At 41.1% G+C, this 60,948-nt stretch overlaps 2 protein-coding genes across 6 annotated transcripts; both read left to right on the top strand.

Annotated features, from left to right (window-relative positions):
- Nucleotides 1-1,237: 1,237 nt before the first annotated feature.
- Nucleotides 1,238-32,359, top strand: FSD1L (fibronectin type III and SPRY domain containing 1 like). Of its 3 annotated transcripts, none has more exons than XM_082783164.1 (14): nt 1,238-1,375; nt 5,296-5,391; nt 6,356-6,487; nt 11,319-11,420; nt 14,781-14,803; nt 16,968-17,089; nt 20,183-20,392; nt 20,730-20,828; nt 22,405-22,531; nt 24,262-24,294; nt 27,320-27,408; nt 27,859-28,110; nt 28,441-28,529; nt 29,072-32,359. In XM_082783164.1, exons 1-14 carry the CDS (start codon nt 1,361-1,363, stop codon nt 29,216-29,218), a joined length of 1,536 nt encoding a protein of 511 aa, XP_082639290.1. In that variant the 5' UTR covers nt 1,238-1,360; the 3' UTR covers nt 29,219-32,359. The 3 variants fall into 3 exon arrangements, with proteins under 3 accessions (XP_082639290.1, XP_082639289.1, XP_082639291.1); XM_082783163.1 differs by having other exon boundaries at nt 27,317-27,408; XM_082783165.1 differs by lacking the exon at nt 24,262-24,294.
- Nucleotides 32,360-32,595: 236 nt separating this feature from the next.
- FKTN (fukutin) lies at nt 32,596-50,449 on the top strand. 3 transcript variants are annotated; one of them, XR_014319408.1, is made up of 10 exons: nt 32,596-32,783; nt 33,347-33,406; nt 35,635-35,838; nt 37,921-38,198; nt 39,468-39,600; nt 41,068-41,197; nt 42,212-42,345; nt 43,607-43,734; nt 46,913-48,840; nt 49,774-50,449. XR_014319408.1 is itself a non-coding variant. In XM_082784100.1 (9 exons), the coding sequence occupies exons 1-9, from the start codon at nt 32,679-32,681 to the stop codon at nt 47,124-47,126; spliced, it is 1,386 nt and encodes a 461-aa protein (XP_082640226.1). In that variant the 5' UTR covers nt 32,596-32,678; the 3' UTR covers nt 47,127-49,558. The 3 variants fall into 3 exon arrangements, 2 of the variants coding, with proteins under 2 accessions (XP_082640226.1, XP_082640227.1); XM_082784100.1 differs by lacking the exon at nt 49,774-50,449 and having other exon boundaries at nt 46,913-49,558; XM_082784101.1 differs by lacking the exons at nt 33,347-33,406; nt 49,774-50,449 and having other exon boundaries at nt 46,913-49,559.
- Nucleotides 50,450-60,948: the final 10,499 nt, after the last annotated feature.

The raw sequence follows: 60,948 nt of genomic DNA, 5'->3' as shown, positions 1-60,948 counted from the left end.
GGAACTGCTTGCTGCTGGTTTGATATGGAACAGAAATGATGTATGCAAAGGGAAGATGGCTGGAAGGGTTGCAATGGAGCAGTCCCAGCCATCATTCAGCTTACCTGTTTGCCAGGGGTGTTTACCAGCCACACACCCTGGCAGCTGCAGGCTGCTGACTTCCATAGAGGTGGTCTGAAACAATACAAGAGATTTCTGAGGTGTCCTCAACCCAAAGCCTATTGTGTTTTTCTGTTCAGGGCTAGCAAAATCAGCAGGCGTGCAAGACAGAGCTGGGCTGCTCTGCCATGGGTAGCGAGGGAGAATGTCCTGGTACCAGCAGTAAGTGTTTCCCCTGCAGATGTAAGACTCCTTGTTTCTTGTCAGACTGAGGTGTCAGCCCAAGCAGGCAGTCTTCACTGATAGCCACGATTTTTCTTCCTGTTCTTTTATATGAAATTTCCATTTGTGAGAAGCATAAAATGAGCCTATAAAGTGAAACTGCGCATGACAAAGCGAGGGATGTTTCCTTGAATTTCTCTGTTGAGTTTTTAGGCCTGTGGACTGTTAGCAAAGATGACGGGAAAACGCTGGGGCAAATGCTAACAGAGCAATGCATGTGAAATTATTAGTTAGGAACACAGAAACAATTAACTCAGGACAAAATAACCGGTTTATCTTCACAGGAACAATTCAAGCAGGTGCAGCCACGAAAAATACTAGCACGGGTTGTGGATGTTGCCTGGAGGAAAGGAAATACTGGATAGCTGGAAGGTGCCATAAATGATCCAATGGCCACCAGGGCCTGGCCTGTCCCTTGCCAGGTAAGGTAGCTGTGGGAGACCTGGAGGCAGTGCTGAGAGGCCAGAGCGATACATCCTGACACCTTTCTCCTCCAGTATTTCCCCTCACCCATGGCTGGCGGTGGGTGCAGGTTTGAGTGTGCAAGGAGGGGAGGCCGAGCCCCCATGCCTGCCGCGGGGCCTGCTTGCACCCTGTGGGCTCCTCGGGGCAGACAGAGGATTGCAGATAGGGGTACAGAGGGCTCGCAGAGACCAGAGTGCCTTTAGGGAGGTTTCCTGCACTGTTATGCGGCACACCTGCCGCGGCCGCGATGGACCCATCGATCCGGGCGCGGGTCTCGAACCCAGGTCCCCAGCGCCGCCTCGCCCCTGCGCCGCCGCCTCCCGCCCCCCTCCCCGCCCTCCGGCTCTAGGGCGGCCGCCGCCCGCGAGCATGTGCAGAAGGCCGGGCGGCATCCTGCCGAGCCCTCGGCTTGGCACAGGCGGGGGCGGCGGCCGTGGCCGCGGCCGAGCCATCGGTGGCGGAGCCTGACGCCCCGGAGCAGCCTCCCGCCTCGCCCCCCGCCGCGGTGGTCGCCATGAGCGAGCAGAGGGTGAGTCCCGGCACCACCGCCCTCAGGGCGACGGGGAGGGGAGGGGGCTCTGGGGGTCCTGTCACGGGCGGGGGGTCTAAGAAGTGCAGGAGATCAAATGCGTAGAGGCTGGGGAAGCAAAGTCTTATTTTTTTAATTTTTTTTAATAAAATAAATTTTGCTTTTCTGAAGCGAAACTGGTGTAATTGGTTTGTAATTGGCGTGCTTTTTGGCTTCGATGAGGCCCCCCCCCCGGCTGCCTCAACAGGTGCTGTGCGGCGCCGGGTGCTGGCTGCCGGGGGAGCGGGAGGTGGTCTGGCTGCTGCTCTCCTGGCACGGCTGCGAGGCACCACATGATGCAGGGCTCCATCTCCTTTTTCATACCCTTTCATGTGCCCATCAGCACGCCGTTGCTTTGCAGGTGCCACGTCCACGTCCGCTCTCTGTAAAGAGGGTGTTAGGTTCAGACAACAAGCGACGGGCGTAAAGCTGAAGCACGGTGGGTATTAATGGTTGGAAAGCACATGCTAGCAGTTGAAAGCTGGCCTTCTGTTCTGGTGGGTTGGGTGTTGGTGGTGTATTGAATTAAAGCAGCAAGGTAGTTGGGAGGCTGCAGGGGTGGCCTCTGTGAGGAAAGACCTGAGCTGGCCTCCTGTGAGATAGAGACGGTGCCAGCCGGCTCCAAAATGGGCCTGCTGCTGGCAAAAGCTGAGCCCGCCAGCGATGTTGATGGTGCCTCTGTGATAACGTTACTTAAGAAAAGTCAGAAAATGCTCTGCAGCAGCTGTCATGGGAGAAAGGAGTGAGAAAATGTGAGGGAAGCAGCCCTGCAGCCCCCCAGGTGAGTGCAGCAGGAGGTGCTGCAGGCAGGCAGCAGCAGTTCCCCAGCGGCCTGTGGAGAGGCCCCTGGTGGAGCAGGCTGTGGGGGGGATGGTGTTTCCTTTTTTCCTTAGTTTAATTTTCACTTTTTTTTTTTTTCCCTTTTATTTTTCACTTTCCTAATCTGTCACTAACTGGCAATAAATTCATAGGATCATAGGAGGGTTTGGGTTGGAAGGGACCATAAAAATCTTCCAACTCCAACCCCCTGCAATAGGCAGGGATGCCACCCACTAGGATGCCAGGGTGCCCAAAGCCCCATCCAGCCTGGCCTTGAACATTTCCAGGGATGGGGCAGCCATAGCTTCTCTGGGCAACCTGTTCCAGTGCCTCACCACCCTCACAGCAAAGGATTTCTTCCTAAAGTCTAGTTTAAACCTACCCTTTTTTTAGTTTAAAGCCATTACTCTTTGTCCTATCCCTACAACCCCTGACGAAGAGTCCCTCCCATGCTTTCTTGTAGGCCTCCTTCAGGAAAGAAATATTGTGTGCTGTTGGTGGGTATTTTTAGGCCTCTTTCGTCTGTGTTTGCAGAAAACATCTTAATTTTGTTCAAGTTCGATCAAACCTGGTATAATTTTTGTTTGGAGAAACGTGTGTCTGGCTGAAAAAGATCCATACTCACTGGTCAGTTTTCCTTTAGGAGTGGTGAAAACCTTGTTTGACAGTCATCTTAGAGCTGCTGCTGTGTATGTCAGATCGGCTGTGCAAAGGCTTCACAAGCACTCTTCAGATCTTTTCCTTTAGTCATACACAGCTATAAAAACCCAAAGCATGGTCCAGTACCATGTACAAGAAGACTATTTTTTTTTTCCACATGGTAGAACTGAGTAAGCCCTAAAATCCTGCTTGAAAGAGGATTGGGAGTTTTCTTGTTCATCCAAATTGACAGTTATGTTTATAGGATCTAAGGCTTAACTGTGGGCTGACATGCAAAAACAATTGCTTCTGGTCAGTACTGAAGGCAGAAGCAGCTGGCTGGATGATGGCATCTCATCTGGCAGCCTGTGTACAAAGGTGTCTTTAAATATGTTCTATTTGAACCAAACAGTGAACAGATTCTGTGAGGAAGTGATAAAGGCTTACTGTACTGAGCATTTCTGAAAGAAGCCAGTCTGGCCTTGCTTCTTCTCCTTACAGTCCTAATTCCAGTCATTGCTAGCAGTCGCCTTGTGTCTTTTACAACATGCATTGTGGAAGTGCTGTGTAAAGCAGTAGAATTGCATTTTTCCTCTGCTAGAGGTTCGATACAGAGCATGACACTGCAAAAAGGCAATGGGACAGGGTAATGGTAAGCACATTGTAGAGAGTCCTTTGAGAAATGCTGAGGAAGGGAAGAATAAAACAGGAAAAAAACACACAGCCTTAGGACTGTTGGAGAAGTTCCTTGTAAGGCAGGTCGCACATCTAAGTGGGTGCTATGAAAGAATAAAACATCCTTTCTGCTTTTTAGCAAACTAGCTCAGTAGTAAATGGTTATTAAGAAATTGCTCGTGGGAGGGGGTGGGGACGAACCTCTGCGACATCTTTTGGGTAGTCTAGGTGTTTACGAGGTGTGCTTATTAGCTCCCTGTCTGCCTTGATTTCCTGTATGTTGTCCTGTTACAATGCTAAGCTTGGCAACTTGAAACTCAGTCCAACTGATTAATTTCAATTATGATAGCTTCATTTTCTTAAGAAGCCGCATAAATCCAGCATTTTAGATTCAGATCTGTTTCTAGAACTTACACGTTCAGTATTCCAATCTGTTCAGAACTTGAACTGTAGAATTAGACTTAATTTTAAGTACCAAGCATTGATTTGTTTTTGTCGCGTTCTTTGAATGAGTGACTTCTTAGTAAAATTAAATTTGTTAGACTGTTTAATTAAAAAAACTGTTGTGATATCCCTAACAATTTTGCATGTTGAGTGCGTATTTTGTAAGCTTAATCTACTTCTTTTTAAGTGGCTGGAGGTAGTATACAACAGATATGAAATCTTGTTTCTCTTTCCCAGGTAGCAATACACTTCTGTCTTTGAGGCTGTTCTCAGTTGGACAATACAAAGTGTTTACCAAAGGATTTTACAACTTGCGGAATAAGTTTAAAAATCACTCTTAGTTGTACTCCACAGGTCACAGAATCACAGAATCGAAGGGGTTGGAAGGGACCTTGAAAGACCATTGGGTCCATCCCACCTGCCAAAGCAGGTTCCTTAGAGCAGGCTGCCCAGGTAGGCGTCCAGACAGGCCTTGAATATCTCCAGAGAAGGAGACTCCACAACCTCCCTGGGCAGCCTGCCCCAGTGCTCCGTCACCCTCACTGTGAAGAAGTTCTTTCTCATGTTGGTGCGGAACTTCCTGTGCTCCATCTTGTGGCCATTGCCGCTTGTCCTGTCCCCACAAACCACTGGAAAGAGGTTGGCCAAATCCCTCTGTCTCCCACACCTCAGGTATTTATACACATTGATGAGATCCGCTCTCAGTCTTCTTTTCTTCAGGCTGAACAGACCCAGGTCTCTCAGCCTTTCCTACTTCCAGAGTTGAGCCCACTCAGACGCTCCCGAACCACTCCCTTGTCAACAAGGGGGGAGACCTCCACTTCCCGGACCCTTTCTCCTCCCTCCAGGGTCGAGGAGTCCCAGGGGTGTAGAGTCCTTCAAGCAAAGACTGAAGCAAAGAAAGCATGCAGTATCTCCGCATTCTTGGTGTCTCCCGTTACCACGACACCTGCCTCGTTCAGCAAGGGACCTTCTGCAGCACTAATTCTATCATCAGAGTGTGGTGACAGTAGCTGGTCTGGTTGATTAGATGACTTGGGAATTTCAGTAATATGGGTAGCAAAACGTAAAATAGTATACTGCAGAATAAAGTCTTGAATTTTCTCAAACGAACAACTGAAGATCTTTAATTTGGTAGAACACGTAGATCTTTGATACTCTTTTTAACGACGTATATCTTGTGATCTCTTGTCAGAAGAGTTGAATCTGCCAGAACTAGAACATGTGTTACGAATTTCCATATGTGTTAAAATGATGATGACCGATGTCCTTTTGCAACTTCTTATTTGTTTTTGTAATTCTAGGAGGATCTGCAAAGGATTGTCTCTACTCTAGCGAACAAAAAGGATGAAATTTTCAACTTTATTGACATACTGAAACAAACGATAAGAAACGTACAGGTATTTATGTTAAGATTCATAGGCTGTACCTCAGAAAGGACCAGTTTTCCAGTTTTGTCAACTGTAAAGTGGTTGTGTACTGTATAAGGAATGGGCTATGAGAATCAAACTTAAACTATAACTTTGTGTTGGAACCACATAGGAAAACACGTTACTTTTGAAGTGGAAGGTATAATGGTACCTCCATTTGAAAGGTATAGTGTTTTTGGTTTTCTGGAAAAACAAACAAACAAAAACCACTACTTTGGGGGGTTTGATTTGTTTGGAAGAGAAAATCTGTTTCTGATGCGTGACCTCAAACTCCTGTTATTTACAGGTAGTCTGTTCTTTCAGACATCTGTTTGGCAGATTGGATAATGAGAACATCTAGATACTTCAGGGAAATTATTTGCTCTTTCCCTTTTTAGTAGTTGCAAATTATTGGGCTTAAGTCAACAGTTAGATCTGTTTTAGGGCATTTTGCTCTAGGTTCAGTTTTCTACAGCCTGTCAATAAGCAATAAGTTGTTTCTTGTTAGAGCTGAGCCGATTTAATTGCTGAAATGGAAGTACTCCAGCAGATTTTTAATCTCCTTTAAATGCAGTTTATAGTTTTGCAGGAAGTTATTTTATATGAAACTGGATATCTGCCTCTTTAAAAGCATCAGGTAGCTACGATATAATTGCAAGAGGGAAACGAAGGCCTTTTAGCATGGAACAAAGTTGCCATATAACTTGGTTCTGTGCAGGTTTCTGAGTATCACAGAAGTTTTCATGGATTTCTGCTAGTGCCCTGATGTTATGTCTGCTTAGGAGGTATCTATTGTTCTTAGTGTTTTCTCCTCTTTGCTAAAGTGAGGAGCAGTAACAAGGTATATAGTGGTCTTGGCAAAGTGTATTTGGGTGAGCAATGTGATTTTCTGCCTAAAAGGCTAGTCTGCATGGTTTCCAGTAAAAATTGGAACAGTCTTCAATTCTCTTTTTAGGTAAACTCTTCTAATGTGTTCCATGAGTTGGATAAAGAATTTGATGCTCTGCATTCAGTGCTGGATGAGATGAAGGAGAGTATGGCCAACACTATTCAGCAAGAAAGGACTGAAAAAATTCAAGCTCTGAATGTAACTATAAAATTTCTTTTATCTAGTTGCAAAAATTTTCAGATGTAGTTTTAAATTGCTATTTTAAGTCTTAACTTGAAAATGAGGCTATGGTAGTCTTGCAAGAAATACAGTAACTACAAGGTAAATGTCTTCTTTCGTGTAATTGCATCTCTGGTCTCTTCTAGGATTCTTCACGGTCTCTAGTACGTTTATGTTCTGGACATAGTTGTATTGATAGAAAGTGGTACAACCTATAACTTACAGATGGAGAAGGACTTAGTTATGTTTGCTGCCATCATAGCATGGTTTGGGTTGGAAAGGACCTTAAAGGCCATCTAATTCCAATCCCCTCCCATGGGCAGGGACCTCTCCCACCAGACCAGGTTGCCCAAAGCCCCATCCAGCCTGGTGTTGAGTACCTCCAGGGATGGGGCATCCACAGCTTCTCAGGTAACTCGTTCCAGTGCCTCATCACCCTCTGAGTGAAGAATTTCTTCCTTATATCTAATCCAAATCTACCCTCTTTTAGCCATTACCCTTTGTGCTATCAGTACACCCCCTGACAAAGCGTCCCTCCCCAGCTTTCCCATAGGCCCATTTTAGGTACTGGAAGGCCGCTGTAAGGTCTGCCCGAAGCCTTCTCTTTTCCAGGCTGAACAACCCCAACTCCCTCAGCCTGTCTTCATAGGAGAGCTGCTCCAGACCCTTCATCATCTCTGTGGCCTCCTCTGGACTCATTCTAACAGGTCCATGTCCTTCTTGTGCTGGGGGCCCCAGAGCTGACAGCGCTCCAGGTGGGGTCTCAGGAGAGCAGAGCAGAGGGGGACAATCACCTCCCCAGCCCTGCTGGCCACGCTGCTTTTGGTGCAGCCAGGGTACGGTTGGCTTTCTGGGCTGCAGGCGCACAGTGCTGGCTTGTGTTCAGCTTCTCATCAACCAGCACCCCCAGGTCCCTCTCCTCTGGGCTGCTCCCAATCCATTCTCTGCCCAGCCTCTATTTGTACTTGGGATCGCCTTGACTGCGATGCAGGACCTTGCACTTGCACTTAGTCTTGTTGAACCTCATGATGTTCACATGGGCCCAGCTCTTAAGCCTGTTCAGGTCCATTTTTTATTCAGAAAATTTACCTTCACTTAGCCAGACAGTTTAAAGAAACTTGAGGAACTGTTTCTTAAAACAAATTCCACAGGATTCCTTATAAGGTTTGCTTTATCCTCATACCATAGACTTGGTGGTGTAAATCATTTCAAAATGGGTACACCATATAAGTTTTACTTTCCTGCCTCCATTTTTGTATTTCTGCTTTAAGTCCTTCAGAAGAATCTCAACAGACATAGGTCTGCACACATCGATGAATACCTGAATTTTAAATATTTATTGAGAAGCACTTATTCTTTAAATAAGTTATAGAAGAATTTCATCTGTGGCTTGTATCAATTATTTTATGTTCTAGTGAAGCAAAACTGAAGTTAGTCTTGCAAATAATTGTTCAGGAAGGGAAAATTATTTTAGTAGTTACTCTTATGATTGTCTGACTTGACTGCTGAGAAGTGTTCTGTTAATTTTGTTAATATCTGTTAGTTTTCTGGTGGTTAATCTAATTTGATCAAACAGGGTGTGGTTTAGCCACATTCTGAGGGCTCATCAGTGCTGTACAGTAGTACCATGAATCGCTGCCTGGTATCCGTGTTAAACATGAGAGCTGCTATTTAAATCAGGCACGGATGAAGACGATCGGAACGTTGCAGATCACTGATGTCATGAAGTCCTCTACTCATCTTTCAGCTGAGGCTGTTCTCTGACTGCAGGCATAAGGGATATTTTCTCTGCTTGATGACAGATCAAGCTTCCTCTGTAACCAAGGCACTGCAAGAGTGCTTTTCGTAACAGTCAATCTACCACTCTAACAGAGGAAGACTTGTGCTGAATGTATCAATCCAAACCATTACCTTTTGTTTGGAACTGAAAACTTATGTATGAGGAAGTCAAAGAGCTTCAGTAAGGTCTACAATTCCTGTTTAAAGGAATTGACTTGCTTAATTTGTCCCCTTGAAGTGCTTATACTCTAATTCTGTAGCTGATTAGGTAGATGCCTTTGAGAATAAGCTGTAACTTGAATTACTTTGCGTAATATCACAGAATTTCTAGGTTGGAAGAGACCTCAAGATCATCGAGTCCAACCTCGATGATAATAGTTTAAATGACTTAGGATTTACTTGTTAGGTTGGTCCTTCACAAATAATTTCCTTGGAAGTTAATGCTGGAAAACAGAAATTCTTCTTTGCCCTTGCTTTGAAAGTACTTTTTTTTTTTTTTTTTTTTTAATTTTATGGCTGTGTATTTTAATGACACTGAAGTACTTATTTTTAGTTCTCAAATAGTGATGTATATGTGAACTGGTCATATAAGCACCCAGTTACTGTGTCACTTCTGCAAAGCTGTTTGGAAATGCCTCTGGCATTTGCTACTCTTTGAGGTGTTTGCTTGGGACATTTTGGCAGCGTTGCAGTATATCTATGTTTGTCAGCTTTGAATATCCTCCAAAGAGGAGAGCAACTGTGTTAGATGAATCACAGCTCGCGTTAACTGCGTGCTTCCGGAGTTACCTGGAAACTGTGTGTAAACCTTTAACAGCTGTTAACTATTCCCTGCTGCTATTTTATCCTTGAGCAGTGAATTTGAGGTGCATCTGAGGGCACCTGGGGGCTGACCAAGGTCAATCCACCCCACTTGCTGTCGTGGTTTAACCCGGCCGGCAGCTAAACACCACGCAGCCGTTCACTCACCCTCACCCTCCCTCTCTGGGACGGGGGAGAGAAATGGAAAGTGAAGCCCGTGAGTTGAGATAAAGACAGTTTAATAAGACAGGAAAATAATAATAACAATAATAATCATACAATGATGATAATAGTACTACTACTACTAATGTGTACAAACAAGTGATGCACAATGCAATTGCTCACCACCCGCTGACCGATGCCCAGCCTAACCCCGAGCAGTCCGGCCCCCTCCCCCCAGCTAGCCACCCCTATATATTGCTCAGCATGACCCCATACGGTACGGAATACCCCTTTGGCTAGTTTGGGTCACCTGTCCTGGGTCTGTCCCCTCCCAGCTCTTACTGCACCCCCAGCCTGCCTGTTGGCAGGACAGAGCAAGAAGCTGAGATGTCCTTGGCTTGGTATAAGCACTGCTCTGCAACAATTAAAACATCGGGGTGTTATCAGCACTCTTCTCATCCCAAGCCAAAACACAGCATTCCACCAGCTACTAGGAAGAAAATTAACTCTGTTCTAACTGAAACCAGGACACTTGCCAAGACTAGTTACATTTGTGAAGTGCCTGAGAGACCTGTCTGTTCTCAAAGTTGGTGCAACTTCTAGTTGCTTTTGAGCCAGTGACTACTTTGGAGTCTTGTTTAGTCCTTTCCCAGGTGTTTTAGAGAAAATTAGTTACTTGATGATTTGTTCTGAGATACTAAAGGATATAAATATCACGTGGGTTGAAACGCATCTTGAACAGCTATACAAAAGCTGCTGGCAGGTTTAAAATACGCAGCTTGTTTGACCTTTTTTGTATGTTCAGAATCCTGTGGAATATTCAAAATTATTCTGTTTAGGGGTTATATGCATAGTTTGTAATATCAGAAGTTCAGTGTGGACTACTTTATTTACTGTAAATAGTTTATTAGCAATAGTGTTTTAGTTAACCCTGAAAGGAGTTTCTCTTACTCCCTTCTTTCTCTATTCCCATTCCCTTATCCCCATACATTATACTGTAGCGTTCTTTTTTAGGATTATCTTATGCCAGTTTGGAAGCTTGCAGGAGAGAAACTATCCTTCCTTTTTTCAACGTTATTTCTACATTAGGCAGTATCAATTCATTGGTGAAGAAAACTTCTTTAAGTAGAAAGAGAGGTATACATGGATGTAGGCATTTCATTGCTTATGATATCCTAATTTTGGGAGAAACAGGCCTTAAAAATCAAGTCTGTCATTTAAGTTAGGCTTCTGCATGCACCACCTGCTAAGCTGTTTCCCTTTTGGTTTTATAGGACTGTCCTGGTTTCAGTTAGCACAGAATTAATTTTCTTCCTAGTAGCTGGTGGAATGCTGTGTTTTGGCTTAGAATGAGAAGAGTGCTGATAACACCCCGATGCTTTAATTGTTGCAGAGCAGTGCTTATACTAAGCCAAGGACATCTCAGCCTTTGCTCTGTCCTGCCAACAGGCAGGCTGGGGGGTGCAGTAAGAGCTGGGAGGGGACAGACCCAGGACAGGTGACCCAAACTAGCCAAAGGGGTATTCCATACCATCTGACGTCATGCTAAACAATATATAGGGGTGGCTAGCCGGGGGGAGGGGGCCGGACTGCTCGGGGTTAGGCTGGGCATCGGTCAGCGGGTGGTGAGCAATTGCATTGTGCATCACTTGTTTGTACATACTATTATTACTTTCGTATTATCACCATTGTATCATCATTATTATTATTATTATTATTATTTTCCTGTCTTATTAAACTGTCTTTATCTCAACTCACGGGCTTCACTTTCCATTTCTCTCCCCCGTCCCAGAGAGGGAGGGGGGAGGGTGAGCGAACGGCTGCGTGGTGTTTAGCTGCCAGCCGGGTTAAACCACGACAAGGACATGCCATGAAACACCATGCACTTGTCAAGCACAGTTCTTGCTAACACTGTGTATGTCAGTTGTAATAGCCTCGACTAGCTAAGGTAACTTCTAAGTTGTCAGGAAGTCATAGCAAAGTTGTGTAGCTCTAGTACTGGTAGCTTGCAAATCACTTTTTTAATGTGAATACATCAAATTACTTTGACTTTCTTATTTTGCTTCAGAATCAGCTTGGCCAGTGTAGCAGTGCACTCGAGAGTTCTGAAGAGCTGCTGGAATGTGCAACAACGATACTGAATGTTAAGAACCCCACGGAATTCTCAAAGGTAAAGAACATTAAATGGATATGCATTAAGCAGGTGTTGGTATTTGGCTCAATTTGCAACAGCCCTTGCGTTACGGAACTGGACCCTGCAAACTTAACAGGAATACTGGTTCTAAGGTTTACAAGGCATATAAAAACCACAGTTAATGCTCTGTAGAGGAGTTAAGTCAGTAGTCTTAAGTTTTAATTTTCTTTTGTCAACCTATTCTATGAAGGTCTGGAATTCAAAGAAGTTTAGTTTGTGGCCAGGGTCAAATATGATTGAGAGAATTCACAGAACTGCATGAACAAGCTGAAGTTTTTTATGTGTTCTAGTTCACTTAGTATTAGGGTCTTGCACCATAGCTGTACAACTCTGGGCAATTCCTTGCAGCCTTAGTAACTCAATCAGAAGTATAGGGTTAACTTGAACATCTGTATCAGGCTGTTTTCAGCATTGGCCATTGTGGACCCAACTGAGACATCTGGTGCTGTGTTCCAGATGTGTAGGGTCTGTGGCTGGGAAGAAAAAAAAAAAAGCAGAGCCTACACTGAGGCCCTGTATAAATACGCAACCACATTAACCTGTTTCAGCCTTCTTTCAATTCTAGTATCAATATTACTTAATGATGCTAAACTGTATGTGTAGAAATGTTTGAGACCTTATGTGCTCAGCTGTGGGGCTGGTATTCATTTGTCCATCATGGTAGCTAATATATACAATATCTAACAAAATCGATATTTTCTTATGTAGAGTGTGGGGAGAGGGAAAGAAATTCCTTCTTCCAGATAACAGTCAGTGTTTACCAAATCTGTATTGATGCTAGGTAAGTCAACCCAGAAAGTGAAGGTGAAGTAAATCTCTGTAAAATTCAACTTGGTGTGAGTGATGGCCACATCTCAAAGCCATGGCAAGTGTCCTGTCACTTGCCCTTTGTTACGTGACACTTGAAAAAACATCTGTGTTCTAACTGCAGCTGTTCTTAGATGAGAAGATGTGTTTCTGTTTTGCAGAACTTAATGCAAGCTGTGGATCTTTAATTTGCAACCCTGAACTCTTTAGCTGATCTGAAAGATTTTATGAAACTTAATTCAGGGCAGCTCTTCCTGTACTCCTCCATACCTTCTAATGTATTTGTAAACACCGAAGGCAGGAGCTGGATTTGGGCCACACATCGAGGTTCTAATACAAATAACGCATACATTGTTACAGCCTATTTCTAAATTAGAGGCGATGTGTCTAACTGGAAGAAGAATATACTTACAAACTAATAAAATATTTCTAGATATACACTGACTAGGTACAGCAGTCTCTGTGTAATGTACTTTGCTGAAATAATCCTCACGCTAGTTGCAGGCAGGGTCAGTCACACCAAATCCAAGAACCAATTACTTTTGCCTTTCTGCATTTTAATTGGAGGAACAAAGACACAAATTACTCCACTGTCTTACACTGCCAGTTGTACCTTTTGGCAACATGTTTGTGTGGAAGTTGCTTTCTGAGTGTCAGCTTTGATTCATTTGCCTTGAGGAGCGACAATTCTTAAACTGAATGTTTTTCTTTGCACTTTCTGACTTCCCACAGTGATGTGTAAAGAAGTGTTACCTCTTGAGAGCTATGTAGAATGCAGCTTTGGATTAATTTTAAGTTGTTTTACAAATCATCTCTAATGCTTTTTTCAACTGACCATGCAAAGTTATTTGAATGTTTGCTGGAAGAAAATTTCTTTAAATTTAAAAATTTAAATCTGAGGCTTAAGATACCAAAGTCCATTTCACTGAACTCCTGGTATCTAGGATTTTAAACTTTAATTACACCTAGATTGAACTTGTAAATATGTCTCAGGTATATCATGCATAGTAATACTGCCTTAGCTAGTAGCTCGTTAAAGCTTCTGGACTACTAATAGGAATGCCAAATGTAGCTGAAAGGGCAGCTCCAGCCCTGGCTCCCTTTTATTGGCATACATTTTCTCTGGATCCTGCAGTAAGTTCAAGAGAAACTAGCGTAAGAGTAAACTATTTTTTTTTTCTGGTGTAGATTTTTGATGGCTGTGTCCGCTGAATTAGTTTACCTGGTCAAAAGAGCATGAATGCCAAACAGCACATGGGAGTGCAGTGGCGAGGTAGGATGTGATTTGACACTGCTGTGCTGCCAACCTGAGGTTGGCTGATAAGCCTTCTTTGTCAGTGGCCTGGAAACAAACTAAATTTGAAGGAGCTAGTCAGGGACTGTCTTGCAGAGAATTTCTCATTGAATTCTGAATATCACACATTCTACAAGATGTAGAGGTTACAAAGAAGGCTTTGTAAGTAACAGTCATGTCTACAGCTGTCATGTAGGAAAATACGTAGTAGTTCCTATGATAATTTTTTGTTTTACATGAAACAAAGCTACCTCTATAGCTAAATTCTTTATAAACATTTGTTCTTTCTATTTCCCACTTTGGAAATATAAAATTGATTTTATAGCAGGGAAATCTGTGTGTTTTTTTTTTTAACCCCCCTCACAGAGTGTGTTTTTTTATTTAATGGAAACATTTGGAAGTCGTTCACTTTTGTTTGACTTACAGGTTTAGTGATGTCGTGTTTTTGGAAGGGAAAGTAGGTAAGATGAACTCTGTCTTAGTAGCAGTGTTAACTGTACAGACTCAACACACCTAGCTAAGCCATCACAACTTGTACAATAACATTCTGTTTTAGGTTTGCAAATCCTCCTGATGAGGGACTGGGATTTTGTAATTTCCAAATATCAGTTAAGGTTTATCTTTAAGATACGCCATTATTGTTTTTGCATTTGCTTCAGTAGTATCATTTATATGCCGTGCAATACTGTATTTTGTGTTTTGGAGTAATGGCATATAGAGAGAACCTTTTAGGAGGCACAGTCAGAGTAGTACAGTAACTTTCAGAAGGAATGTATTGATCCTATTTTTTTCCTTACTTGTGAATATACATCTGAGATAAATGGGGTATGGCTAAATACCACTAATAAGCATTTTGCGATTTAACTGAAAGTAGCAGTAGTTAAATTTTAACAACTTGTTCATGGAACTCTTTTAAAATGTGATGGGGAGTAATTTAATTGATTCAGAGAAATCTGAAGAGGCAAAGTTACACAGAGGAAGTTTAGTAATTTGGAATTGGTTTGGTGTGGTTCTTGAGATTGATTTTGTTTCCTGGTGATATACATTGTTGCAGTTCTAACCAATACTATTAACATGCTTTTGGGGAATTTTATGCAAATGATAAACTCATCGTGATCTCAAATCTGAACAACAGAACTCTGAGATTGTTCTCGGTCTTCTCGCATGGCATTGCCTTTGAGATTTGCATGGAAATACTAACTATCTTCTCTCTTTTCTCCCTGATGTGCATCAAGGCTGCCAGACGGATCAAAGATAGGTACAGTACAAAGTCTACCCTTTTTTGTCTCTTTGAATTAGTTTTATCCTTGAAAATACATTTATTTTTAATGGAACATAGTCAGCTTAAATGAAATTCATTGTCTCTGCTTTCCTAAGTGTTCCTTTATGATGTCTCAACTTAGGAAATAAAACCAAAACTTTTATTCTTCTCCTTCAGTGTTGTACCTTGCTGGCTATGGATCTTTCATAACTTAATAAAGAGATGTTTTTAATGCAGGGAAACATTGCCCTGCAGCAGCAAAACTTCTGGTTCTTTTATTAAAAGAAATTGAATTATGTTTCAAGCTGACTCTGTCCCTTTATATTGTGATAACTTTTTTTGCACTTAGACTTTTGCTAGCTAATTTTGTTTTTGAATGTAGCTGTTAAAATACCTATGTTGACATCACTAGACTGATGTCAATGAATTCACAGTTTCTACTGGGTTTTCTTTGAACTATGTCTTCAAACTACTGTTTTGAAAACAACCTCACTGTTTCAAAATAAATGTGAAGGCCATTTTCTGTCACGTAAGTCAATTATGCTGTATGAATCTGGTTCAGAAAGTTTGCTGTGCTGTGCATGGCATTTTGAAAGACAGCTCACAGGGTGCTACCAGCATGTGCTATTCTTATTGACCAATTCAATTGAGAAAATTGGTTTGCTTTCAGTTTACAGACTTTCAAGGAAGAGTCTGTTTGTGTAAATTCCCTGAAGTTTTATGAAAAATTAGTAATTGCTAGAGGAATTAATCTTCACATTTCCAAGAGTAAAGAACTGGAGTCATTAACGAATCAGATGGATAGTGGCAGTGATAGGATTCTTAATACTTTTTATATGTAGAAAGTGCCCTTTTATTCCTTCTGGTTTCTTGAAATGCTGCGTAATCTATTGCTTTTGAACCATCTGTGTCTGGTTGTATAAGATTGGTGCCGAAACAGAAGTTAAAAATCTGTCTGAGGCTTACTACTTAGTGTTCTGTTACTGCTGATCAGCATTTTTCTTCCTTAAGGAGAAATCTACTCTAACAGTCTGACTAAGCAGTGGCATCTGTCTGCTACTAGCCCATACTGAATTTCAAAAGGTCAACTCTGTCTTATCAGCTGACTTGTCTGTTTTACTATGTTTGTTTCAGTGTCATAATTGGCTCATGGTTCCCCATACTATAATTCTTTTCATGCTTATCTTTAATACACAGCTTCATATTTCCTTCTCTTTCTTCACTGCCTTAAACATTTTTCATCCTTTAATACAACTGTAGTTAGCACACCATCTCTATTAGCTACTAGTGAAGTACTTAGTAGCTCACAGAAAGTCGTATGCATTAAGTATTCTAAAGATGTAACAGATCTGTGAGTGTAAATTGGATATAAATTCTTGTAGTTAACTTTCTATTGTGACGAGTATACTACTTTCTAGTTAAGAGTCTTTAAAACAGAAGACAGACCCGTATGCTGTCTCAAATCAGTCAGTTATTCAAATTCTGCTGCATGGCCTGATGACTTCATTGTTAAAGAACCAGAAAAGAGACTGGCTATCCTTTTGTTGAGGTCCAGTCCAAGTAGTACAGGAGTGTCCAAAGAGTATCTGGAGTAAGGACTGAGTTAAGAAATGGAGATGGGAGCAGTGCTTCAGTGTCTCTTGTAAGGCTGATGAAATTCCTGCATGCTCTGAAGTTTTGGGTGTCTGCAACCTAAACATTTCTTCATCCTCAGTTATGAAATATAGTGTGAAATCAGAATATCCAGGTTGTTCACTGATATTTGTAAATGCCTTCAGAGCAACACTTAACAGTAGAAAATGCATTCCACTTTGGAGGTAGTAAGTGATCTGAGTTCTTAATTTCAACTCAGGTTCTGGCACATTAAAACAGATGACTAGCTTTTCTCAAGTCACTTTTAATATGTCTTTGCCTAGTAATGCAATCATTGGGAGATCACACCATATTGTCTTTGAGACAAAACATCAGCAAAAGTGTTTTGGAATCTGTGCTAAGCTTTGAGCAGTTATGAAAGACCAGGATATTTTGTAATAATTCAGAGAACAGTATTTTGACTAACAGTTTGAAATTAAAAATACAGATTACCTGATCCTTGTTTTTGAAAGTAACTACAGGTCTTAATGCAAAATACATCTTGCTAATTCTGCTTTCTTGACTTTAGAATCACAGCGTGTCCAGCATTTCGCATCTGTCTGAAACCAACCATCAGTGATAATATGAGCCATTTGATGGTGGACTTCACACTGGAACGGCATGTACTCCAGGCTCTAAAGTTTTTGCCAGGTAAAACAGTGTGCTGTGACTTTAATTTGTTACTACTTCAACAAATAACTACATTTAAAAAAATAATAATACCCTTGTGCACCCTGATAGACAAATATTTTACTGGATGTTAAGCTGAATATCTTGGGGGTAAAAGAGTTTTCTATTTTTATTGTGTTGATTTCTACATAATGCAGCATTTCAGAAAATCAGTCTCAGAGGTGAGAATGAATATTCCAGGCATTGTTTGTTTTTTTTTTTTTTTTCTCAAGTTGTTAGTTCCCCTGTACTTCCTGAAACTTCCTGAAGTTTCTGAAGACTGTACCTGGTAGCTTGATGCTTAGTGACACACTAAAGTCCTAGTAATATGCAATAGATTGTGTGTGGAACTGTAAGCTAATACATCACTTGATGTGAATGGTGATACAGACCAAAATATGGGATAGTGTTCATCTTACTGGAGCAATGAAACTTTGGGTGTTTTCTGTTGTGGTTTAATCCAGCAAGTAGCTCAGCACCACACAGCTGTTTGCTTACTTCCCCACAGTGGGAAGGTGGAGAGACTCAAAAAAAAAAAAGTGCAGTAGTTTGTGGGTTGAGATAAGGACAGTTTAATAAGGAATGGGGACAAAACAACCCCCTCCCCTTCTACCTCTCTGCATATAAAAACCAACACAAGTGATGCTGTGGTGGTTTTACTGTGCTAGACAGCTGAACTCCAGCACAACCACTCTCACTCTTCCCCAGAAGGGGAGGGGAGGGAGTAAAGGAAAGCACAACTCACGGGTTGAGATAGGGATAATTTAATTAAAGGGAAAAATAATTATCAAGGGAAGATTATTATTAATTGAACAATTTAACTAAAGGGAAAAAAGGGAACAGGAAAAAAAGAGAAAAACAAAACAAGTAAAGGCTGTGTAGAAGTGCAGAGGAAAGAAATTACTCTCTACCACCCACAAATGAGCGATGCTTGATGACGTCCTTGAAGCAGGGCCTCAGTGCATGGAGCCAGTGTTCAGGGGATGACCGACGTTTTCACCACGAGAGCCCACCCCTCCCCTCTTCCTGTTTCCACCTTTTATTGCTGAGTGTGACACCACATGGTATGGAATATCCCTTTAGTTGGTTTAGGTCAGCTGCCCTGGTGATGTTTCTCTTCTCACTTTTTGCCCACCCCCTAGGAGGGTGAGAGAGAGGCCCGATGCTGTGCCAGCACTGCTCAGCAGTAGACACAACACTGGTGTGGTAACACTGCTGTTCCAGCTACAAGTGCAGAGCACAGCACTGTATGGGCTGCTGCCGGGAAAGTTAACATCCCAGCCAGACCCACTACAGATGCACAAAGCAACTGCTCACCACAGCAACGGATGTGTGCGCAACCAGTCCCTGAGCAGCTGCCAACACAACCCATCCCCCTGGCCAACTCTGCTTTTTTTTTTTTGTTTTTTGTTTAGCATGGTGCCACATGGCACAGAATGTTCCTCTGGTCACAGTTTGGGTTGGCTGTCCTGGTTGTGTCCCCTCCTAGCTCTCTGTGCACCCCCAGCTTATGCACAGGCAGGGCAGCATGAGAAGCCAGACGTCCTTGGTTCTGTGTAAGCACTACTCAGTAACAACCAAAACATCGGTGTGTTATCAACATTTTTCTCATCTTCAAAACACAGCACCATACCAGCTAACATGAAGAAAATTAAACTCTATCCCAGCTAAAACCAGGACATTATCACAATTGATGCATCTTCGTTACTGTTTGATACAAGTGAACTTAGATGCTGTACTCAGTGTATGTTTCATGTATGTTACTCATTTTTCTTTCCTATTTAAACCACTTTGCCCTTGACTGATACCAAGAATATGTTGAAAAGAATACTACTGGCAGGGACGTAAATTCCTTCATCTGTAAATCCAAATCTAAATCCTAATCCAAATCTTTTAAGGATTAAGCAGCATCAATTTTCATTTTGCCCATTTTTCTTGTAGATACACTATATACAGCCTAATAAATTACCAGTCATATTTCTAGTTAGCTAGCAGTGTCTAGGCACAAATTGCCATTGCATTTTTAGTTTCCAGATGTCAGTCATTGCTTCGTATTTGATAGATAAGGGAACAAGCTAGGTCAGCTGATCACAGCATGTCTTTTTGACAGGATAGGAGCATTAAGATCCGACACCAATCACGAACAAAGTATTGTATCTGGATGAAGAACTTATTTAGTATGAACCTTCTTATGTATGTGTTTTCCTTATCAAATTTTCAAATTTAAATTGTTTGGGCCTTTCATCTGCAAACTGAAAATTCTAACTGTCTGGATATCGATCTTGCTTTCTTCTATTGTACTGCCAAACTATCCAATTGCTCTGACACTGAATCATTTTTCCAAAAACTGCAAACAAGAAAATATCTTGTTTCCATGTCCTCCAGCAAAGATGTTCCTTGGACTTGGACACCAGGGATTTTGTAAATACCTTCTTCTGAAAAACATACTCCAGTGACTGAAGTGCTCTTTGATTTAATGAAAATTAAATTTCTGTTGTTTATAAACAGAACTACAGTATTTTCTTTAGTGAATCATTGGAATTCTCTCCCCTTCTTTCAAGACAAAGGTTGAAGAGGAAAAAAAGCTTGCTGACTGGCTAGTGGAAACTATTATCCTGTTAATTGTCTGTGGTGGTGGAAGCAAACCAAGAGATACTGTTGCAGGAATGCAGCTGTTCTTGCCTTTGAAAGACTCTAGAGAAACAAAGTTTTGTAGCGTTAATTTAAATGTACATTCATAATTGCGGGCTCATGATTCCTTGTTGCTCTAGCATGTACTTGTTACCGCTTCCAGGAGAGAATCAGCCCAACTTACTAACAAAACATAAATGTGGGAATTAAGATGCAAATGTTAACTGTAGAGTTGGTAATGTTTTTCTTCTTTTGTAAGATGCATATTGAGTAAAAATGATATGCCTAGACTTTTATTGTGCTTTGATAATGGAATCCATTCACTAAAAAGAATGAGTGTTGGTGGGCTAAGGACAGTTTCTGAACTCTTTATAAATACAAGGAGACCACAGTATATTAAGTCTGTTCTCTTCTGAGTTGTTTTGTATACTTGTCTTTCTGCAGTCCCTAAAGTTCCAGAGATAAATATAGCAGCATGTCTGGTTGCTGATAACTGCGTAACAGTAGCATGGAAAATGCCTGAAGAAGACAGCAGAGTTGATCACTTTGTTCTAGAGTATAAGAAAACTGACTATGATGGGCTCGCTCGAGTTAAGGATGAACAGCCTTGGGAAGTGATAGACTATGTTAAGGATTATGTATATACATTATCAGGTAAAGGTTGTTTATATACTTGAAAAAATATTTCAAAAAAGAATCACAAGATATTGATAAAACTTACTATGCTTGGAAGTTTTGCAGAATACCCATTTTTCTGTAACCAATGAAGCTTTGTTCCATACTGGTCTTGGGTGTTTTGTACAATAACTTCTCTGCCTCATATACGGAGTTGGATGTTTTGTAAAAATGCACACATTAACTGAAGTTCATGGTGATACGTTTAAGCTTGCTTTTTTGCAAATTGAAATAAGTGGAAGGCAGCTATATGGAATGTCCTAGTCTGGTAAAGTTGTCAGTACTAATTCAATTTTCTCAACACCCACTTTTTTAGGTCTGAAATTTGATAAAAAATACGTGACGGTTAGAGTACAAGCTTGCAACAAAGCTCTGGCTGGGGACTACTCAGATCCTGTGACTCTGGAAACCAAAGGTAAAATCTGAAAGACTTTTAACCGCGAATGTAGCAAAAACCTCGCACGTACTGTCCTGCTGTCATATAAGAACTTGTAATTTAAGTCACTTCTCAGCAATGCTTGTATAGAAGCAGCATCCTAAGCAAAAAGGAAAACAATACCTATAAAAGATCAAAAAGCATATTGCCAGAAAGCAGGTCTTTGAGCATTCAGATACTAAAAATATGTTAGCTTTCTAATGGAGCTTAACGTTAATTGCTTTGAACTGTGGATTGACACTATTACGTGCCACTACATCATGCCAATATGTTAATGAGAGAGGAAGAACATTGTGGCTGAGCATCAGTAGGACTCTTAGGGCATCTGTGCAGTTCATGTAGTTTTCTGTTGGTACGTAGCATCTGACAGGTAACACATTTCTGTAAACGGAAGGTACTAAAAAGCAGATTTTGACTTGGTAGCTGTAGATTCTAATTATGGTCAATGTTCAAAAAACAAACAGCTCCAAATTGCTAAAGTTACATCACTGTATAAGAAATCAGTTGATCTGAGGCTGGGGGCATCCTGGCGTTGTTTTGAAAATAAATTAGATTAATTTCTTCAAAGTGATGCTTTGTAATAGAACACAAGTCTTAACTGTTACGCTGGAAATAATTATCTTGATGCTTCAACTATACTAAAGTCTGCAGAGTAAAGGGCAAAATGTCTGATACAAACAACCGTGGCATGTGTGCTTTACTCTGGCACTTGACATAAGTGTTGCTTATGCTTCGCAAGGCTTGAAACTTTCCTAAAGTACAGCCAGTGTATGGTGCTCGTATGTATAGAATCTGATATATTTACTAGCTACTTCAATTCTTGATTCCAACACGAGAAAGGTAATTCTGATTTTGATTTTTTTGGGTAGATATTAAGCTGCCAATGTAATTTTTAGTGCGTCTGTCCACCTTAACGGTGCATCTAGTTCTCTTTCTTTTACTAATCAGTCCACAGAAACTCAGAATCCTCATCAATGTGCTTACCTCTTTTTTTTTAAAAAAAAAAACAAGCAAACTTGTGTTTAGCTCCAAACTCATAAAATTTTGAGTACACTTTCTTCCAGCATTAGACTATAATATCTGATGCTACTAGGACACTTACAAAATAGTCTATAAATATGCATCTTTCAGGGACTTAGCACATTGTATTAATTTTGCTTTCTTGGATGGAGAATTTGGCTGTAGCAAATACCAGGTCACTTCTAGTTTCATGCATCTAATAGTGTTTTGATATCTGCAGTGAACTTCACAGTTCAACTCTGCTTATGTTTTACCCTGTCAGTTTATTATTCTGCAAGTTTGCAGTCCTCATAAATGTATTGTTGGAGAATCAGTGCTGTACAGTGTAGAAAATGTGTGGCTTTTTAAATCATTCATGATTATGAGAACCAAGGAAGTAGGCTGTAACTAGAGAAAACAATTACTAACAAGGTGATGTTTAAGTCAAATGCTACTCTGCTATAATTTTACTACTACTTTCATTATGTTCTTTGAATAGCCACCATTGGCAGAGAACATTGTACTACTTCACCATTTCACATTTTGTCTTAACTAGCATTTGTGTTTTGTTTGGACGATACTTCATCTCATCTGAACTTGAAAGTTGAAGAAAACTATGTTGAATGGGATCCTACTGGAGGAAGAGGTCAAGAAAAAGCAAAAGGGAAAGAAAACAAAGGCAGGTAAGAACTCTGGTTTGTAAAAGTTTACACTGTCTGGGATGCCTCATGTGGCAATTAATGGGTGAGGACAGGGAGAAATTAAAGCATTTGATGGTAGGACTGTGGAACACCAAATTTTACTCAGAAGTCTTTGGAAGGAATATTTATTTCCCTGCCCTTGTAACAGACATAGAGGCTATTTATGGAATCAGTTATAAAAGTGTCTTAAACATTAAGTTGGATTTAAGTCTTTATACCTTAGCAAATGAGTTTTATCAGTCAAGGTACTAAAATACCTTGTAGATACGGTAATTGTCAGGACGTAACTGATATTCAGCTGTGAAAGACTGCGTTCAGTAGTTTTGCAGGTCAGTAATGGTGCATGGACAGAATTTTTACCATGAAAAATAAGGAGAGAACTGGCTGTTATGTCCTTTTGCAAAAGCTCAAGTTAAGAATAAAATTGGTACTACAGGTGGTTGTTTAATTTATCTCATAACCTTCATTGGTGAGGAAAAGATACCACTAAAGCCAGGTAGTAAAAGATGATAATAATAGAACTTAGCTCTTGTAAAAGTGGTGGTATTAAAGATATCTACCAACTATTTTCATCTAGGAAAAATACGTAAGTAACTTCAGCAGAATTCTTGGTAGATTATTTGTTGAGCTTTATACACTGAAACGTGTTTACTGCTTAGAAGCTGTTGATAACAGTGGTTGGAAGGACCTCACTAGCTTGATTTGCTGTGGCTATTATCCAGCTAAGATCTGAATATCTCCAAGGATGAAGAATGGTACTTCCCAGGGCCCCTATTCCAGACCACCTTAACGGGAAGGCAGGAATACCATGATATCTGACTGTAAATTCCTGTGTTTCAACTAGTACCAGATGCCTCTCAACCTGTCAGAGTGCACCTCTGAGAAGAGCCCGGCTTGGTCATCTTTGTAGCTTCATGTTATGATGCTAAAGACCACACCAGATTTCGTGATCTTCTTGTCTTAATGCTGAGCAAACCCAGCTGTCTTTGGGTCTTCCTCTGGTCCAGTCCTATAATTGTTTTGTTTAGTTTTGTTTTTATTTTTGGCTCACCACTGTACTTTTGCCAGTATGTCAGTGTCTGTACAGTCCCAAGCAGCCCAGAACTGGACTCAAGACCCCAAACAGCCTGACAGCTGCCGTATCAAGAGGAACGATCTCTTGCCGTGGCCTCCTGGTTGTTATGCTGATACAGCCCAGGATGTGGTTAGCCACACGTGCCACAAGGGCACACTGAAGACTGCTGTTGTTCTCCACCAAGACTTCCACTTGCTTTTCTGCAGATTTGTTCTTTCCTCAGCCGTCCCACAGCCTGTCCTATTGTGTGGGGCTCTTCCATCTGGAGAACCCCATCCACATCTGTGAGCCTCGTGGTCAGCTGGTTATCTCCACAGTTTTTGGCTCGCTTACCGGTCCGTGTCTCACCACTACAGATGTGGAGAGCGTGTGAGAATGTCCAAGGTGTGAACAGTGTCCACTGCTCCTCTCGTGTCCACAGAGCTGGTTACTTCTTCCTCAAAGACAGTTGATTTTCAGCGGGCATTTCTTAAGTATAAGGAGCACTGCTTGAGAATAATATATGAACAAATACCTTCCCTACAGACATATACTGCCAGAAGCATGGTAGAGTGCCTTTTAGTGCTGTCTTAAAAATGGGGATAATTTACTGTAATAATACACAGTTGTTTAATGACTACTTATTTCTGTCTGACAGTGGCCAGTATCCTGTCCTGAAGAGCAAAAAAAGGTGATAATACACCTCTTAGGATCTGTTATCTTGTTTTGCTGGAAATCTTTGCTAAATCCCTTTGCTTGATGTAGTGAGAGAAATAAATCTAACAGCCTTTACCAGTAACAGTACACACATGCTTTTTTAAATTCTTCAGAATTTTAATGTGGATTCCTGAAGATTATGTATGGATTTTTCCAGTGACTGAAAAAAAAAAAAAAAAAGTCTTATTGATAGGATGCATCCTGGTGTGCAGGAAGCCAGATGTTCAGTGGAAGAGCATTCTGCATTCTAGAGTTGGCACAGAGATTCCTGTTATTGATGTTTAACCTTTGGGCACATGATGGCGTACTAGATTTTTTTAAAATGCGATTAATTTTTCCTTGTGTAGAAATTAAAAAAAAAAAAAGTTATTTTAGTTCTTATTTTTGAATCCAACTACCTGTTGCCTCTGAACTTGTGGGATAGCTGATATTAGTCATCAAAGGAAGAGATGTGTTTTTATACTTCCCAAGAGGATGGAGCTTAGCCTGATGGCGTGTATAAAAAGCTTCATGGCAAGTCAAACCTTTGGAAGAAGTCAAACCTTGTGTGGAAGAAATGCATCAGTTATTTCACTAGCTAAGAAAACTGTGGGGAGTTAGAAACTGGGCATCAAACTGACTTAGTGCTAAAAAAAAAAAAAAAAAAACACATTCCTGCCTTCCCATTTTGGAATGGAGAGTTAAGAACTTAAAATTAAGGGGGAAAAACAAACAAACTTTTTTTTGTCTTTCATGCCAAATACTAATGGTCATTGTCTGAACTGGTAAAGGCTGTGAGATTTCAGTTGAGAAAGCTTGTGTAGTGGCTGCTTAAAGAAGATTTGAATTAAATTATACTGAAGACCTTTTAATGTCTTCCTAACTTTGACAAAATTTTAACAGAGCAGCTGCTTTTTTCCTTTTCTCTAAGTGGCCAGATTTGCTTTCTGCGTAACTCAGGTATACCCAACCTAATAGAAGAATTTCAGCAACTTTTTTTGGAAGTTTGCTGGAAGTGTGAATAGTCTCTATTGTACTTAAAGCAGGATGGAATCTGCAATGAGTGATGGTTCCTCCTGAAATTATGCTTTAATTCTTGGCTTTGCTGTGTTTTTGTTTTGTTTTCATGCTACTGCTCATTTCTCTTTCCTTTGGTAAGTAATCTACAGCTTCTTCTATGTTAACAAAACTGAAAAGCATTTGATGTAGTCTGCGCTGTTGCATGATATACACTCACCCTATTCACATGCTTCTTGCAAGCGGTTTAGAAGATTAGTTGGCTTCTGATCAGTACTGGCTAATTTGCATGCTGAATTGTGATGCCAATGTAAACAATCTTTTTTCATCACTTTGAGAGCAGTGAGTTTTTGAAAGCTTCTGTAACTGGATTAGAACAAAGTTAGTCATGAAGATGATCAAGACATTTTAGCACACTCATAAATAACACTTTAATAACTCTCAGCTTTTGATTGTCCCATGACTTTATTTTAATGATGGTATTAAGCAAAATGGGCATTTTCTGACCCTTTATGAAACAATATCGGAGAACAATTCCAGAAAGCCTAAAGTCAGTGTTGAATGAATCAGAATGGCAGCAAGCAAAATTTCACTATGCTAGTTCTCAATACTTAAGTATAATTAGCTTTGCAAAATTGTAACTGAGGTGAAGGTTGGAAGGAAAACATCCTTTTTTGTATGTAGGGTAACCTATGCTAGACTCTGGGGATTGAAGATTTCAAAATTACTTCTGACATGTATTTCAGAGTGATACTCGCCTTTCATACTGTTTAAATTTTGTTAATAAAATTAAACTGTAAACTACATAGCTGTTTCCAGGAAGCTAAAATTTTTTGCTACTAATCGCCTTTAAAATAATAACCAGACATGATTCCCTGGCTACCAAGGTTTAATATCCACTGTAATCTGCAAATAGCCTTAATTTTATTTAACGATTATATTGCTAGAATTATTTTTGAGGGCATAACTAAGGTAAAATAAAATGTTTGAAAACCTCATTAGGAAACCTCATTAGGTTAAAATTATTCTTTTATGCAACTGATTGCTCATTAGCATATTCTCCAGAGTGAAGTGTTTCTTCATTTATTTTGCTATTGCTTCCTGAGAATGGTGTAGAGAAGTATGATTAGAAAATCTAAGCCTTTCTTGATTAGGATTAGTAATGACTCTTGTGGAGTTGTTGCTGTGTGCTCCTCAGCACAATGTGCTGTGACAATTTTATTTTCTGTATTCTTTGACTTCCTGTAACCAGGTAAAGCCCCCAACCTTCAATATACTTTTTTTTTTTTTTTTTTTTTTTGAGAAGAGTTGTGGGGCATTAAACTCTGGAAGTATCATCTCATCTCTTTTTAATAAATTGTTTAGATTTGACACTCCTGGCTTTTGTATCTACTTTAGTGTACATTTTTAAATAACAATCATCATTTTATTCCTTTTGTAGCTCTTCACATGGTTGCACTTTCCTGTGATTTCTTTAGTAGTTTATACAAGCTATGCATGTACTGAAAAATCTACTTAACATAAAACTGATGATGTTATTTTCTCCATTCATTGATATTTAAAGTCCAGTGGAAATTAGGCATATTTGCATTAAGTATCAGTGTATTCTTATCTGTTGTAGCTGATTTACAAGGTTTATTAGAAATATTCTGCAGGAAAACAGAAAACTGAACTAAGGTTCTGCGTGTTACAGGCATAATACTTCTATGTAGAAGGTCATTTAAACATGGGCCAAACATCTGCTTTTTTCTCCCATTTCCTTTCTGAGCTGCCTCTGAACTGATGTCTTGCACTTTTTTCTGCCCATCATCTCTTCCGTCTCAATTCTTATGCATGCATACTAACTCAATGTTAGAGGTTGTAAGCGTTGCTAGTGGCTGAACCATTTGTGCCATTTCAATAGCTTGTGCATGTTTATTGCAACCTTTTGCTTGGAAAACTTGTTTTAGTGTGCATTTCTGTAGTAGTGTGCAAATCTTCAATGGTTCTTTTCTTCTTAGAAGTGGTGCATCTCCTAAGAGGACTTCTAGCACAAGGTCCGCAGTGAAGGGCTGCAGAGATCGTTTTTCTGGTGAATCATACACAGTGTTAGGTAAGGTGAACTTTTCACTTCTGTGAGAAGGTCAGATTATGAAAGAATCAGAGGAAAAAAAAGAGTTCTTCCCAGGCTGTGTACTTGATGCTGTCCCCCACGGAGATAACCTTGACTATTTAACACCAAAATTTTGTGCTACAGCTAGTGAGTTCAACTCTTTTGAAGTTCTCTATTACAAAGTTCAATAGTGACTGACACAGGTATTAAATGTGAATTGATCCTAAATGCATTTTGTCTCACTGGATGTAAGTAAAAGCTATTTTCTTGTTCTACTTTATAATTGTATTCTATCTACTTGTACATTCATATTTTTTCCTTGTAGTTAAGATTTTTCTTTTTATAGTCTTCGCTCTAAACTAAAATGGAGCAGATCCCACTGATGCCTGTAAGGAAGCATACATTGTAACGTACACTTAATTATAGCGACTAAATACACTTTTTTGGTAGGAGACACTGCTATTGAAAGTGGAGAACATTACTGGGAGGCGACAGCACAGAAGGACTGCAAAAGCTACAGTGTGGGAGTGACATACAGAAACCTGGGGAAATTTGATCAACTGGGAAAGACTAACTCAAGCTGGTGTATCCACATCAACAACTGGCTGCAAAGCACCCTTTCCGCAAAACATAATAACAAAAGCAAGACCCTAGACTTACCTATTACAGACAGAATAGGAGTATACTGCAACTTTGATGGAGGTAAGTTACAATTTTAAGGAACTGAGGTAAAACTTACTTGACTATTGTGTCAAGTTGAAGCAGTATAAAGCTAAAAGTACATTAGAGTTACTTCCAGACTGGTACAGTTTCTTATGACAATAAGGGACCGGGTTGTTCATGCAATATTGCTCATAATATCAAATGACCACAGTTCATCTCTGTGACAGAGCAGCTGAGAATTTTCGTAGTCATGTGGAATGGATTTAATGTGTTCCAGGGACCTTTCCCTGGAAAAGTATGAATTTTACAAAAAGTTAGGTAGCAACAGAATGTAAACATGTATTTTAACTTGCTTTCTGCCTCTTTCAGGTCAGCTCATGTTTTATAATGCAAACTCAATGGAACTCCTGTATGCCTTCAAAACAAAGTTCACTCAACCATTATTACCAGGTTTTATGGTCAGTATCAAAAAAAAAAATCTATTTCTAGCACTGAATTCACTTTGTTGAAGACTAATCATTGTGGTTTACATGTCCCTTGCAACTGTGGCCCTGAAGCTTCTCAAACTTTTATTTTTGTACTGTGTTTACACTGATGTCATTCTGTCATATCATACTGAAACAAAACACTGCTTTCAAACACTGGAGAACAGAGTTTTGCTTTTAATTGTCATTTTAAGTACTTGTTGTTACTATATATATTAGTCTTTTAAGAAGTTTTCCTATTAGAAACAAGTCTTGCACTACTGCACTTTAAATTTCATTGTAGACTTAGTCTGAAAGCACAGTATGTGTATATAGCACTTCGTGGTCTTATTCAAAATTGGCTTCTACATGATTGGAATGTTTGAGTGCTGTGACTAGGGGGAAGACATCCAGCTGTGGGATAAGTTTCCTGACAGCTCTATTGTAGGAGGGGAAAAGGGGAATGTTGTAGATGCTTCATCATGTTTGCATTATTGATTTTTTTTTTTTTTTAATCTTTTTCTTCCTTCCCTTAGGTTTGGTGCGGTGGGCTTTCCGTGTCTACCTGTTTGCAGGTGCCAAGTGTAGTGAAAGCATTCCAGAAAAGTGTAAATGGATTGAATTCTTCAACTTGCAGTCTATACAGTGTGCCAGTAATGCCTATTGAACGTTCCCATTGCTGAATATTCTGTGCAGCTGCTATGCACAGAAGCTTGGGAGCGTTGTACTAACATGGGCTTGTTACCAACTGTTGTTTTAAGGCCTGGTAGTGCAAAGGTTTGTGAATCCATACAGCCAGACAGAAAACTAAGCTATTTATTTGAAAAATAAGTCGGGAAACTTTTCTAATACTGTATGTAAGCATTTTGTTATGGACTTGAATATTAATTTTTATTATGAATATTATTTTTCTATGAAGAATGTAACAAATACTATTTTCTTAGCTCTCCTAGCAAGAATTATTTGGCTATAGATTGTATTACTACTTGGCTTCCCATTCAAACATGAGATAAACATGTATTTCAAAAGAATATCAATTCATGTAGACTAGCTATGAAGGAGCACTGAGACCAATCTGTGCTTCTTTCTGATTTGATCCTACTATTTCCCGTGAGTAATGAATTCAAATATCTATTTAGAGTTTGAGTTCAGCTCCTGTTTATCACAAATTACAGAAAATGTAGAAATGCAGAGACACAAGCACTTGTCTGGCCACCATGAAGACTCAGTATGGGTAGTCAGCCATTGTACTAGGCATGCTCTCAGGTAAGAGGTTGAGAACCAAAAATCCAGACTTTTTAAAATGCACAGCATGTTACTGCTCTCAGAAGTAGTGTATTTTGGGTCTGCTCTTGGTTTTCCAGTTCTGTGGCTTTATTCTGATTGGATTCTGATAACTGGCAGTTCACATTGATCGAAGTATTCATTGGATACGAATGATGGGTTGAACAGCCAGTTCTTGTCTGCAGGTAGCAAAGGTGCGGTGCAGCCAAGTCTGGGACCAACGGTGTAAAAGCTTCAGATCAAATACAGAGAAGAGAAGGGGGAGCTATTGCCGTAAAGCGTCTTCCAGCTCTTTCTCTGCCCAGATTTGAGGCTTGACTAAGACTTCTGAAACACAGTGTCAGTATTAAAGCTGACCTTGAGAAGAGGCAGCACTGAATTCCTGGTGACAAAGGGGCATGCTTTGAACCCTGGATGCATTTTTGATACCTGTTCTGACTAGTTTACCAGCAATTCCTGAAACTTCCTGGATAACTAGAGAAGACCAAACATTGCATTATTTCTGCACTGAGCAGAAATGTGGCAAATACATTTAGCATCCCACTGTTAATTCCCTAGGTTATACCATGTGTCATTTGTATGTGGGTCTGAGTCTGGCTTTTGGAAGATCATATCCTAAAGAAATTCTGTATTCTAAAGCATCTCTGTAAGGCCTCAAACTTAGCCCTTCCTTCCTTGTTTAAGGGCAAGGGAAAAGTGAGCAAATGCTTTGCAAACTGAGGTTTAATCTGCTTTTGGATCTGTAGTTACATTTGTTCTTCCACAAAACAAGTGAAATGGTGGGCCTACGTATTTTTTTTGTCTCAGCTCTTACTTTGGGATCTTAATAATAATAATAATAATAGTCAAATGATTTATATTAGTGGGAGAGCTAAAAAAAAAAAAAAAAAAAGCATGTTATATTCTTTGTGGAAAATGTTAGCTTTTAAATGAGAATATTTGTGTATTACTGACTGTTAAAATCTGCTTGCTTCCTTCCGATCAAGTCCAGGAGCCTGTAAGTAATTCTCTGATATATGTGAATCAACTCTTTCCTAACTGGAGATTTTTCTCATAGAAATCATGAAGTTGGCAAGAAATTTGAGCCCTTAATGTTCACTTCGTACCTGAGACTTCTTCACAGTGCAAGTGTTAAGAGATGTTCAGTTAGCTGTAATCTCTCTTGCAGTGGAAAGTGTAAACCAGCTCCCACTTTACCTGTAGACCAGTTGAGTGTTTCAGGTCTTGAAGCATGTGATAATGGAATGTGATATAATCCTAAAATGGACAACATCTGAATCTATCACGTAGTATCCTCAGTTGTTACTGTCCAAATATTTACTATTTCTTCCTCATTCCTTTCTTTTTTACTGCAATAAACACCTGACTAGGGGCTCAACTACAATAAATGCATCATGATGTGACTCGCTCTCCTAGACCCTACTGGTGAGAGAGAGGAGGGTTATGATACATGCTTCTTATTTTGAGACTTGTTCTGTTGAGTGACTTAGGTAAACAGGCATTTAAATAGCCTAGTGCTTGTTCATACCACCTTGGTTTTAGATATCCATCTACAGTTCCTATTTAAATTTCCCTTCAGGAAAGAAAGCAAATGTTTATAATGTGGTTAATTCTCATTACACACTTTTCCTTGAGTTAATCTCCAGCGGTATATAAGAGCATTTAAATGAAGAAATTGTTTCAGCAAGATGTACTGAAACCTACAAGGTGAACTTGATTATACACGAAGTGTAAAAATGCATTTTTTTCTTTCATATTTAGTTTGAAGGAATCTTATACTGTTTCATACTGTGGTAGTGACTTGCAAAGTTTTGTTTGACTGATGTCCTAAAGGAACTTTTTTACCCTAAAAAGCTGAATTTGTTATAAAATAGTTTGCACAGATACCAAATTCTTGCTGCTAACAGGTAGTTCCATTGTTTTCTTAGTAAATGGGGATATAAAGAATTGCCTTAAGCACTTTTAGATTTTTTTTAGACTTCTCTGAGCTGGTGTCTGTCTTGACTGAGTACCAATATATTAGTGATACGGTTGGTGCACTGTTTGTACAAAGCAAATGAGGGAAAAAAAAAAAAAAGTGTTATGAAGTTTCTCTGCAGCTAAAAGGGGTTGCATGCAGCCTGTGAAGTTACTTTTTTTCCAGGAGGCATCTTCAGGGCTTGTTCTTTGGCGATGGATTTGAGCTCCTGAAGGTTTGCAGTTCTGTCTGTGTTGTCTGTCTGAGGGTTACCACTCACCTGCCTGCTGACTTCGATCCTCACCCAGCCTCCCTGCTCTGGAGCTCCAGCCCGTTCCTTCGGCGACACGGACACGTCGGAGCTTTCCGCCGGGTGACCAGCGTCAGATGCTGACACCAGTTGCTCAACCGGTACCTGTAGGGAGCCGAAGGGCTCGCCTTGAGTTCGCGCTGTGGCGAGGCGCGGTGTGTTTCGGTGTGCGGAAAGCTGTGTGCGTGACACAAGTGCTGCTAGCTGCAGAAGGGATGCCTGACAAGCACCCGGTGATGGCTGCTGCTGTGACTACCAAATAAACGAAGCAGAAGCAGACGTCTCCTTCTTATCTTTGCCTCACGCGAGCAAAGCACCTCACACCCCACCCTCCCCTTCCCTCCTGCCGCTCTCCCCTCCCCACAGCGGCACACACCGGCCCTCAGCCCCACGCCCCCCCCACCCTCGGGCACGGCCCGCGGCGGCCATGACAGGGGCGGGCGGCGCCTCGCCTCAGCTCGCCTCAGCCCCGCGCATGCGCCCTGCGCCTCCCGCCCGGCCCGGTTGGGTCCCCCCGGTAGCGGCCCGGGGCCATGCGAGTGGCGGCGCGGCCCCGGTCCCGGTCCCGGCCCCGGCCCCGGCCCCGGTCCCGATGCAGAAGATCAACAAGAACGCGGTGCTGGCGCTGCTGAGCCTCAGCAGCCTGCTGTTCCTCCTCTTCCAGCTCGCCTACTACAGGTCCTACCTGGCGCACAAGGTAACGCCCTCCCCGCGGGGCTGCCCCCTGCCTGTGGGCGAGCGCAGCGTGCCGGCAACCCCGCGCCCTCCCCTTGTTTTTACAGAAAAAACGGACTTCTATATTTTTTGGTTTTTTTTTTTTTTTTTTTTTTTGGGGGGGGGCGGCACGCTTAATAAATTGGGGCAGCCCTGGTGCTGGGTGGCGAGCAGCCTCTGCCTTCTGCCCGAGTTGCGGTTGCAGCAAGGCTCCTGGGCGATCAGATCCCTCCCTGCTTTCTGCAGGCAGAAAGAATTAGGGACCCGAGACTTGGTCAGGCAGTCCCTGCATGTCTGTCAATCCCTAAGGCTTATGTTGTCCTCCTAAATACACCGAGCCCGAGCACTAGGCTGTGACTTCACGCTCAGCGCTGTAGTTAGGTGATTGGGTTCAGTACAGTAGCTAGGTTAGCCACAACCACGACCATAAAGTGCTAACTGGATAAAGGCCCTTGGAAGTCCTGCGAAGAAATCATAAGAAGCTGTTCAGCTGAAATTTACTTTTTTTTTTTTTTTTCTTCCCCTCTTCTTATTTGTTTTTGCTAGAACAGAGCAGCTTTTTCAAAAGTCAGAGGAAGCCAATCAGGCCAGGACAGCACTAGATGGGTACGTACATCGTCGGCTCACCTGGTTCTTCTGCAAGTCTCAGAGAAATCGTACAAAACTGCAAACTCAGTGCCCAGTTCTCTTGGCCCTTCACTGGAGCTATTTAGCGTTAAGGACTAAACCATACTCCCTTCACTGAGTGAAAGTTGTGAAGTGTTTCGAAACTGAAGTTCAAGGTGAACACTGAGACAGTTGAGCTGGTGTTACAGCTCTTGCTGTACAGTCCTTAGAAGTGTTGTTTACATTTTTAAGAACCAAATGTTGTTCTTTCTGATATTGAAGTTTTGATCTAGGCTTTTGTATTCTTTCAGACTGAGTATTGAAAAGATTGGCTTTTGGACTTCCACCTTGCTTGATTGTATCATGGCAAAAGAACAAGCTGCAGGTCTCATGTCACAGAAAACTTCTATGCTTGCTGCACTTGCTTACCCTGCTGCTAAGTGTTTCAGGTTACCTGGTTATCCTGGGCTGTAAAGCTCTTTGCAAGCAGGAAAACCTCACATTTCAGCATTCACTAGTTGCCTTATTCCAGCATTCAGCAACAGCGTTACAAGTGCCATTACATACTCGAAACAGAATATTTTTGTTATCTCTTACATAAGGCTTACAGGATTCAGTGCAACCAAAACTTCATCTTGGCCTCATGAAATCAAAAGTTCTGTTGTGGTTTTATACTGAGTTTGGAACCACTTTTACAGAAGTCTTCTGTTAACAGATCTCCCCCTGCAAGAATAGCCCAGGTGGTTGGGGAGTACAGAGTGCTGGGAGCTGGGTGCCCTTTGCTTTGGATGCAATATGATAATGTTGCTAGTTAGCAAAACAGCCATTTAAATGCCTTGTTTCTGCTGAGCCGGAGGAAAGGAACTCTAGTTAAGAGCTGTACTTGGGAATGCTCCAAACCAGCTGCTCTGTGGACTGCTTGCTGGTGCCAGGAACGTCTCACTGTTCTTGGAGGTGGCTTCCTTTTTGGAACTACCTATGTGGTGTTAGGTGACATAGCCACAGTGAGCTTCCAGTCTGCCACTCTTTGGGCAGAGCTCTCATTAGCTTTAACGTGGTATTACAGGATTATTAGTAAGAAAGCAGAATGGTCCATGTGTTTTCTTTAGAGTCTTCCTTTGGAGTCCAAAGTACTCTATGTGAATGAGTTCTGCTTGATATCATGACCATCCCCTTCTACTGATTATTTAAATTACAGTTAGAAGCACCTGTTCCCCTGGAGAACTGACAAGAAAAAAGTAGATCTGCACCGATTTGCTTCTTGTTTATCTGCTTGTTCTAACTACAGAAATAATGCTAGCACATCACTTACCTTTCAGGTCCATGTAGCTGAAATCACTGAGAGGGTGGCCTTGCATCTGCTTGTAAAGCACATGCAGTGCTGCTGTCTAGATTCTGTTTGTTGATCAGCATTCTGTCTTCACTCATATTTTTGCACCTCTCTGAAGCCAAAGCCCTGTACAAGAACTAGGAGTTGGCATACAGATTCTGGTTGAACAGGAGGAGCTTGACTGGAAGAAGGTTAGAGCTTGAGTTAGAAGACCAGGGTCAGCTTGCTACGCTAGTAGCTTGGACAGACAGACACTGTTTTCCCTTATCATGCCTCATCTAGAAACCTGGTGACATGAAGCCTGACAGTGGTGTTCTAACCATTTTTTTTTTCCTGATCAGAACTCTACTTTCAGTCATTAAATGTAACTGTTGCTGTTAAATAGCTCAGCTACGTTTTCAATAATAGGGCAGCTGTGATTGCTGTAAATCTTCCATATGCTATGGATATTTAAATGTAATTGATCAAAATTCTCCTCTGAGTCAAGTTCATAAATGCTCACCATGCACAAGACCCTGGTGGTACAGCCTTTACCTCCTTTTGCAGCGTTGCCATGGTTGAGTGCCCTGCATAGCCAAAGACTGGATAAATCTTCAGTGCTCACTTCCTAACTTCTCACTGAGTCACACTTTGTACACAAGTTTTAATTGAATCTGAAAGATCTTTCCTATTGTCTTAGAGACATGGAAAGCCTGAAGCAGACTGTTACCTTCCAAAAGAGGAAGTTTCCATTTCCACATTTTTTTTTTTTTATAGAAATAAAGCACACACTCAAAAATGTATTGGGAGATATGGTAGATAAGATTTCTATCTGAAAATTGGTCAAGAGTTTTAATGTATTAACTTCTGTACACTAAAACGTGATATTTCTAACTTCTAATTTTCTCCTCTATTGCAGCATGTGGTTAGGAAGTTTCTATCCTTAATATCCAGTCACAATATTCCAGTGTATTTGATTGATCCTTTAATTCTGGGACTTGTTGATAAAGACATTGAACAGATCAGAAGTTCTTCTGATGGCCCTAGTCCAGAATGCAAGTACTTCTGTGTTCCAAGAGACTTCACTACGTTTGCACTACTGGACAAAACGTGGAAGCATGAGGTAAGTGTGTTTTCTTCTTCAGTTCATATTGCATATTCTAATGCATTTAACTATTGTAGGATTTTGTGACATAGTGTTTACATGTTTGTATTAAGGACTCTGAATTCATTGTGTGGAAATCCTATAAGGCTATTGGTAAAATAAACTGTTTTTTGAAGTAAAAGGTATTCAGGCATTAGCCTGTGTGGCTTTAGAAACACATGAGTTGTTGAGAGTAGCAACCCTGCCTCTTTGTCAGGGAAGTCAGAGAAGTGGTTTGAAGATGGATATATTAAGAGTCCTTTCAAACAACTGAAAGTTTTTTAGAAACTGTCTGCAATATTCATAAGCACTTTTTATAACATGCCACCCCCAAAAAGGAAAAAGAGTTTGTTCTTGTATGTTCTTGTAAAATGGAATATGTAAGGCTGTGATGTGGGTACAGACATAATCAGTCTCGAATTTGAGGATCTGTCAAGAAGAAAATTCAGGTACTGATGTGACAAGGCTGGGAAGATTATTATAATGTGCTGGCTTACGTTTCTTTTAGTACATCCCAGTACTTGCACCATTTTATTTTGTCACTTAGTGTAGTGGCACCTCTGCTCTTTAGTAGTTTAAGATTTTTAAATGGATGTATTAAAAAGAGAGGCATAGTAAGTGATGAAGGACAAAATGGAATCCAAGACTTTTATCAGCCAAGTGTCATCTGGAAATACATATTAGATTAATTTATACAGACTGGAGATGCCAATAATAAACAGCCTTTTTCTTTTCCCTTCCTCATTTGCATCCCTGTTCCCATCCCCATCAAGAAACATTAAAGTGGTCAACAGCTATTTCACTGAAGCAGTCCTACCCAGGTGAAGAGTGGTGGCACCCTGTATTTGATCAGGCCGTTATTTTACCCACAGCAGTTAAGGAATTAAAGGGACTGAGAACAAGGTTGTGTTGCAGAACACTAATACAATTTCACTTCTACATTCCTATGTTGCATGTTGTTTGTGTCTATAGCATTCAGAGAGATGTGTGTTTTATATACATATATAAAACACTTCAAGGCAGGTAATTGAAAGGGTCTTTAAATGCTGATAGGTTCTTATCAGCCAGAATTTCATCCCTTTTTTTCTGTGAAAATAGGAAAGCCTATTACCTGGTGTGGCGTTAGTTGTTTGGTGAGATTTAGACAAATATTTGTATGCATTGTAAAATAAGATCTTCTAGTAATCATTTTTGGATTAGTGGTATCATTATTCAAGGCCTTGGGAACACCAAGTTCAGCACAAGCATACCTTTAGAGAACAATCTGAAAGTGCAGAGAAGTCTGCTCTCGGAAGGAACAAACTTAGACCAAGCATGAAACTTGAGTTTGGATTCAAAGGTGTAAAATGTGAGCTACAAAGAACAGGTATTGTGGCAGAGAGTGTTTTAGTCTGCAAGGGAATTTATTCCTCTTTTTTAGAGGAATTTGCTGTGTAGCCAGGTCAAAGCAGGCAGAAAGCGAAATGAAAGAAGTTCTGACTAAGGTTGAATGTAGCAGATATTTTTTTTAGAACAGAATATCCCAATACATAAAGAATGCAGTCCTCATGGCTTTGAGATCTTCAGCAAAGGCGCAGAGTAGCCTTTACTTACTCTGGTATTAAGTGTGAAGATCTGAGTCATTGGTTTACCATTCATATATTAAGAATTCTGAAATTTGTTAATAGCAGTCTTCATGTGAATGGTTTTCTTAGAATATTGAAAATAGCTTTTAATTATGGTAAAGATTTTGGATTATTCTTCATATTATACAGGTAAGAGTTTCTGCAAAGCATTATTTTGTTGATGCTACAAAAAGCACAACATGCTGAGAAAAGAATTGCAGCAATTAGATTGTTTTATCGATCATTTGATGAACAAAATTTAAGAAAAGGAAATACAGTGTTTGGAATTAGTTATGGTTCTTGATCTTTAAGGTTTTATAAGTAATTGGTGCTTAAATCTGATTAGAAAATAAAAATTGGGAATAATGTCAGCTAATAATAAGCATTTAGCATACAATTTTGGTTTCTTTTCCCTTTAGCTTCTCTCTTTCTGTTTGTCTTTCTCTCTTATTTTTAGGTGGGACTTTTTAGAACTGCTGAGAAAATGGGGTTCCAATGGCTAAAAGTCCTAAACAAGGACCCCCGCTTGGATGGTATGGATGACCTGTCTGGGACTGAAATTCCTTTGCACTACATTTTTAAGCTGGCGTCTCATGCCATTCACCTGGTGGTCTTCTACGAGAGGAGCGGTAATTACCTCTGGCATGGCCCCCTGAGGCTCAAGCAGCATATGGACAGAAAGTTTGTGCCTTTCCGGAAACTCCACTTCGGTCGCTACCCTGGAGCATATGAAAAGTGAGTTCACAACAGAGGAGGAAAAAAGCACTTCCAAAATAATTTGTTTATCCTGTATATGTAAAGTTACTCTCTTCTCTAAAGTTAGGCTATGAAATCTATCATTATGAATAATTCAGCTCTCAAAGTGCAGGTAGATTAAATTTATGAAGGAAAATCTGATTCAGGCTACTCAAACAAGAGATTTCCACCATTTATAAATGAAAAATGAGAGGTAAAGTTCAAGTGGCAAGAGATGTAGTAATGGATCGTACATACTTGGTGTTCTTACTAGAAACATACATGTCCTAAAGTAGAATACAGATACTGAGCATCAGTTGAAAAGCAGAGGCAACACAAATCTGCTTCGTAGTAGTCTAAGGAACATGAGTAAAGAGAAGTGATTTGTACCACAAAGACAAGTACCAACTACTGCACCTAACCCATGCTCATGAAGTTCCGAGTTGACTCCTGCCTTGCATAACTGTTTGAATTGGTGGTATTATTTGTCCCCAGTCTTACGCCTGAACTTTGCCTCTCATCGGTAAAAATTACTGTAAGTGTATGCCTTTTCCTACAGCACTTTCAGTAGTGATATTCCAGGAAATACCGATCATAGCAAATCTTCACTGTTTTCAAAGCCAAGCACATACCATTATGTTTTGAGAACAGTGTTCCTATATGGTATGTGTATATGTCACGATTGAACAGCCAGACATTTCACAGGTCAAAGTAAGTTATTTAAGTTTTCTTCTTTAATGCTGAGAATGCTCTTCCTTCCTTTTAAAATATGGAATCTATACCAACTATGTTCCTAAACATTTAAAAATGACTGTGTAAGCTGTTAACTATGACATTTCATTCATTGTGAAGGCTGAACAGTTCTTAAATTTTCAAGGCAATTAGCCTCCGAGTAGAGGTTGAAATTTAATTCTTAAAGTGTATCTCATATTTAAACAAACAAACAAACAGCCTTAATTTTCAAATGTACTGAACAACAAACTAAACAGATTTAGTACAAGTCACGAGTCAATAATGGAACCACTGATCTGAAAAGCTAAGTGTGGACTTACTGGGATAGAATTTCTTTTTAGACAAAATTTGGACGGGTTTGAGGGAAATATTAAAACTTTTGTTGCTCTGTGATCATAATCAGTTTTGGGTATATTTGGACAAAGGAGTCACCGGCAGTAATATGTAATAAGTTTTTAACCAGAGCTAGAGGACAAAATGACTTATAGTTTGTAAAAGAGTTGGATGGGGTAACTTTTCATCTTTCTTTCCATGCAGGCCTGAACTCTTGCTTGTTTCCATTGACGACTTAAAAATTCAAATTCCAAAAAATCCGTCCAGTTTTCTAGAGGAGATGACACACTCTAGATTTCTTGAATGTAGGTACAGAGAAGCTCGGGCTTTCTTTCAGGTTAGTGGTAATCAGGTGGTGTCCCTGAGATGTAACGTACATTTTCACTGATTTGCCAAAGCCTACATAAACAGTTCCATTTAAGTAAGACACAATTTATCATTCACTTACATAAAGCTAAGTGCAGACTCTGAGACTCAACAGAATTTAGTAAAAGGTAATAAAAATAAAACTTAACTGAAAAATCATAGTCTTTCTTTTTGATTTGTTGAGTACATTTTTTTTACCATTTTCCAGAACTAAGAAAGGATGAGGTAACCAACATGTCTGTAATTCTCTTACATTCTTTTTGTTAAACAGATTTCATGAGATCTTGTGTATCTTTGTAGACAAAAATTTTACTTAAGGCATTTCTCAGAGTTCTGAATAATATTTACTTTCATATTCATTTGAACCATACATTTTTCTCGTTGCTTTTTTGACAATGTAAGCCAATGTTTTCATCATTGTTTAGAGCATTATCTTTAGAACACTGACACCTCATTTAGGAGACAATGAAAAACTTCCTGCTGGAGTAGGGGTAGTGTGTCATCCTGGCTTGACAAGGACTGAGATACAGTTCCAGAAGTACCACAGTTAAGGCAGTGGAGTCAGAGTCAGGTCACTCAATTTGAGTAATCTCCAATTTTGCAGAAAGGGAAAAAAGAGGATGCTGAAAGTTCCGTTCTTGAGACATTTAAGATCTCAGAGAAGGGACTTCTCCTTTGGTCTCTGTGCATGACATCTGTCCTTGTTCAGTTTAGTAGGCTGTAGCTCCCCATACGTATGTATAGCAGGAAGGTTTACAGAAGGGTACCCATGTGTTGTCACTTCCCTTGTAAAAAGGACAGAAACTGAACATGCCCCTCTTCCACTCTGAAGTCCTGAGGCAGTAGTTGCTCCAGGTATAGAAAATGCAGTTCATGACAGTGGTCAGTCCATTGTTCATACGTCTGATTTGTGAACATTCATCCCGACTGCCATGCTGTTCTTGGCTTTGCATTACAGAAGATGCTACCACAGTTGCAGTTGGAAGATAGACATTACTTTCTTTCTCTTTGTGTTTAGTGTTTCATGTCAGAAGTTGTCAATATGCAGCAGGAACACTTGGTGGCGCCAAATAAACTTGTAACATGCCCCAAGTAAATCTAATTCTGTCCTTGCTTTCCCCCAAACTGTGGGTATTGACTTCGGTGTGAGCAGAGCTAAGATTCATGCATATTGTTGCCAACACTGTCTAATATATATAGTCATTTTCTATTTTACCCTGACCTTACATTCTGCTAGGTTGGAAAAAATGAATATTGACATTTCAGAGTTGAAATTTAACTTGTCATTCTAGTGCATGTTCTCAAACTGGACTCTGTGTGTGAGAACAGATAATGCCCAGATATTGCTTAAATAAACTTTTAAAGGTCATTTTTTCTTAGGACACCAGAAAATGAAGGGACAAGTTTGATCTCACAGTAGCTTACCTTTGCCTTCTAGCTGTATCCTGATGATGCCTCTGTTGATGCCGTGGAATTTAGAAAAAGAGCAAAATCCTTGCTCCATCTGGCTGCCCTGACACTGAATAACCTGGGAGTAAAGTTCTGGTTGAGCAGTGGAACTTGCCTAGGTAAAACTGTTCTAATTCGTCTGAAATTCGAAACACTGTATCCTGTGTTGCTTTTGCAACTTTTTCATGGTTGTCAACTGAGGTTAGCAGCTAAATGTGCTGGGCTGGAGGGTGGTATCTGTGAAGTGTGAGGCAGGTGTTCCACATTAGCTTTATTAAAATAAGGTCTTTTTCCTCCTGACCAAATGATTTTTCTTTAAAGGCCTGGGCCTTGGAGATGCTGGGCATATTTCAAGTGAAGTGTTAAGTGTTGTTAGCAGTTAAATGTATGGTGTTGATCACTGCTTGGAAAGTAATCAGCAGTTCCCTAAGTCATGTGGCTTACAATTTATTGTCTTCCTGGATGGAAAATACAATGATGGGCACATTCTTCTGATGTCCTTGTAGACTCATCTGATTTTCTTCCCATGAAGTTTAGCATTTGTCACTGACCTTTTATGTATAGTTGATCCTTTCATTATTGAAATAGGTTGTGAAAACTCACATGTGCACAATTAGCTTATATTTATTTTTTTCCTAGGGAATATTGTTTTCTAGATTTTAAAAAGTGGCACAGACAAAAGAATGTTCCACTTACTGTCTTACTGCAGTAATGTTTTAGAGATGAGTAATATCTCAGACACTAATTAAAATAATAATTTAAAAACACAGCTGCAGCCCTGTAACTGTTCATTTCTGATTAGATTTGGACACAGATAAAGTGTATGTTTTCCCTTTAAGACATCTTAATTAGAAAACCAGAGATATTTTCTCTTTTAAACAGTTAATACTTTCTCTCTCATTCCTGGCTTTCTGGAGGAAGGAGCTGGCCCTAAGTGCTTTAGTGTAAATTTTCTCCAGTGTGATTCCTTTGGTGCAAGAGAAAAGAAAAAGTCTTGTTTATGGTCTCATTCAAGGATTTCAGGCTGATGACCTTTAGACTGGTCATTTTTATATTGATTTTGTTTTTTTTTTGATATATTTCTTACATTTCTGAACTAACTAATTCATTTTTTCCTTTTTTCCTCTCCTCAGGCTGGTATAGACAGTGCAATGTCATTCCTTACAGCAAAGACGTGGATCTGGGGATCTTTATAAGGGACTACAAAGCAGATATCATTCCAGCCTTTCAGAAGGCAGGATTACCACTGAAGCACAAATTTGGCAAGGTACATAGATAATGAATAGTTTGCTTCATCTGTCTTTCTGTAGGTTTGAGTACCACAGTTCATTTAGATAGAAGTGGGTATCTGAAGTCTTCTCATGCAGACTTTTACTCAGAAATATTTTACCTAAGCATATAATCTCATTGATTCCTGTGTATTCTCTTGAACAGTGTATGAGAAAAGCCCTTTTGTATTAGCTTCAGACTTGTTTGGAGAGCCTGAGTTTCACTTCAGAAGCAATTTTTATTAAGTTTTAGAGGAGTCTAATCTGCATCAGTGCTGCTAGAGGAACTTAAGAATCAAGGTTGGACGTGGTGCTTAGGGACATGGTTTAGAGGGTGACATTGGTGGTGGGGTGACAGTTGGACCAGGTGATCCTGAAGGTCTTTTCCAACCTTAATAATTCTATGATTCTAAGGTAGAATTTAATCTTTGATGCTGGGCGGGCCCAATCAACCCCAATCAGGGGCAGATTGGTGATAGCTCTGAGATGTGCATCCTTCTATGCAGAGATAGCAGAAAGCGAAAGATCGCTTGACACTGGGCTTGTCCATTACTAATTTATTTTTTCCAAAGTATAAGCTGCAGAGAGGAATCAGAATGAAGATAGAATGGAGAAACAGAAGTACAGGAATTCATATCAGAGGTTCAGCCACAGTTGAAGTTACCATTACTGGTGCTAGTGAGTGTTTTATCATAGCAGAAGGTATTACGATAGGTGTTAAATAAAGACACTTACTGGTCATGTGTTTATTCACTAATATTATTCCTCTCTTTTATGTGAGAGTCTTTTAACAAATTGCGCTCTCAGATATTAGCAGTTCCTGCTTGAATTGTGGTAGGCTGTTGTACGAGCTGTGTGAGGAAAAGTGGGAATCTAAAGAAAGCCATTTTCTGTTCACAGTGCAAAGCAAATGCATCTGTAAATGTTGATCTGTTGTTGTCTTCAGAATGACTGTTGTTGTTCAGAATGACTTAGAGTTGATCCCAGCATAAATGGCTCTGTGCTGGAGTTGTGGCAGAAGCCAAGGAGATGGTGCTGGAGCTTTGGGGCTAGAGGGAGAAAAGAGAAGGCAATCCCACTGACGTGCAGAAAACTTGTAGTTTTCTCAAGGCACCAAAAATAAAGAAATTGTTGAGTTAGTGTATTGTCTACAGTTAGGATGGTAGTTACTGCATTGTTAATGAAGACAAATTTGTTCTCTTAAACATACGTAGCTTTGTGTTTTTATGAGCATATATATTGTGTGTTTTTGTCTTCTAGGTGGAGGACAGTTTGGAACTCTCTTTCCAGGGAGAAGATGATGTGAAGCTTGATATTTTTTTCTTCTATGAAGAGGATGACCACATATGGAACGGAGGAACTCAGGCAAAATCGGGCAAGAAATTTAAGTATGAACTGGATTTGTACCTCTAATAGGAAAGAAATTGAACAAGTTAGGGCTTAGTGTTAGCATTTTGTATTGTGTGCTGTTGTCTGGCAAAGTCTGTGCTCTTTGTCACAGTTATCAGAGGAGAATCAGTGGAGATTTTGCACTTTGAGACTAGAAAAGTGGAAAGATAACAATACTATGCCTTACTAGAGAGGTGCTCGGCTTGTCAAATGTCAGCTCTCTTGTGAAATCTAAAGCAGCGCTGTCATGTTGTGTATCAGGCAGATGCTACCTGGAGTGTGACAAGCTCTAAGTTAAAGCAAGAGCTAAAATGAGAAAGAAGTCTCTAAAACTGCTTGTTGTACAAACTTATTTTGTAGTGAAAAACAAATCCTTAGGCATCTGCCTTGGTGAGCGTTATGCCAGAAAGTCTGAACTGTCCTAGCAAAGTAAACCCCATCGTTTTGGATGTTGTTGTAATGATCTGGAATACTTCGTTGACTGTAGTGTTGTGACAGCAGTGCAGACAACTACTGCAGACCTTGTTCATATTTTGAAAATGCAATTTTAAATAGGATCCTGCATTTCTTGTTTTGTTCTTTTAGGTATTAAATCAACAAATGTATACAACATCATTTTAGTCTGCTTAGCAAGCTGAATGTAGGGTTTGATAATTAGTTTTTTTTTTTGCATCACCCACCTTAACCCAGAGACACTTGCAGACTAGTTGAAAGCCTTGTTGGCCTATATGGGATATCATTATCTTCCATATTTTGCCTGAACGGCATTTGCTTTCAGTTAGCTAACAAGAACATAGTGAACACTGTCACCCAGACAGTGATAGTGTGTGACTCCTTGCCTTAGTTACCTTTGTTCTGAAATGATAAACAAAGATTGGGGAAGATTTTTGACGACCTGAGTCAAAAGGTGCACTTATAAATAGACTAATGGAAGAGTTACTGGAATATTCCCACATAGGAGATGTGGTACGTTGCAGAGTGGTTTTCCTAGAATACAGCAACAGTTTCATGGTTCTCCAGAGCAGGTTTAATATTTGTTTTTCTGGTCAAGATTATGGAGGATTTTCTGTAATATATTTTTGAGGAGTCAAGCTGACCAGTAAGTTCCTTTTCTTTTCTCTGTGCTTGTGGTGTGTCTAAACTGAAATACTTGTTTCCATGCCAGCAGGGCTGATATTCAAAACTGCGTTTTAGTGTCAGACTTTGGGACCCTCAGTTTTGCTCAGTCTTCAAGCCCTTTCAAAATTCTAAGGGAAGTTAAAGTGAGGATATCAGGCAAAAGAGAAGTGATTGTTTGGTAGTGTTGAATCCTAAATCCACGTCAGTAGCTCTGAAAAAATCTCACCTGCTGATACCATATAAAATGGTGTCAGAAGAGAAATCGGTTGCTACTAGATCATCACAGATAAAGGATGGAGGCTGCTTTCCATGATATTTATGTTGTTAACAAATGAAGAGTAAAATAAATATTTTTCTTTAAAGCTAAATATTTATACAGGCATTTTCTATACATCTTGCTAAAAAAAATACGAAAAATTGAAGTATTTCTCATTTAGTCATGAAAATATTTTTCATGAGTCATTTTGTTCCGTTTCCTTCACAAGCTGCTTTCAAAACCATATGAGTCTCTCTGTGTGGTTTGCATCTTCATGTGTACAAATACTTCCACAACAATGCAGACATTAGCAGACTCATACATACTCTGTAATTTTGTCTAGAAGTAACAACAGTTGAAATTTCTTTTTAGTTTCCAAATTTGTGCTGGACAATTTCGTTCTTCAGCAGAGAATACGTATTTACAAAAACTGATCCTGTGAATCAGATCTATATTGTATGCTTTAATCCTTAAAATAAATTAATTTGTAGTTTCTTAACATCAAGGCCTTTGTGTAATGATAAAATCTTTTCAGTGCTTTTATGTCCAAAGATTGATGAGACCGAAAATGGAAGAAAAAAGTGAGCAGTGTGCGTGCATAAGAGTATGTAGCCCTATCTGAGCCACTTGGAATGGGTGGACAGTGAGCAAGGATTCCAGTGGTGGGAAGCATCTCTGAAAGTTAAATGTTTCATCAATGAATGTAAACATCTGATTTTACTTAAGTAATCATTTCGGTGAAGTTTCGAACTGACTTAACTTTACAGATTAGATAGTTTATTTAAATTATCTGTTCATTCTCCTTAAAATTGGTTATTCAGAGTTCGCTCCTTGGAGGATATATTATTTCAGTGGTTTGCTGATAGCTTTTGCTTATGCACACCCAGTGCAATTCTGTTTAAGTGTATGATTTCCTGGGTTAACAAGAGCTACTTGGTGAGTGTAGACCCACTAATAATGTTAATTTACGTTATTTTCCTTTTGGTAGATGGCTTTTTTTTTTCTTTTTGCTTTACTTTAGAGCTAATCAGCAATCTCTGGATATGAATCCCAAAGTGCTTGATTGCTATTTTTTTTAACCTCCATTTAATACATAAAAGCAAGGTTTTATTTTCTGAAATTGTTTGTTCAGCTCTTAGAAATAAAGTTGTGTTTATACTTAGAGGAACTTGCTGGATTTTTAATTCATGCAAATGCACAAATCTTTCAACTCTCTTCTGTCTTCAGAAGTGCTAAGTGCTTGTGATTCCTTTTAGCCTGTGAGAAGGAGCTTTTAGATCACTTTTTTCTGTTAGAGATTTAACTTCAGAATTGATCCTCCCTCTGCAGGAATAGTGTATAGGCTTTGGTTTAACGTGCAGACAGTGACGCTGGGCTCTGTTAGGATATCATTCTGATCAGACTGAAGTTTACCTGTGAATTTCCACTGGTGTCAGTATACTTCTAGGAAGGGCTCCCGTTTTCTACAGAAACGAACAGGTACAAATAGAATACTATTTGACAGAATGCTAGTGACAGGGACCAAGTAATTTCGTGTTGGCAGAATAGCATGGAAATAAACAGCGACAGAATTGGAAATGCTCTTCTCCTTAAATATATGACACTTACTAACCAGCTATTGTTGGTAACACTGCTGTCCAGTAATTAAATAATGCTTCAGAGATAGGAAGCTCTGAAATAAGAAACAAAAACAAAAATTATAAATGTAGCTTGACTTCTCACTGTAGTTGCTTGCTTTCTCTGTGGACTTACTGATGTGTCTTTCAGTCTTCTACTAGTGACCATCTTCTTCTGTGGTGCAGGTATCTCTTTCCAAAGTTTACTCTGTGCTGGACTGAATTCGTAGAACTCAAGGTACACGTTCCCTGTGAAACCCTTCAGTATGTTGAAGCCAACTACGGGCCAGACTGGAAGGTTCCCGTCAAGATGTGGGACTGGAAGAGCTCACCGTCCAACGTGCAGTACAACGGTGTCTGGCCTGTCGATGAGTGGGACGATGTCATTCAGATCTACTAATCGATCACCTCCCTGGTATCCTTGAAACTGCCACTTTGTAATTTCCTGTCTCCCAAGAGCATCAAGATCCGTTCCTTTTATAACTTCTCATCAGTTCCCCAAGGAGACGTTTTCCATTTTTTGCTTAACAGATTTTTTCACATTCATCATGCATTCTGATAGTTAAAGGTTAAAGGCAGAATGTGGGAACTGAAGAGAAGGGAAACTGAAAGTAAAGATGTACAAAATGATGTAAACATATGGGCAGTTGACCATTTAAGTAAAAACTGTAGGCAAGTTGCTTGGACTTTCCTAGGGATCATCAAAACTGTTCATTTCTCAAGCTCAAGAGAAGGAGAGGATGGAAGAATCCTGGAGAAGTTCTTTTTTTGTTGTTGTTGTTTTTTGTTTGATTGTTTTGTTTTGTTTTTCTGAGATGCTTCTGTGAATTTACAACTTTTAAACACCCTATTTATGAGTACCTTGAATGCATTTTATCTGAGAGTCGTGTATCCCTCTGATGTGTAATAGGTTGCTCTTGGAGTGGAATGTTTCAGTTCAGAACCTGTGTGACCCACCTGCTTCACGTTTGTGGGATAATGGTCTAATATTAAATGAGTGGGTGGAGGAATTGAAAGCCCTGTCTGCATCAGAGCTTATTCAGTAAGAGTTGAACTAACCACTGCATGCAATAACAAGAAATGTAACAACAGGGAATGTTACCTGCTTTTGTTCTCTCTTTTTTGTGAACATGAGGGTGTATGCTGCAGGGAGGTGCTTGCCTTGAAAAAATGTATTACCTGGTTTTGATATCCCAATCAGTGTTCTCTGTTCAGGAACTGAGCGGATTTTAGAGGATCATAGCTATCCCTGCTTTCTTACAATTAGATGGAAATGAGGGTCTTGATGCTTTTCTGTTTAGCATGGGCTCACAGAACTGAGATCCCTGTGAATCACAGCTCTTTTCTCTAAGTGTAAGCAGAAGTGTGTACAAACACCAACTGCTCCGTCAAATTTGCAATAGCATGATTGCAAGGGAAGTGTTAGCATAACATTAGGCTTTGGATGGGAAGGGAGTGGAAGCCTGACAACTCTCTCCTCTTGTTTCTGGTTGTCTTTTGGGTCAATGGAATAAGCTCTCTTGCTCAGTATTTTGGAGCAGAGTAATAGCTTTTATGTGAAATTATGTGTCCAAGTTTGTTCCAGCCCTGCTGTGCAGAGAAGGCGAGACCATTAGAGTTACCAGTGAGTTATGACTGATGTGTGGTACAGACTGAGGAATACTTTGAACTAGTGTCAAGGTACTGAATATTTCTCCTGTTTTCTTGCAACTAATCTGCATCCACTCTTTCCTTGCTAACATAGAAGGGCTGTCCACGAGTTGCAGCTGTGCCACATTCTTACTGGGGAGGTTGAGTGTGTGGTTTGCATTCTGCTGATGTGCAGTTTTCAGCCATGCGGCTGTTTTATGGCTGTATTATTCCAGGTGCACTCGGGGTCTTCCCTGCTGTCCCCATCCTGGAGTGTGCTGCATCCATTTCCCTGCCAGTCCTCTGTGTTCCAGAGTTCTCCTGCTACTGAGACAATGGAGTGAATTATTCAGCTTCTGGCAAAACCTGTCGTGCTGGCTTGAAGTGGTGCTGTAACTTTGCCTAATTAAGAAGGAGATACGAAATCCTGCTGTTGCCACTAACTTGCAAACATAAACATGGCATCATGAGGGATAATTTCTCAGGTAGATTTTTTTTGTATTTCTTTCCTTAAAATGGAAAAGGCCAATGTCCTCATGATTCTAGTGCTCGGAGCTCTGTTGTCATCAACTTCTTTGTTTAATAGTGTACAGTAAACCTGCAAGTTTTACAAATGTGATAGATCTTTAAAAAATGAAAGGAAAGATGCTATCAGAAAATTACAGTCCTGTCAAATTTTTGACTTTGTATTTGTACATGGAAAGAATTTGTAATGGAAAAAATGCATGTTCCTGAGAGAGAGGATGTCTTAAATATTTGATTATAACTGTGTATAAGTTATTCGAGTTAAAATATTTTCTCTTCAGAAGATACAAAGGAATATTTAACACTGATTAAAGGAACGAGGGTCTAGTTTGCTACTCAGGATGTGGTCTCATGCTTTGTTTTGTCATCTTGGGCAGCGTTTAACACATTCATTGTAGTTACTACAAAATAATGCAGAGGCAGAAGTTTTGAACTGTTTCTTACACTGCTTATTGGACATCAATCTTGAGCTTTTATTTTTTAATAAATTTGATGAGATGCCAGCTATGCCGAGTTCTAATATGATTTACCGTGTGCTAGTAATGGTGTTTTATCATGACATTTTTATGCCACTTGCATTGGAGTTTCTTCATTGTTGAAGCTGTTTTACAGAGGAGCACTTTATACTTTCATTATCATTCATCTAGTCTTGCAGCTCCTATTACAAAGCTGTTTTTCAAAACACTGATGTATTTAAAATACATCATATTCTGCTTTGAAGTTCCCTTTCCAGTACCCCCTTCATCCAATAGATTTTTGCTTAAAAAAGAATGCAAAATTGCATAAAATTGAGTCTTCATGTTTAGCAGAACCTTGTGGCTTATTAGCAATATGTGTGGGCATTATTTTGTCTGTTGAAAACATTTTGGTTTATTTGCCTTGCTTGTTAGCAGAAAGAAATATAAACTTCCTCTGATGTCAGAAAGAGAAGCTGGAAAATCAGGAGGAAAACAAGTCAGCAGACCGCAAGTAGAAAATTGAACTGAGAAGGATAGCACGCACCTGTTCCGCAGCATTTGTTGGTTCTCATTAAACCAGAACACATTTTTGGCCTCATACGATTCCAAGATGATATACCAGATTGCATCCATAACTGAGCACATGATGAAGCAGAGAAATACGAAGTTATGTTGCTGTTCTCAGTCCAGTAATATGTGTGGCTCTGCCGATGATTCTCAGCATCAGCAGAGCTACTCTGCTAGTGCATTGGCTGGTGCTGGAGTCAGATTCACCAGTGCTGAGCATAAGTGTGGCATATGACGGTCGAGGTGACACACACTGCTTCCTCAAAGACTGTCAAACTGACCTGCAGAGTCCCCAGGTTTGTGCATACCACTATTTGCATTTTTATTGACTTCAAAATACAGGTAATCAAAATCCATAACAAAGACTTAAGCAGGTGTCCATCTGTAGAAGAAAGGATCCTGCAATTACACAGACACATTGTACTTTTGCCTGTCTCCTGACGTACTTCATATAGTGATTTGTCTGCAGGTTTCCTGCTTCTAGGACTGTGTCTCAGGAGTGGTGTAAATATTATTGAACTGGTTCTGTTGGAAGGTTCTGTTAGGCTGACACCATTCCCCAAAGAAACATGCAGATTTAGGCATTTGTTTCCCGTTAGCTTCTCCTGAATTGCCTAATCCTAAATACATTCTTAATTGTAGACCTGCTCTGCCTTCCAAAATTACCATCTTCAGTTTAAAAATGATGCAGACAGGAGGTCAACTTCTGTATTTTCTTAAATGCATGTATTTAAGGTCTAAATATGCAAAGCACCTCCATCTTCATGTAGCAAACAAAGCATGTTACATATGCTTACTTGTTAAAGATAGCAAAACCTATTCAGGAAAGCTGTGGAGTAACTGCAAGGAAAGTTGGAAGAAATTGGGTTGCTTGAAGAAAAGGAGCCGTAAGGATCTCTAGCACATCTTCAAAATTCACAAAAGGGGGTTACAAAAAAAAGAGGGGATGTATGTGCTCTCTCCATAACTGCCAAAAAATAAAAATAAATTTGAGGAACACAGAATGAGGTTGTTTGTATAGAATACTGGAGTACGTTACACATGGAAATGGGTGAAGCCTTTGGCTTTGGTGGTCTCTAAGAACACGTCAGACATGTCTGACAAGGCTGACAGTACTTAAGGATTAATTGTAGTTAATCCTCTCATCCAGTTGGAGTGAGCTTCTGTTTTCAATTATTCTGTTGCAGTTTTCAGTAATTTTCTGCTTTTACAAAATTACAATTGAAACAATCGTTTGTCTGTAACCTTAAGGAAGTGTTATGTCTAGAATCAGACTCTGGAGCTGAGCACCCACTGGGAATGATAGTGAAGGCAATGTCCATACCACTGTGGAAACAATGGAAACAATAGGAAGGTGCACCACCTTGAGCACTTGAAAACCAGGTCATTTAGTACAGCAGTGCAAGATAGCTCCTCCAGAGGATGTCTGAGCCAGACCGAGGCTGCTGAACAATCCTGTTATTCCTGCACAGAACAGGCAATGCTCTGCCACGCAGGGCAAATAAACATCTGAGGGCGATGCTGACGCTTTTGATCTGTCCGGAAGGAACATTCTGATATGTCTGTGTATGTTTCAGCTTACTCTTCTTTTGAAGTCAGAAGCGGAAGGTAGACAAAACTGTGTGATGATACAGGTATGAGAGAGTCACGAAAATATGCCCCAGGTCTTTGTCTGCTGTCCAAATGAAAAAGAATTCACTGATTTTGTTATGCCCTTTGCCTTGAAACAGTCTGGGATATGCTGGCCCCTGGTATTAAAAACAAACAGTTTGTATCCTCTGCTGCTTTAGAATTCTCTCCCTTTGTCATATGTCTAGAAGTCTGTCAGCTCAAGAGAAAAACAGTCTCTGCTTTTCACTGTCACTTGGAATTGCTTATTTTGCACAGATGAATGAGACGCTGAAAGGGTGACATCAGAACAGTAACACAGATACCTTCCTTCATACCAGCCAGACTTGCACCAACTTGGTTCTGTCCTTTATTGTTCATTTGCAGAATTCTACCAGTTGACATAGCAGATCAAGCAATTCTGGTGCAGCAGCCTCACTGTTCAGGCTTATTTTCTTTATGGTCATGTAACTGTATCGCACTAGGTATCGCACAATAAAATGCAGGAACTGCAGGTCTGCATACAAACACATAGAAATTGCTATGTAGCACTTGCACAAAAGGTTTAGATCCTCAGCATTGGTAAATAGGCACCAGCAGCTGATTTTCATCACTTGATGGTTTTGCCTAACAGCATTAGTTAGGTTAATAGTGAGCTCTCTGTTGAGGCTCAGTTTTATACATAAATGTCCTTATTGATTTAGCCTGCAACAGAGTACACGACTTATGAGCTAAATGAGCGTTATCAAATCCAGGTCACTGCTGTAATTAAGGGCTGTGGGCAAAAGCTCTCTTTAAAAAAATGAAAAAAATGAAGAGTCAATGAAAGTTTTGTTCTGAAAGGAGGGAAATGAACACTTGTGGTAATGCAAGCTTTCCTGAAATAAATCTTTCCTCCAGCTTAAAACAAGAGCCATAGTAATTTCTGGATAAAATATTTGTGCCTGGTGCGCTGTAGATCATGCTGCATGCTCATAATGTCCCCCTTTTGGCCCTAAAATTTCTGAATACCTTCCTTTATCATCAGCTTGAATGTTAGTAGGTACAATGCAAAGGAAACGTTTGGGATTCTAGAGCAACTTGGCCAGCGTACGAGCTACTATTTTCAGAGTTTTTTTTCTTCTTCTGTCTATGGAGCAGAAATCTTTTATTTGACATTTCAAAATGAAATCTTTACAATTCTGAACGGGAAGCTGGCTAGGATAAGCAGCAAGCAGTCTTGCAAAATTACTCTCATTACTGTGGTTGTGTTTTGAATCAGTAGAAAGCAGCCGCTGCATCATTTAAAATACAAACCTGGGTGAATGATTTAGGAACGTGCTGCAGATGGCACTTCCCAAGTTGCAGCAGTTTGTGGAGACACTGCAGATAATCTGTGTGATTGACATGCCTGCCCAAGGCACTGCTACTGAGGCAATGGGTGAAGCCCTGTATTTGAGCACCACATAAAGCAAAAGGCCTGCAAAATTTTGAGCAGGATTATACAGATGTGTATTGGAAATGGGCTGAAATCCTGAGAGCAGAGATTGCTTGCATGGGAGCAGAACTTCTCTTACATGATGGTGTAGCTCTGTCAGTCAAAATACCCTGCAAGCCACAGCTTTTTGGAAGACTTTTACATCCAAAGGCTTTGCTGGTGTTTATTCTGAGGGTGGTGAGGCCATAGCACAGTTTGCCCAGAGGAGCTGTGGATGTCCCATCCCTGGAGGTGCTCAAGGCCAGCCTGGATGGGGCTTTAGGCAACCTGGACTGGTGGGAGGTGTCCCTGCCCATGGAAGGGGGGTGGAACTGGGTGGGCTTCAAGATGCCTTTTGACTCAAACCCGTCTATGATTCTACAAGTCTCCATTTCCTACCTCCGTGCCTTTACCATGATGTGGAGTTGCTGAGGGCCTGAAGGAGAGAGTGGGGCTCCTCACCAAAATGACTGTGATATCCTCACTGGACCCTGGACCCAGCCTCCATCCCCCCTTGCCTCACCATCCTTCCTGGAAGGAAATTTTGTGGCAGGAACTGAGGGGGGCTGTGAACTTGGGCATGAGAATGCTGTTTGTGACATACATTCGGTTTCACATGAGCTCTCCGTGGCTGGAACCTGTCTGAACAGAGCATCTCTGAGAACTCTGGTCGTGACAGGTTGGACATCTCTTGTTCTTCGTGCTGCCAGGGACCTCAGTCCTTGGGTGAGCCCCGTTGCCTGCACGTCCCCGTGGTGTTCTGTGTCCCAGGTGCCGTCACTGCAAGCTCTCCAGAATGATGCCTCGTGCAATGGGGGGATTAACAAAGCATTACTACAAAGCCAACTCTTGGAAAACTTGGTAAAGCATTTTATTTTTTAAATGAGCCTTCTTAATAACAAAACCTTGCTACAAGCACTGTGTCTTTCAGGCACCTGCAGGTTCAGTGCCTGTAGTTAGCACAAAGTCCTGCTGGCTGCTGGCCTGCTGTAATTCTACCTCACCATTATTTCTTAATGGTGAGCCCGGTCTGAAAATTGGATTATACAGAGTCGGTAATCTAGAAACCAGGAAAAATAAGGTGAGAGTGCTTTTATTTTTTCAATAAAATGATTTTATTCAAGCATTTATTATGCATACAGACCAAACATGGGTACTTAGGCTACATTTTGGCTTCCCTGTATTTCCCACTGCTAAGGCAGGTGACGTTGGCACCACTCAGGGCAGTAATGTGCCTGGCACAGTGCCATACTGTGCACAGATATTCAGGCTAGCTCTGAAACAGGAAGAAATTTGAAGTTGTAGTTAATAACAAGCTGAATGCATGGTAACACAGCATGCATAGTGACTAGAGGAAGTAAATTGGGATGTATAAAGAGTGTTAGTGTCTGCAGGAAGAGTTAAATAAAACTTTTGTTATTACGCTCAGTATTTTACCCGGAGTATAGAGACTAGTGCTTGCTGTCACGTGCTAAGGAAGAGGTGGAACAGTTGGAGAGTGCTGAGAGGAAAATGGTTGAACACAGAAAATGATCTCCAGGGAAAAGTCGAAAGAAATGGGGTTGTTTAGGCTGAGAAGTCTGTGGTAGTCTGAAGCTACTGTCCACCTGGCTAATAATGCAAGAAGTATGGAGACTAACTTTAGGAAGTTCAGACTGAACCACAGGGAAAGTTCCCAAAATTTTGTGGCGAGGGCAGTAGTATGGGCGAGGACATAGCAGCATTTCTGTAACTAAAGGCCTTCAAGAGCATGGTTGGTTGGTAAATGTCTTGCAGAAATGATGTGAATGCGAGTCCTCTTGCTTTTACTTGGAGGATGATATCTGATGGAGTTTAGCATATTACTTTCTTATTTATTTGTTTTCTTTTGATTTTTTTTTTTTATTATTTTATTTTATGGTGGAATCTAAACAATATTCGATCACTTCTATTCAGCCTGTTGAGAGACCCAGTGGAACATCTTTGTCTCGGGAGCTATGGATAGTGTTAGCAGGTGCTAGTCTGTAAAGTTCAGTTTGCTGGTCCCAGGAGTGGTTAATAGTGCTCATTTCATGAAGTTCAGGTTTGCCAGGCAACATTGGGGTAAAAGGGTACAGATATAGGGATGTATCCCTAAGCAGAAGCAGAATCACAGAGTGGCTGAGGTTGGAAGGGACCTCTGGAGGCCACCTGGACCAATTCTCCCCCCACCTCACCCCCAGCTGGTCAAACAGGAACACCTAAAGCAGGTTGCCCAGGACTCTTCCAGATGGTTTCTGGAGGTCTCCAAGGGGGGTGACTCTTCAGCCTATCTGGGCAACCTGTGCCTGTGCTCCGTCACCCTAACAGTAAAGAATTGCTTACGGATGTCCAGAGGGAGCCCCCAGTTCTTTTCTGCAGAGCTGCTTTCCAGTTGGGTGGTCCCCAGCATGTCCTGGTGCCTGGGGCTGTTCCGTCCCAGGTGCAGGACTTTGTGCTTCTTGTTGAAGTGATCAGCCACTCCTCTGAGTGTTGTGTCATTTGCAAACTTGACATCCCAGCAAGGGCTCTCACATCATAGAGCATGCCCCATGGGTTTTGATTCAAAATCAGATCAGGGAAGTTTTATGATGGACTTGTTGCAATTTAGGTTTGGTCTGGTGCCCTGGAATGCTACCAAGACACGCTGTGAGCAGTCCTGGTGCTTCACTCTCTTTGCTTTTCACCAGCTCAGCCAGTGCTGTTCCTACCACTTCAAAAATAAACCAAGTGGCCCTCCTTGACATAAATAAACTAATTACGGCTCCTTCTACTTAGTCACCTCCAGTCAGAAAAGCCAAAACTCTTGAGTACAGCAGCTTCCCCATAGAGCTACTGTTGAACCCTGTGGCCTCTCATTGTGAATTGACACCAACCCTCATTTATCACCAGCGCTGTCTGGAGCTGTATCTCAGAAGCCCATCGGGGTTGGCAGGAGCATCTTCTGTTGAAAAGTCTGCATGTTTGCTCTCTGGGCAGTTGTAATCATCTCACATTGTCAGCATTCAGGCTTGGTCACCCATTAGTAACAACCTTTCCAGCTGCACTGAAAGAGGGGGACTTCTGAACAAACAGAAAGGGAGAGAAGATTAAATAGGTGACAGCCAGTAAAGACAGGAGCCAAGCCAGAGCTATTTATTTCAAATTATTTTATTTTGGAAAGCCGAGACATCTTTGTGGCAGGCAGGAGGGGCTCAATGGCTGACCAGACATGTGGTGCCTTATTACTGGGGCAAATTCATTTTCTTTATTTATAAACATATGGGTACCTTGCAAACTTATTTTTACACATTCTTTTCCAGCCATATTAATAAAGAAATGTACAGAAACCACGGGGAGTTTTCTGTGCCTGAAAAGAAACTATTAGAAATAAGCAATAGTGCTGCCAAGCACATCTGTAATGACTGCAGTTATGCTGGCATTGCAGGCATTTATCCCAGAGCAGATACGCCTTAGCAGGAAAGGCATAATCTCTGCACACACCTTTAAACACTAACTCACCTTCTGGTCCACAAAGGAGGAGTTAGAGACGTACAGACTGTGCTCCTGTATCTCCCCTACCTGTGAGGGGATCCTGTGGGTTTAAATCTATTATTTTGAAGGATTGGAGCCCCAGCCCAAGGTGTTCTCAGGCATGGCTGTTTTGCTCTGTGAGCCTAACATAGACATGTAGCTTCTCCAGGAACGCAGGAACACCTCCAGTGGGATAACCTGGGGCCCATCTCCAGCACACAGCTCAGGCTGTGCTGTCTGTAGCTGCCTTTGATGACTTCCTTGCACTACTTGAAGCCTCTAGCAACCAGTGGCTGCTTGCTGTCGCGACTTCTCTTGGTTAGCAATGCTGCTGCAGTGCAATAGTCATTTGTTCATAAAAAAAGTACCTGTTTTTTGCTAGTGAGAGCAAACCACTACAGCCACTTAGTAACAAGCAGCTAGCTAATAAAGTCAGACAACCAGTCTTCTGCGTGTTGGCCCACCTCAGACCTGCCTTTCACTGCTGTACAGTAGAGCTGTTCAAACCTACAAGTAATGGCCAACAGTATTTCTTGTGAACAAGCAAGACAAGGAAAGGTCCAAAACACCACATTGCCTGTTCATTTTCTGACTCATTCGCTGGTGCTCACAGAGAGGTTTGGAGTGCTTAAAAAAAAAGGTGTGAGTGGAACAGAGTTGTCTCCACTTGTAGTGCTAATTAGTGCACTACTCCATGATGTTAACAAGTACTAATAGAGAAATGCTAAGCCCCGTGAGCATCCCTTCTCTCTTGCTAGGGTCTCTCTGCTAATGACCCCTAACAAAAGTGTGCAGCAGTAATAGCTGGAAACAACACGCTACGTGCATTAAACGACTTCATAACCATGCTGGCTGTAAAAGCACAGAAGAGCTTGTGCTGCTAATCATCTGTATTTTGTGGCTGCCTTTCCCCTGGGACTCGGGAGCATGTGTAGGTTTGGCATGGGTTCACCCTCAGAGGGTGGAAAGGGACCAAGCCCAAACTGCCTGCGTGTGGCCTGGATCCTGCCCGGGCGCTGGGCCCGCAGCTCCCAGCCCGTGTCTGCTCCCCAGCAGGGCCCTCCAGGGCCTGGGACGTTCCCTGCTGGCACTGGTGATGCCAAGGGGAAAAGGGGGAGGCCATGGGGCCCTTCCAATAGCTGTCTGATATGCGCTGAGGCTGGTTTATTGCACCCTCCTCCTTCCTGACCCCATCCTCAGGGGTGCAGAGAGGGAAGGCTGCCGAGGCCTGCCCACCACCCTGGGTCACCAGGCGGACACCAGCACATGGCTCCATCCCCTCCTGCTGCAGCTCTCACAGGGTCCAGCCTGCAGGCTTGGGGCTGTTCTTCCTCTTCCTCCATATCCCTCCCCCAACACCCTCAGCCCGTGCTCCATCCCGGAGAGCTGAGGCACAGCCCGGGGGCTCTGTTTGCAGGGGGGGAAAGCGGGCAGAGGGGTGTGAGTGGAAATGAGTTGTGCTGATAAGCTTTCTGACTGTATTTTGTTTTACCGAGGTTCTTAACAAATAATCTTTCTGCAATGCAAACCTGGCTTATCAGGCTAATGCAGATTGTCTGAAATCCTTATCTCCACGGGCCAGTTAGCTGGAGTGATCCCCTTTTCACAATGAATAGAGAATGAAGAGCTGAACACAAGCCCACCCCTCCCTCCTTCCAATCATTGCCATTTACTGGCAGTGAACCGAGTGGCTCTGATTCACAAACTCATAAATAACGCAGGGGCTTCAGAGCTGAGCTCTCCTGTCTTTCCAAACAGTTGCTCAGCTGTGCAGGGAGGCTGAGCCTGGGGGGGAGGTATGGGGGCAGAGCTGGTGAAGGGGAAGAAGGAGAAGTCACTGGTTTGTTACAGGCTTTGCAGAACGGTCTGTGTTCGAGCAGGCTTTTAACGCTAGAGATAGCGTGGTTGCCTCGCGCGCACAGAAGCGTCCTTTGCTCTAAGCATTGCAGCGAACCCAGGCTCAGACGTTGAGATGAATTTCCTGGGCTTTTTTTTTTTTTTTTTTTTTTTTGCTCTGTATCTTTGCCTGGTGTGTGCACATGCATGTGTGGCAGGGGAAGCTGCTGCTATTTGTAGGTTTGAGATTAACAGTGAGAAATGTGCCCACTGCTCAAGAGGAGGATTTTTCTTCATTGTATTCATTGTGTGTATGTGTTTGCTGCTCATCCTGTGGGTCAAGTATGTGTACCTGGGGATCAGATGTCAGCTAAATAGCTCTGCTCCCTTTTCCTATGGTCCTATGATAAAAATAATAGCATGTGTAGGGAAGTGTTATTATTCTGGCTGTGGAGCTCTGGGAACATACACATAAACTCCATTTCTGGGAACCCACAATGGAGCAGGCAGACGTAGCTGTTGTCTCTGTGTGCCTGTGATCAGTGATGACATCCTCCCCTCCTGGAACATGATGCAGTGTCTGATGGCTGCACCAGGTTCTAGCCCTTCATGTCCAAAATACACAACAGGCCTGTACTAGAGGAACAAGAACAAGGGAAGAAGGAGCCTGAATGTTATCCACAAACATGTGTCAGTGTTTTGTCTCTTTCCCTTTTGAATATTTTCCTGCTCAAGAGGCAAGGGTCTTGAGTCAACATTTGCTTCAAGGGGACTTCTCTAAGCTATAGCTGTACAGAGAAATAAGGCTCTGCATGAAACAGGCTTCCCACAGCATGCAGCACTGAGAAGTGCTAGTGGAGTCGCTGTCAGCTCCTCTTGGCATCTGGGCAGATGCCAGTACAAAGGATTAGTTTAGCAACAGAGATGAACTTCCTCAAAGCAATAGAGCTTTCATACCCCAGGATGCAGTTTATCACCTTGTATTGATGCTAGTTAGCTGCTAAATCCACGAATGTGAATTACACCAAAGCATGGAAATATCTTGGAGATAACTCTACCCTGGAGCATGGCAGTATTGAGACTGTGCAGTATGTTGGGTGCCTTGCACTTCATATGGCATCGCACAGGTAAAATTGCTGCCTGTTTTTGCATGTGAAGCAGGTCAGACCACATCAACAAGCAGCCAGGAGGAGTTTCTGCCTCCAGGCAGCCCCAGGGTTTGTACCTCAGTCTCTGTGCAATGTATGGCAAAGGGGTGTCTCACCACATCACAGCTCCTCGAAGAAAACACCCTGTGGAGATGTCTTTGTGTGTGCTGTCAGCATCTGCAGCATTTCACCTGCTGGCTGTTTTCCAGGTTGTGGTCTTAAGCCTTTTCCCCACAAGCCAAAAGTAGTTTTCCCTGCTTGCTTCAGAAGAGGAGGATAAATTCTAGAAACAAAGGAGCAAGATGACTTTGTGATACCCTGCAGTGCCCCTCTTTAACCAGACCATGGCGTGGCATTATGTATTCACACTGCTGTTGGTAGCAGTGAGAGATAACATTGCACTGCACCTCTGTTTAGGTGATACCTGTGAGTGGCAGCTGTGACACCAGTCGTCAGAGACTCCCTGACAAACACAGCAGCCATGAGTGGATGTGTAAAGCATTACCAGCATCTCCAGATGTAGCTGTGAGGATGGAGTGTGCTTCTGGAAAAAAAGGCTTACAATTAGTCTAAAGTTAATATATCAGAAGAATTCTATACTGGTGTTGTGCTTCTTCTAGAAACTCCAGCTTTGGTTTGCTTCAAATGTTCAAAAACCTCTTATTGTTGTCTGGTCTCACAGAAGTCCCCTTTTACAATAGAAAAATGTCCACATTCTTCCTCTTCCCCTGGCTTTGATGTGAATGTGTGTGGGAGGGCACGTGTCATGCTACCTGCTATTTTTTATAGTCTGGAGATCTGTATCCCAATTCCTTTCCAGTTAACATGTTTCTCAGCTTGAAGTGTCACCTCTGCACCTCACAGGTGGATGTTCAGGGTGCAGACCCGGTTTTGTTGAAGCCAGCAGCTGAACTCCTTGTGTCCCATCAGGGCCTGGGCTTCGCTCATCTCCCCATCCTGGCAGAGCTCAGCTCAGCCCAGCCAATGCTGTTACGTGTTGCTGAGCTCTGTGGTATGTCCAAAGGGCTACTTTGCCTCTCTTGAGGGTTTCTTTAGCCTGCTTGCTGAGTCTGAACTTCTCCCCTGTATCTGGGGCCTTGTGCTGTGTTTGTGGGTGAGCTGTTTTCCAGGCTTATTCCTTCTCTCCGAAGTGCATTGGTCTGCTGGGTCCTGCTGCCTTTCACACAGTTGCCACCTCAGCCAAGTCAGGGGATAACTGGACCGTAGGTAATAAAAAGACAACATGCTGTGAGGCTTTACAAACTCTGAGCATGCTTGTCCTCATATCACTGCATTTCTCTTGGTGGGAGAGGAGTGGGCTACAGCTGTTGGGTGATGTTAGAGCAGGATAGGGTCAGGCGTGCCCCCAGCCAAGCCAGGTAAGCACAGCAGAAACTGTACATTTGGTTCCTGCATCCCGAGGACTTTTCTGCCCAATGCCTTTTTGTACCGGGTCCGGATGGGTCCCAGTACACTGCCCATGCA

Source organism: Aythya marila (assembly GCF_965140915.1).
Source record: "Aythya marila genome assembly, chromosome: Z".
In the NCBI taxonomy this organism is placed as follows: Eukaryota; Metazoa; Chordata; class Aves; order Anseriformes; family Anatidae; genus Aythya; species Aythya marila.
The sequence above is the reverse complement of the archived record's forward strand: the minus strand, read 5'-3'. Positions and strand labels throughout refer to the sequence as shown.

Excerpts from the sequence above, each read along its gene's own strand:
- FSD1L (XM_082783163.1), top strand. Across the intron at positions 20,393-20,729 it reads TTATGTATATACATTATCAG|GTCTGAAATTTGATAAAAAA; the intron begins GTAAAGGTTGTT and ends CCACTTTTTTAG. Across the intron at positions 28,530-29,071 it reads CATTATTACCAGGTTTTATG|GTTTGGTGCGGTGGGCTTTC; the intron begins GTCAGTATCAAA and ends TCCTTCCCTTAG.
- FKTN (XM_082784100.1), top strand. The coding sequence starts at position 32,679 with ATGCAGAAGATCAACAAGAACGCGGTGCTGGCGCTGCTGAGCCTCAGC. Across the intron at positions 35,839-37,920 it reads ACAAAACGTGGAAGCATGAG|GTGGGACTTTTTAGAACTGC; the intron begins GTAAGTGTGTTT and ends TCTTATTTTTAG. Across the intron at positions 38,199-39,467 it reads TACCCTGGAGCATATGAAAA|GCCTGAACTCTTGCTTGTTT; the intron begins GTGAGTTCACAA and ends CTTTCCATGCAG.